This window comes from Acartia tonsa, chromosome 4 (assembly GCF_053477335.1).
Source record: "Acartia tonsa isolate MP-2025a chromosome 4, ASM5347733v1, whole genome shotgun sequence".
Classification (NCBI taxonomy): Eukaryota; Metazoa; Arthropoda; class Copepoda; order Calanoida; family Acartiidae; genus Acartia; species Acartia tonsa.
Genome location: NC_137263.1, coordinates 52,831,968 through 52,903,303, shown reverse-complemented (window position 1 = coordinate 52,903,303; position 71,336 = coordinate 52,831,968). Strand labels below are relative to the sequence as shown.

The window sequence follows — 71,336 nt, the reverse complement described above, 5'->3', positions numbered from 1 at the left end:
TCCCGCACAAAATCACTATCCCACTTGACTCCTCTTACAAGACAAAACTCCTTAAACTGCTCCTCTACAGTCTGTTGGCTTACACTACCGCCGGCCACCTTTTTATAGGCCTTAAGCACTTCAGCCCTTTCCTCAATTAAAGGAAATATATCCAACAATTGATTTTCATATTCGGTCAGACAACTCTCACGAACATTCATCCAATTTCCATTCCCAACAGGACCTAAAAACTCAATCTGCGAAAACTTCAAATGTCCAGGAGCACTTTTCCCTCTTTTAGCCTCAAAATTTGTAGAATCCAATTTAGCCTCCACACTCAAACGATTAATGAAAGATGTATTAAACGAATCATCCCCCGTCGCCTTGACTGCAGATACACTAGCCCCCATACTTGTTTCATACAAAAAACCGCTAATATCCCCATCCACTGGCAATTGCGCCACCTTTTTCTTAATAGTAGCCAAATCAACATCATAACCTAACTTCTTATGCTCATCAGAGTTCTTAAACTCTTTCACCTTATTCTCCAGCCGTTTATTCGCCGCCGTTAACTTATCCACCTGATCTTTGACAGTCGTATGCTCCTGCAACATTGCCCTAACATATTTTTTTATGCTTTCAGGCACAACGTCATTCTCCACCTCGCCCAACGCCAACTCCACATTCGCATTGGCACCTGCACCAGCATCCTCAGCCGCAGCATCCTCCTCCTCCCAATGTTCGGGAGTTCCATCATCATCCTGACTGTCATTCTCCCGAGGACGTTTAGGCGGCCGTCCACGCTTGCCTTCAGTTTTACCCCGCTCTCCTTTTTCTCCATCAGCCATATCCGAGCACTGGAACTAGATCCGCCGTGAAATTTAGATCAAAAGAGTTAAAGAATGAAATTCCACAGAAACCTGAAATATAAATCAAGTTAGAAATATAAAAATTAAAACAAAACTGTGAAAAATCCGAGATAAAAAAATATCTCAAAAAGTGAGTGACTTCAAATTAAACACCACTTCCCCCACCCTTAACTCAGCAGCAGGTCTAAATAACACGTAGCACAATAAGACTGCGCCAAATGTGATATAGACAGACTTACATAAGTTAATGATAGAGTAGACTTAATGTTCAATTCAAAATGCAAACAGATTTTTAAGTATTTATTATATTGGATTAAATGCAGTTTTTGATTAAATAAGATTATATGTTGATACTATATTTAGAAATGATTAAATATGTTAATAAGTCAAAACTACTGATTATTCAAAGCTGGATAGTTCTGAAGTAGCAGGATGTCTGTCTGTATATCAGGACACCAAACAACAGGATGACTGTCTGTTTAATTAATACAATGTATTAATTAACTATGCACTTTGAAGGGGTAGAATATCTGTCTGTGCAAACTATCTAAAGTAGTAGGATGTCTGTAAATAGCTGTATTGGTCTTAATAAAGACTCGAACCCGAACCAGATAATGTTCTGTGTTAGGACTCTCAATATCAACTGACTTAAATATATTTTCTCTTTATTCTTTCTGAGAGCAATTAAAGAGCAATTAAGAGTAACAATTAACATATGGTCTGCAAACTTAAATATATGACATCACAACATAAATATATGACATTATTATTATAATCCAGAAATGGTATTTATATAGTACCTTTATTACATATATTATTATATATGAAGGATATAATTATATATCTGTCATAAGTTGATATGTACGTACAGCTATGTGGAGCCCTGCTGCAATGGATATATTATAACTTGGATGTTACACCAGATTTTCAAGTACTTTGATAACGTGATGCTCGCAGCTATTTAAAATAACGTTACTTTCAATCATTCCCCTTTACCTAATCCCCTCCTACTGGATGAACAAACTGGCCAATAAATGAGGTGCTTATTAGTAAGCTAAATTGACGACAATTTTTCTCCTGTCATAACTTCCACATTCTACATCCATTGCAGCCGTACTGCATGGCTTCGGCGACTGATATTTCTTCCCAGAATTAATAACATTAAAATTTTAGGTGTGAAATATTTGGATACAGGATATACATGGATATATTGACAGGGAAAAAATATGTCGTGCTAATATTGACTTCACTTATTGGTCAGTTCGTTCATCCAGTAAGAGGGGATGGGATAAAGAGTTATTGTTATTTTAGCCAGCCTTATTATTAGTTTATTAGAGTACTTGAAAATATGGTGCAACATCCAAGTAATCATATATCGATAGTAACAATAAAATCAAAGTATGTTTTTAGATTGTGTGATTTTATAGAAGTTTAATTAGTCAAAAGGATTTATAAACGGTAACCTACACATGGTAAGGTTCTAGGTTTTTCATTGATTTATAGCCTTGAACCACCAGAAAGTGCAAAATTTCCTATTCGAAGCCGAAACGATGTAACCAATAAAAAATGGCGGCTCCATATTGCTGGAAATGTATGTATGTGTCTGTATGCAATATGTACTATAAGAACCCAGGTAGGGAGGGGACATTGGACTGTTTATTACACTAGTCCCCAAAGTTTTAGCTTTCTTATTCTTTGGCTTAACAACTTTGGGGACTTTTATAGAATTTTGATTGGTTGGTTCAATAAGTTCAGTTTCCGAACGTTTCAACCACGATTTGTATTCTACATAATTTTGTGTATCTTCATTGGGGTTTTACATCAATTTATCGGCCATTGTCTTATCCCTTTAGATCCCTGATACGAACCATATTTGCTTTCAGATATAAGTAAATACAACATTTTCCCCTTTATTTACAAATTACGTAATAAGTTGTCATAAATGGAAAATAATTTGATAATATTTTATTATCTATAATACAAAGTAGAATGATGTCTGTCCGTCCGTCCGTCTGTCCGTCTGTCCCTGAAGATCTCGGTAACCACTGAACCGATTGGATTGTTCTCTTTAGGGAATATACCTACTGGTACTGTGGTGGTTTTAGGCTATTTCCTTAGAGGGGGGGGGGGGGCGAAAATTTGCTATTCATTCACATTTTTTTCGGCTGGGTAGGTAATAGAAGATGTAATTATACCTCTTTGGGCAAAGCCTTTAGAGCACTCTAGGGGCACTTGAGGAGGGGGGAGTTGACTCCTACAAAACCTTTTTTTAAAATTTAGATTTAAAAAAATAAGCAATCTCTATGGAGGGTGGTGGTACCTTCCCCCAAAATAGTTATAAGCTTTCCCGGAACCTATGAGAAGCTACCCTGTTAAGGAGAACCCGATCGGTTCAGCGGTTAGCAAGATCTTTTGGTACAAATAGACAGACTGACATCGTTCTACTTTGTATCATAGATTAGCGTTTAAGCCCCTACCAATTATGTCTTCAAAGGGGTGAGAGGGGGCATTAATACCAGGGAGGGAGGATACATTGAACTGTAAATTGCATTAGTACCCAAAGTTTTATAATACCGTTATCTTATTGGGTACTTCTATTGAATTCTGTTTGGTTGGTTCCAAACTAGAATGTCAAACTTATTAAAGGTCTGTGGACAAGTGCGTAGCATGAGTTTGGTCCCTGCCTTGGACAAGATGGCGAAGTCGCCCAAGCTCCTGAGGCCTACCATATTCTGATATTCTATTAAAGGTAATTTTAATCTACAGAAGGTGTAATTTTGTTTATTATCATTGGGGATGTATATAAATGTATCGCCCTTTGGTTTATCCTTATCCACATACGACCACACACACACACACCATGCACATACTCCCTTAGGTTTGATTTCCCAAGTGGGATTCAATATGAGACACATCTCAACAAGGTTACTTAATACACACACTCACACACACACATACATACACACACACACACTACATACTTAAACACACTCTGTACGCCACTTTCTAGATAGCAACTTTTAGGGTGGCTGACTTACGTGTACATATTTTAAAAAGCGAAGCTTTTCTAGAATTAGAGTCGGTCCTAAAGGTTAGCTCTTTTCATTAATCTAAACATGTTAGAATTGTCCTATCGAGTTCAACCTTTGTGTGATGATTTCTATAACAGTTAGTACGACCTTGAAAGAGTAGTAACTCTTTAATTGTTACCTTAAAGTCCGTACGTATATTTGAAACTTTTTGTACCATGTAATCATCATGTTCATCTGATTTTTGGAATATGATTCCTAGGAAAACAAAGTACAATATTATATACAAGGCCTCTCCTCTAATATCAAATCCTAAACATGTAAGTATTTTCTTTTCTCGTATTCATTCGAATCCGGTGGATAGGAACCGGTTCTCATCCATACGAAAAAACTATGTCTAGCATCGTATTATATCCAGCTTTCTACGAATATAAAAATATACAATGATAAGATTAAAACCAGTTTTTTAGCCGGTGCCTTCGGCACCTCGGGGCTAAAAAAAACTAGTTCTAATCTCATAATTGTACATTCTATATCCACGGAAAGCCGTTTATAATACGATGCGAGAAATAACTATTACTTTATCCTGTATTTAAGCAATTACAAATTCATGTACTAATTATAAAGGCAGAATCTAATGAAAATTGAGGGGAAAAACATAATTAATCTTCTATTCCTGTATCCTTGTTTTTGGTGTAATATTGTGAATGATGAGAGGTATCATATTTCTCTAATAATATTATTAATCCATAATTTATACCAGAGACCAGTGGCGTGTATAGTGGCGTGTATAGTGGCGAGTATAGTGGCTAGTATAGTGGAGAGCATAGTGTAATATTGTGAATAATGAGAGGTATCATATTTCTCTAATAATATTATTAATCCATAATTTATACCAGAGACCAGTGGCGTGTATAGTGGCGTGTATAGTGGCTAGTATAGTGGAGAGTATAGTGGCGAGTATAGTTGCGAGTATAGTGGCTAGTATAGTGGCGAGTATAGTGTAATATTGTGAATGATGAGAGGTATCATATTTCTCTAATAATATTATTAATCCATAATTTACACCAGAGACCAGCTTGGCGTGTAGAATGGGAGTGGTGAGTGTTAAAAGCCCCTAATAAAATTAAAATTCAATGTTCCTGCCTTCCCCCTTTTTCATCCCCAAACAATTTCATCCCCCCCCCCCCTGTGGTAAATTTCTGTGCACGCCATTAAAAAGACCATAGGCGTGCATTGGGAGAGGAGAGGGAGGGGAGATGAATATATTTTCCTATCTATTTTTTTGATAATGTGGAACTCCCTCAGAAAATATTTTCTATTTGGGAGGGGTTGAACATTCCAGGAATGTTGTAGGGAGGGGGGGGGGGGATTTATTGGATTTTTCTACCCCTTGCATCAAAAGTCGTGTACACGCCCTTGCCAGAGACCAAATACTTGAAAGGTACACTTGGGGGATTTAATATACACATACTATCGGCTGCGCCCCTTGAATTAAGGTCTTATATATAAGATGGACGGGGTTAACCACAAACACATTAAATTCTAGTTGATCCATAAAACACCTTGGTTCAGTGTCTAGATTGACAGACAGAATAAAAAATACAACTTCTATAATATTAGGATACAATTATAAATCTATTTTTTTGGATTTTAGATTATTCATGTTATTGCGATCCGTACCTAGAAATTAGCACTATTTAGTTGGGCCATTTTCAATCCTTTTGTAATATTGTATTGAAAGGAATTTTTAACATAAAATTTTGTTTCATTATATTCTAACTCCTCTAAAATAGTCCAAATCTGATCTGGACCATTGCAAAGAAAAAAAAAATATTGTGGTTTCTCAGATCTTACTGGTCTCCTTATAGTTATTTTTGGGGGGTATCATCCCTCTTACTACCTTCAATTAACTTTTTGGACTTAATTCTTTTTATAGCCTTTCATACATTCACCTTCTTACACCAAAAACACAAAATAAAAACACTCACACACACACATACACACATGGACTAAGATATCTATAATTTAACATGAATGGTTTAATCAAGTTCTAACTCAATGTTTTCATTCTTATGGATATAGGAAGTATTAGAGCTTTCATACACATTAGAAGGGCAACAATGGGGTTAAAGATTTAAATATACAACTTACTATATAATATACTAGCGGCTACGCCCCTAAAAGTAAAAAAAATTGGGGGGGGGAGTGGTTTTCTAGGGGCGAATTCTCTTGGGAGGATGATGGTACCCTCCCCCAAAATAGTTATAAACCTTCCCTGTATCTAAGAAAAGCTTCATTGCTGGTACTGCACCCATTCTTTTAAAAAATTTGTTCTTGTTAAAACACAATTTCTTTTTCAAATGAAATAACATTATGGGTGAATTGAGGTAGTGTTGGAATTCAATAGGAAAAGAAAAACGTAATAGAAGCTAAAATGACTTCTGATAACAGCTAAAGCATTTGTTGAAAAAATAATTTGAAATGGAATTTAACCTTTTCTTTGTTTAATATTTCTAGATTTAATTCGCTACTGAAAAACGAAATTTTATTTTTTTAAAGTATAGTTTAAATGCAAATTTATATATGTAGTTACAAGAAATGTATATTATTTTAAGATTCAAAGATTTATTAATTTGATATATAACTTTTATATATTTTCTAGCGTTCTATAGTTTTATCAGGAATCTAAAGAGATTAGAAAATGGCCGATGAAATAATATACATCCCCAATTATGATACACAAAGTTACCACTTCTGCAGATTACAAAAAGTAGTTGAAACGCTTGGACACTTAACTTAATAAAACAACCAATCAATATTCAACACAAATCCTCAAAGTTGTTTAGACAACGAATAATAAAACGTTATTATAAACTTTGGGGACTAGTGTAATAAAAGCCCAATGTCCCAACTCCCCCCCCCCCTCTCTGAGTTTTAATAAGATATTCTTTTAAATATTTAAGTTTAAAGAATTTATCTCCCAAGTTTGTGTAATCCAGGAATGTTAAAACTTAAATTTGACTATTATTCAAAGCAAAGCTATAATTAGGTTAGGTCCGTCCGTACGTCCGTCACAGATAGCTCCTTTTCGTTAAAACAGGCATGTTATCTATTTAAAACTTTGCATAAGGATTCCTGTCATAATTAGGTACGATTAAGAAATCGTAGCAACTCTATAATCGTTACAAGATAGTCTGAGCGTCTATTTAATACATGCTAATTTTTAACTTTTTTCAAACTAATTTTTGTTTGATATTATTAACCTATTCATCTTAATTTTTAAAAGCGAAGCTTTTCTATAATTAGGGTCGGTCCGTCCGTCCGTCCCTACGTCCGTCCGTCCGTACGTCCGTCCGTCCGTCCGTCCGTCCGAGATAGATAGCTTTTATTCGTTAATTTAGGCATGTTAGAATTGTCCTATCGATTTCAAACTTTGCATGATGATTCCTGTAGTAGTTGGGTACGATTTAGAAAGCGTAGCAACTCTATAGTCATTACCAGAATGTCCGTACGTCCATTTTAAACATGTTGATTTTTCTACTTTTTTAACAACAAATTTTCAAGTGTTTTAATTATCCGTTTGATCTGATTTTTGGTATATTGATTCCTGGGACAACAAAGAACAATATTATAAGCGAAGCAACTCTATAATCAAGTCCAAAAATGTAAGTATGTCCATAAACATTATCCTGTTTTTAAGCAGTTTTTTAACAAATTTACCTACAATTTTGATTCGACATTTATACATTTATGTTCCGATTTTTCAGTTCAGATACTATACAAGTGTTAATGTCCGTTTGTCCTACCGTTTCAGTGCTTCGCTTTTATGGATGTTGTCATCCTTGTTTAATAATGATTTCTAGAACAACAAATTGATCTATTTTAAGCAAAGCTTCTCTATAATCAAGTCCTTAAAACGTAAGTGTGTCCTAAATGTATGCAAAATTTGAGTACAATTTTGTTTATGATTTTAAATTAATATACTGCTTATTAGGTTTGACACTCTAAAAGTATTAACGTTCGTTTATTTTACCATATGATTGTAGAGCTTCGCTTTAATGGATGTTGTCATCCTTGTTTTTAGCAGAAAATAATTCTAAATGAATTTCATTGAAATGAACAGAGCTAAAGTTTCTCTGAGAAAAAAGTAAGATTTTGGTTGAGGAGTAACAAACTTTAACCAAACTTTCAATGTTTCTCACCAAAATTTGATTTTCATTTTACAGAATTGAGCAAATTTGATTCATCTGTTGATGAAAGAGAATAATTATTACTCAAAAGGAATATATTTGAAGTAAGAATTTTAGGTCATCAATAAAGTCTTATTACAAGGAATTTTATTTAAATGGGACATATTTTTACAATTAACAAAGATAACTTATACGAAATTTTAATTAAAAATTTTATGATTATTGAAATTTTAATGAAATATTTCCCTTTTTGATAAAAAGAAGAATATTTTTTAAAGCGAAACATGTTGATTTTCCCCCCTTTTTTTTACAACAAATGTTTATATGATCTAATTATCCGATTGACCTGATTTTTGGTATACTGATTCCTGGGACAATAAAGTACAATATTATAAGCGAATCAATTCTATAATCAAGCTCTAAAAATGTAAGTATGTCCTTAAACATTATCCTGCATAAAGCAATTTTTCAACAAAGTTACTTACGATTTTGATTTGACTCTTATACATTTATATTGTGCTTATTCAGTTCCGACACTCTACAAGTGTTAATGCCCTTTTGGTCCTACCGTTTCAGAGCTTTGCTTTTATGGATGTTGTCATCCTTGTTTTTGGATAAACAACTAAATCTGTTTTGCCGGATCTTACCATTGCGCAGCAAGTTATCATGTTGATCACACGAACTTTGTCTGAAAGTCATATCATCGCATTGTAATGACTTGCACCTGTTTTTAGCTAATGCAATCCCCCAAGCTCTAATTTAACAATTAATGTCCCAAATCTTAGATAGCAGCTGTAGATTTAAAATACCTAAAATATCTATGTCATTAAAGTAAAAGAATAGAGGGGGCACGAGCTATATGTAACACTACACACAGTGTCTTTTAATTGGGCCTTTGAACATCAACAACTAGCGTCAGAAATATAAAAAAAAGAGCAGACAGCAGAAAGCTAGAAGACGAAAATAGTCCCCAACACTTCGACCAGTAAGTTGTCTGGGTTATACATCTAAACTTAAACTAAACTTGGTTTAAACAAATATTGCTATGTCTAGTTAACCCGCTATTTTACTTAAATGTTTATCTATAATACAAAGTAGCTTGATGTCTGTCCGTCTGTCTGTCCGTCTGTCTGTCTGTCCGTCCGTCCGTCCCTTAAGATCTCGGTAACCACTGAACCGATCGGATTCTACTCTTCAGGGAATATACCTACTGGTCCTGTGGTGGTTTTAGGCTATTCTCATGGGGGGTGGGACACCCACAACCCCCCCAAAAATAAAAAAAATTCCCATCAATTTAAAAATATTTTTTTTTGATGATGCAGATGATACCATCATTTTGGTGCTGCACCACATGTACTACATTTTTTAAAATTACCTGTTGGGGCAAAGCCCCTAGAGGCTAGGTGCGAAGCCGCTAGTTTAATATATAATATAAAGATAATTTGAGAGACTGCAGTATCTTTTTACACTCGGCTAAAGTTATTCCAGCAATTTGATGTTAATTGTTCAACAGTTGTTCAGATTTGAGATTAATTCTGTGCAAGATTACAACAAAAACAAAATCTTTTCTCTTAATCACTCTCCATCTGGAATCAGATGGATTGGGCATGTTAGATAATAGTTATTTATCGCATCGTAATATAGACAGCTTTCCGTGGATGGTAAAATAAAAAAAATGGTAATAATTTAATGATTTGATTTATTAATTGTTGAAAATTGTTTGTAATACGATGCAGTACATGTTTTTTCAGTATGTTTGAGAACCGGTTCTTTTCCAGCGGATATTAATCTGATGGAAGCAATACTGGAAAAATAATTCTATTTACTTTATAATATCTCTAGCTACTTTTCTAAAATGACAAATTTGAAGATTCTTTAAAATGTGAGATTAAATATGTATTTTCCTCATTCTATTATCCCTTTAATTTATGACACATTTGTATACAGTTTGTATGCTAAGAATAGCAAAAATGAATGTTTACTGGCATGCCATAACATCCCATTTAGATTCATACTTTGCTATTCGTTATATTTATATATTCTTATTACAGAAGATTTATGCTTTTGTGAATATCCACCTCCAAAACTCAAAAAAAAAATTTATTAGGCCTTGCTGTTTTGCTTTGAATTTTGAATCAATTTTTATATGAAAACATATAAATGAAACTGCAATATAACTATGACTTCAAATATAAAGAAAATCGTGGATTTATAGACGTCCAAGGGGTAAAGGGTTGTTTAGTTTTACCCTCCCCCCCTCAAACTTTTAAATTATCCACCTCAAAATTTTAAAAAATACATCAAATTATTCCCCTAAACCTATTGAAAACTCTCATTTTACCCCCCTCAATATAAAAAGCTTGGACGTTTTTGCTTGAATTTTTAGAAATCAAGCAATTAAATTTGGTCCGACTTCTTAATTTACCTTTGTCTGATTTGTTGATATCTGTTTTATTTTTGGAAGTAGCCATCCTTGTTACAATTTATACTTAGACATTATACCTAACCTAACCATGTAATATTTGTGTAAAACTAAAAAGTTTGTATGTTTGTTTGTATATGGAAATTTGTGAATACATACATATAACATATTTGTAAAAGAGAATCCTTTTTGTTTTACTTTTTAAAGAAGAGATCTAATGGGTATAATCCCTTCCGTGGCAACGCCCCCTAAGGGGCGATTCATCGTGTTTTGAAAATAGCTTTTTATAGGTTATTTTAGGTTAGGTTAGGTTATATTGGGTTAGGTGATTTCCCCGCAGGGACTAGAAATAGGAGAAAAGCTACTGTGAAAATACGAAAATGCCACGAAAGGGACTATAACCGATCTAATATATCAACCACCGTCTCATCTTAGCCCCTTGAGGCTAGAATCGAAGTAACTCGAATGGATAAATAATAGAATAAAATAGATTAAGACGGCCAATATACAGTATAACAAATTGCCACTCTAAGTAGTTTATGTTTGTGAAGTAGATTAAATATCACAAATTTTAAAAAGCATATAAGCGAGAGGAAATATTATTTTTTCTTGTATTGATCTATCCCTATATTATTCAATTCTGGCATTATTGAATATTTCATATTATTTTTTTGGATAAATATTGAAGTTTAAGAATTTCCTTTGAAATATATATTGAGAAGAGACTGTAAATTAGATTGAAAAGTCTCCTGAGACTAAAGAGAGAGAAATAGAGAGGGTGGGAGAGATAATGGGAGGGAGAGAGAGAAAGAGAGAGAGAGGGATAAAGAAAGAAAGAGAGGGGGACCAGAGGGCCAAGAGTTCATATTCTACAAAATATTTGAGTGATAAACCCTTCAACATATTGTATATTAAATTAACCCCCACCCTTTTAATAATTTTAGGATGGGGGTGAAAATAAAATTATTAAAGTAGGAATTTTATTATTTGTTCAAAGCAGCAAATAAGAATTAATAATGCTGCAAGTAGGGTGAATGCATTGACTTATAAACAGGTGCAATCCATTTTCATGTACATTAGGCATTCAGAAAGAATAAGAGCAAAAAACAATCTTTATAGTAACCTAAAACCTGAATAGGACCATTACACTAGTAGTGGTTTGTGGGAACTTACATGACAAACATACCTAAGGCAACCTATTTTTTTTGCTTGAAGCAATGTATTTATATTATTTTATTTGTGTTTGTTTGACCTAACCAGAGCATTTGATAATATTTACATGGTCTCTTAAAAAAATACTAATAACCTGGTAATTTAATTTACATTATGACTTCGAAACCGCTTAATATCCACTATATTAGAATTAGTTCTCAGCCTTACTGAAAAAAAACATGTATAGCATCGTAATACAGAAAATTTTTCACGAAAAGTGAATAAAAATCCGAAGGCTCGGGCTAAAAAAATGGTTTTAATCTAATAGTTTTTCATTTGAATAATCGCGGAAAGCTGTCTATAATACGATGCAATAAATAACTATTAAACCACTCAAGAAATAAGAAAATTTCACATTTAAAAGTCAAAAATGTACGTGTCTAAAAATATTCTGAAACTCAAAGAAATAAATCCAAACTTTTAATTGGAATCTAAGACGGCTGACAATTGTTGTGTGAAATTCTAGTAAACACAAACATTTACTTTTCCTTTGTTCTACACAAATTTAATTATAAATTTACAATTACAAGAACAATTAACATCAACAACACAACTTTATGTGTGTGTGTGTGTGTGTGTGTGTGTGTGTGTGCGTGCGTGCGTGCGTGTGTGTGTGTATGTGTGTGTATGTGTGTGTGTGTATGTGTGTGTGTGGATGTATATAATATGTATGTGTGTGTGTGTACTATGTATGTGTGTGTGAAATGGTAGGTGAGTGTGTGCGAGAAACAGGGCCAAATTAATTGGAACCAGGTTGACAATATTCATGCATGCGAAACTGAAAAATTAACAAATCTGTAGTTACAAGAAAGTGATAGATTTAAAAATGATTCTAATACTAATATATAAAGTATCAACACTACTTATGAACTAAAATGTATTCACCTACTCTACAAATTTAATATTGATGTAAAAATTAGTGACTAAAAGACTAAAATATCAATTTTATGGAAATACGTGATGACGCATTGACGTACATTTAAATTTTTGAATTACATGTTTTTATACGCCTTTTATGATTTAGCAGGGAAGCCCAAGCTTTTTATTTTGAGTGGGGTAAAATGAGGGAATTGAAATTTTTAGGGGGTTATCGAATGTAATTCTAAAGTTTTGAGGGGGATAAAATGACTGGCTTCAACGTCATATATTATTGTTCATTATTTTTCCATAGATACTAAAATTACTAAATATTACAAGGGCATAGTATGGATTTTTGTTTGTTAGAGGAAGGCACGAAAAGTATTGATTCAATTGTTCCACATTTTTAGGTTAGTTTAATATTGGATCAGAACAGGTTTAAGCTATTTACTGGGGTGTTTAGTCACTCCTCTTGGATGATTTTATTGTTATTTAACATTTGCTTGTAAAGATAATAAATGTACAAGTACAGATGTATAACTCAGATAACCACGCTGGCCCCAGTGTTAGGGACCTTTTTCGTCTGCTTGCACATTACTATTGACTTGGCTATGGTTATATATTCAACGCTATTGGCTGATATTGAAAGACCCAATTGAAAGTCGGCACAGAGTCCCCACATCGTGGGAAGAGTTAAAGATAGCTCGTGCCCTCTCTTTAATTTTACTTTAATTTAAATAATAAAGATAAAAAGATAATAAAGATTTATTGTACATCGTTTTTTCTGCTATAGCAAACTTTTAGAGATTCTTTATTTAAGAGGTGTGTGTGTGTGGGGGGGGGGGGGGTTACCACTTTTGTACACCCTACTTCTCCATCATTGTGAAGTGCCCTATTATAAATTGTTAGGGGAACTTGATCCTAAAGTGGGGAATCTTATTATCTAGTATTTATTAAAAGTATTCACATAAACCATAGAAAAAATAAACCTTTAATAGTCATACAGTAAGAGTATAACACTAGAGGGAGAATAAAACTGAATCTCCCCATCGCAACCGTCTTTTGCAACCTTTCTATTGGGTCATTGAAAATCAACCAATGTTATCGCTTATATTACACAGCCAAGTAGGAGAAAATAATTTAGAAGCAGACGAAAAAGGTTTTTGAAAAATGAAGGGAGGTAGTTGTCTGTATATACATCTATACTATATATCTGTTGTCATACACATGTTTTTTTTGTGTTAGTAGATATTTCCAAAATGATAGACAAATTAAAATAAGAAATAAAATTAGTTTTATTTTTGAATTTTAGTCTGTATATCATCAAAAATTTAAAGAAGTGATTTTTATGTAACTTAGGTTTCCAAGTTACATAGTTCCTTCAAGGGCCTATCGACCACTGGAAACAAGTCCCTCGTCAATTTTAAAATATTTTTTTCTCCTATGGCTAATCACTGCGGGGGGGAAGGGGGTTGCAAGCCCTATGTGGTCAATACCTGCGAGGCGTCTCAATACTCAATATATCCTAACCTGACCTAAAGTAAAAAAAACGATGACCACCTCCCCCTTATTTTCCATTTATTTCAAAATAAAATGATGTGCTTGACACGGCTCTTTAATGGAAACTGCCAAATTTTGTTGAGTCGAAATATTTTAAGTGACAAACTGACCTTTAATTATAGATGAATTATTATATAAAAGGTTTTGTAATCTAACACAAAATTTTAAGATGCTGAAAAGAGATGCTATTTGTAATCAATACATATAGCTGAACTGTAAGAATCCCAGAAGTTTTCCACGAAACCAAAAAAAAGGGGGAAAAATGGGAATTTGGCCACACAATATATAGCTCTTAAATTAGCCCAAACAAAAAAAATCGTAGTTAGGGAAGAATTTGTATTATTCGTTTTTTTTGTCGCGTATCTTCTCTACAAGTGTTTTTCTTAATGGGTAATTTATTACATAAATTTAAAAGTGCAATAATAAGAGAAAAGCAGTAGCTTCTATTCAAGATAGTCGGCTAAAAATTTCAAGGACTGAATAAATTTAATTCTTACATTTTTCCACAAAGTTTCATCAAGATTTACTTAATGGTTTGGGTGCTGGATCGATTCCTAGATTTTTACGTTATACATTTAAAAGGTTTCTTAATTTATTTTAGCTTAATATTTTTTTATGACACTGCTCTATAGTTAATTTTTTCCGGATATCCAACCGGGTACAAAAATTCTGAGATATTGGGAAAAAATTTGCTTCTATTCTGCCTTTAATAGCTGAAAAATATTTAGAATAGTTATTTCTTGCATCGTATTATAAACAGCTTTCCGTGGATATAGAATGTACAATTATAAGATTAAAACCAGTTTTTTAGCCCCGAGGTGCCGAAGGCACGGGCTAAAAAAACTGGTTTTAATCTTATGATTGTACATTTTTATATTCGTAGAAAGCTGGATATAATTCGATGCTAGACATAGTTTTTTCGTATGGATGAGAACCGGTTCTTATCCACCGGATTCGAATGAATACGAGAATAAATATTAAAACGTCTTGTTTTTTTTTTCATAGAAAATCTAATAGTTTTTTTTTATTTTTCTGTTTTTATTCATAAGTTTATAATACAGGAATTGGTATCCTTGTCATTGATAATACCAACTATATGACAGTGAATAATAGTTATTTATCTCATCGTATCATAGACAGATTTCACAGAAATTATAAATAAAACTAAAACCATTTTTGTTAGCCTCGATTTTTATTTTCGTATTTGTGGAAATTTATCTGTTAAACTTTGCTCTTCGCGATTTTATGGCTGAGAACCGGTTCTAATACTGCGGATATTATTAGATGTCATGCTGGAAAATTAATTATAGCTAAAACATTCTCAGGTATAAGGCATAACCAACAAGCAAAATAAAACTAAAATACTATTTTTTTTTTTGGGGGGGGGGGGCAGATTGAGAGGTCGTCAATTTTACTACGTGTTGCCCCCCAACGACAGCTGAAAAACACGTATAGGTTTCATGATTTTTTGAAAATTAATTTTGTTATTGGTATAGGCTGAAATATTCTATTCTTCTACATTCTTCATAATTTATCTTTCATTTACTCCTACCTATCTCCCTAGCTGTAAGTACTTTGTAAACAGAACAAAATCTTAAAATTGAATATGAACAGGAAGCCTGAAGAGGGAGGGATGGGAGTGGAGGGGGAAGGAATAAAGTTTTGATGAAGTAAAAGTTTTACATCAAGGAAGAATGTGAGAGATAGTTAGAAACCGAAATATAGGTCAGCTGAATTTGAGTTTCCGATTGTGTACATAGTTTCCGAAAACAGTAAAAGTGTCGAACTATGACGTCAGAAAAAATTAACAATTAACCAATAAGAAGCCAGTATTCACTGTAGTAAAATATATAGCGGCCTCTCATTGGTTAATTGTTAATTTATTCTGATGTCATAGTTCAACACTTTTACTGTTTTAATAGTTTCCTCATCCTATCTCAATATTTACTACTAGCTAAAAAAGCTTAAACTTCCAAAATAATCAAAATTTGAAAAATTAAAATTTGGAATGTATAATGTATAAATTGTTTATACATTATATCGTTTTTTCCTATCGGAGTAGCTGAAAATAGTTTTTGCAATATTTGGGTTATCTGCTGTACAACTTCGGAAATTAGGGAAGAGATAGGCAATCAATTTTCAGTTGACCGAAATATGGAATAGAAAAGTATAGATGGATATAGAATTTATGTGGATATTATTGTGGTAAGCCGAAGCGTTTCAGCTCACCGGTTGCGAGTTCGAATCCAACGAGCCCCTAGCCTTGAAGTATTCTACCAAAACAAACTAGCAGGATTTACTCATACAGAAATTATATTTAAACTGAATACATTTACAATGGGTGGTTACTATATATATACAAAATAGATTATAACAATGAGTTAGGTTTGAAGGGGGTGTGGGAGACAAGGGCGTAGCCCGCGGCGGTAGACATCTGTGGGGTAAGCTGCAGTAAAAGGGAAGGCACCATCTCCCGGTTGAATAGTTGCCTGAGGGGCGCGGGGTTGCTAAGGGTCCGTGCCCCTCCCCTATTTAGCCAGTCCAATCTGACCGCTGCCGACGGGGTCATCTGCGGTCATGAGGTGAATGGTGATATAATAGGATTAGTGCAGAAGGCTTGACTTGATAAGCCACTGCGTAGCAACTCTGTAAAATACCCGTCCGTCTGCTGCCGTATTACCACATTATGACAGGGGAAAAATGTCGTTAATTTAGGTTGCAAACATGGACATAATTTTATTAGTTAGTTCTTTCATCCAGTAGGAGGGCAGGTCATAGGGTTTAAGTGGTGGATGGGGGGATTGTTATTTTAGCCCGCTGCCTGTTTCACTTTATTAGAGAACATGAAAATCTGGTGTAAGATCCAAGTAATAATATATCCATTATGTGAGATATAGTTAGAAACCGAAATATGAAATAGAAATGGTATAAATGAATATAGAATATACGTGGATATTATGACAGGGGAAAAATTGTCGTCAATTTAGGATGCTAACATGGACATAATTTATTAGTTAGTTCGTTTGTTCAGTAGGAGGGGAGGGGAGGGGATAGATTGAAAGGGGTGGATGGGGGGATTGTTATTTAAGCCAGTTACAAGTTTCACTTAGAGTACATTATAATCTGATGTAAGATCCAAGTAATAATTTATCCATTAAAGAATATACATTAAATTTAACAGCACAGCTGCTCTATAAATGATTTAGCTCGTATCTAAAACGAAACGAAAAATTTATTGTACCATGTTACACTAACAATTATTTTAGTTTGTTAGTTTGTCATATTAGTTATGCAACTTAAGGAAATTTTGGCCTAAAAGATAGAAAGATAATTCAAGTTTAAGATATATAGATATTTAAGTGTTTGAAAAGTGTAATCAAATATAGACTCTATAGCATAGATTGATAGATGTAATATCCAATTTATAGATAGATAGATGGATAAATGAATATCCAAATGGATAGATAGATATTCAAATGTATAGATTATTAAATAACCACACGATAGTTAGATATCCAATGGATGGATAGATAGATAATGATATACAGATTGATATATAGATATCTATAAATCCAATATGGATAATATAGATATCTAATGGATAGATAGATAATGATATGCAACTGGATAGATGATTCAAGTTTAAAGAGTATTTACATTGCACCTTAGGACACTTAAGGCTTAATGCATTCTGCGATATAAACAGTTTTTAAAATAAATTCAATTTAATAAATAATTGTTTACTAATAGTATTGATGGCCTACGACTAGGAAACGTTTGTCTGTTCATCCGTCATAGATAAACTTGCTTGATCAAGTAGAAAGTAATAACCTATACTTTGATTGCTGTCCTTTGTCAGAGTGTCCTAACTGTGCATGAAAATTAGATGCTTTTGTTTATGGGCTAGGAATTCCCCCTATTCTTGCAATCAATGTCACGTGTCTGACATATCAGCTTTGGGTTGTTGCAAATAACGCCACATCCCTAAAATCCAGTGGGGCTAGGATACGCTCAGCTGTGTGCAATTTTTTGGCAAATGATAAGTGCAGTCTGTTAATTTACCTAAAATCTTGTACCTTTTTTTCGTGTGTATGTTAACTAAAGTCAAATCTATAATACAAAGTAGCTTGATGTCTGTCCGTCCGTCTGTCTGTCCGTCTGTCTATCCGTCCCTTAAGATCTTGGTAACCACTGAACCAATTGAATTCTACTCTTCAGGGAATATACCTACTGGTTTTAGTCTATTTTCTTGGGGGGTGGGACACCCACAAACCCCCAAATACAAAAAACCCCATTTTTTAGGCAGTTAATTTAAAATGTAGTGGTCGCAGCACCAGAAATACTTAATTTTTTTTTTAATTACCTCTTGGGGAAAAAAAGCCCATAGAGGCTAAGGGCGAAGCCGCAAGTGGAATAATAAAGTAATACTATTAAATTTGTGTTAGTTATAAGGTAATATTTCTAAAGTCTCTGGTGTGGCGCAGACTCGAACCCGGCACCTTTTTTGAGCATATTTCTCAAATACTAAATGCCACAAAATTTTAGGAGCCAATCATGAATATAAAATTGCAAAAAAAGTCTACTTAGACTTTCAAACGTGTTTTTTTTTTAAATCTTATTATTTTGGAGAAGAAAAATTTTTTATAAAAACTGATCAAGTTTAATGTTAGAATGTATCTATTGTTTGAAAGATTTGTCCTATGCATGTTGGAGAGTTGCACCAGGGAAACAGGGATAATATTATGTTGGAGAGTTGCACCAGGGAAACAGGGATAATATTATGTTGGAGAGTTGCACCAGGGAAACAGGGATAATATTATGTTGGAGAGTTGCACCAGGGAAACAGGGATAATATTATGTTGGAGAGTTGCACCAGGGAAACAGGGATAATATTATGTTGGAGAGTTGCACCAGGGAAACAGGGATAATATTATGTTGGAGAGTTGCACCAGGGAAACAGGGATAATATTATGTTGGAGAGTTGCACCAGGGAAACAGGGATAATATTATGGATCTATAATTCTATATATTTATATTTTATGTCTAGCAAGGAAGGGGGGGGGACAATGGGCTGTTTATTAAACTAGTCCCGAAGGTTTTATAGTAACATTTTCCTATTTGTTGGCCTTACAACTTTTGAGGCTTTTATTAAATTAAAGTTGAGTGTTCAAACGTTTCAACCACTAATTGTAATCTACAGAAGGGAAAACTTTGTGAATCATTATTGGGGACGTAGATCAATTTATTGGCAATTGTCTTATCCCTCGAAATCAATTACTGGCTAGGCTTCTATAATAGCTAAGGTTATTCCTTTTTTCAAAATGAACTTTTTGAGAAGGATTAATTTTCATTAACATTAAAATTCATCAACATTTGGGATGTATATCAATTTATCGCCAATTGTCTTATCACTTGTGATCCCTGAATTTTGGCCAGGGACAAGGGACCCTTTTCCCTAACCCACTTTCTTCTTTTCTCTCCGTCTTATCCACCTTCCTTTAGTTACAGCACAAAACAAGTTTTACGCCAACATTGACCTTCTAAAAATTCCAAATAATCGGCAATTTCAAATGGAATTAATTTGCTGACTCACAGCCCCTGAGTCTTGCAAATATAGATTTCAAATTTTCCATTGCACTGTCTCTTTACCCTTGAATGTATAGAGAGTTGAATATGTAGAATATTTACTTAATTCTAATTCTATTTATTCACATGCTTGAGATCATCATATTTATTCACATGCTTGAGATCATCATATTTATTCACATGCTTGAGATCATCATACCATTTTAGTAAGCTTCACAAATTTTGCACATTCATTTTCCTTTCAAATAGATCTTTAAAAATTAATCATCATTCTTTAAAAAAGTGTAAAAAAATTTTAATGGCAGATAACCGCTGACCAAGAATATAAGTTTAGAGAGTACTAAGGCAAAATGGATTTAAAATACAGGGTGCGGCACATAAATCCGGACGTTTTTTAAACGGCCATAGCGTCAAAACTACTTGACCAATCAGGACGTTTGACCCCACTATAAAAAGCTTAGGTAATGACCTTTTAGCACAAAAAAATCTTTGAACGAAGATGGACGTGTACAACGAGCTGGCCGCGCATATGTACAAAAAGGCAGATTCCAAATGCACCGGTGGTTATTTCTGGATTCTCGACTAGGGCCCACTAAATCTGACCTCAGCCCATCTGTAGGTGAGGTAGAATTATGCAACTTGCTGGGGATACTGTTAGATACATAAGTAAGACACTAGAAAAATCTAGAGCTCACTATCTGAAATGACTTGGCCGTAGTACTCCAGCAAAGTGAAACGGGGCAGATTTTGAGATGTAAAAAACGTCAAAAACCGTGAAAATTCGTGGGAATTTCTCGGTTCTTAACTTCAGGGACCCATATTGAACTTTAAAACTCATTTTAGACTATGGGTTGCGCTGACAACCCTAGCTGAAACTTCATGCCATTTCTAAAAAGGTAAAGAAAGTCGTTCTAGCTCAACTGTGGTCCAAGTAAGAGCCTCCGTGTCTAAGGGTAGCTTGAAAGTTGGGCGAATTTGAATCCTGCGGTTACTCACGTTCCTAAGGAAATGTGGCCTCCCAGCAGCCCGATCTTAATTCATTGGACTCTTGGGCCTGGGGCTACTTTGAAGCATGCACCAATAGACGTGCCCATACCACAAAGACCTTCCTCATTGCCACTATTAAGGAGAACTACGCCATCTTGGACAGGTACATTTTGACCTGGACCTGCCGGCGGTTGAGGAGGCGGGTTGAGGCGGTGATTGATGTTGGCCGCCATTTTTTTTGATAATCTAATAGTCATATACCTATTCTGCCTCTCAGTTTTTAAAATTCAATGAAATCTTTAAAATTGACGATTTTACGTTCATTTGTTTAAAAATTAGAATTTGTCCGGATTTATGTGCCGCACCCTGTATATGTACGTAGATATTATGAGAGGCAAAAATTGTTGTTAATTTAGGTTGCTAACATGGGCAACATTTATTGGTCAGTTCGTTCTTCCAGCAGGAGTGAAGGGGATAGGGTAAAGGGGTTTAAGGATAGGAATCGCTATTTAGCCAGCTACAAGTTTCACATTTTTAGAAGAAAAAAAACATAAAAATCTGGTGATAAGTAATAATATATCAATATAACTTCTAAAATAATGTTTTTACTTTTTTTATTGAATGAAAAATTTATTTAAAGCTTAATTCAATTTATTTTCAATATATGATGATAAAAAATTCTAAGATTCTAACACCCAACCCTTAGACACTGTTTTTTTTTCTGTGGTGAAACCTCAATCTAATGTGGCTCTTATAACTTAACCTAACCTAATTTAGTTTTCATTAAAATAGCACCAAGCCAAAAAAATTGACTTTAAAACCGAAAAATACATAATAATCATACAAAATATTTTAAAATAAATACAAATGTTAAAAAGAATAAAAACAGAATTTGTTTGAGAATTAGACAAAAAAGATTGTGCACTTATCCTTCTTTCTTCTTTTCTTTTCATATTTTTCTCTGTTACCCACCCTCTTTTTATTAGACAACCATATGATCAAAATACCCCCCCCCCCTTTACACACAATTCCCTGGGGGAAATAGTTTTTATTGCACATGATGAGGGCAGACACACACACACACTCACACACACAACCACAAACACAACCACACACACACTCAAACTTATTTACAACATTTTTAACATTCTAATGGTTTTCTGTGAAGCTTCAATTCCCTCACTCTGTCTGATCCTAAATGATCTATCTATGTATTTGTAACTCATCACTTGTTTTCCAGAGATCTAATGGGATAGGATAATTGCAGATAATTTGTTGTACATCCCCAATGATGATACACAAAATTACCCCTTCTGTAGATTACAATTAGTGGTTGAAACGAATAAACATCCAACCTAATGAACCCACCAATCAAAATTCACCAAAGTCCCCACAGTTGTTCAGCTAACGAATAAGACACGTTATCATAAAACTTTGGGGACTAGTGTAATAAACAGCCCATTGTCCTTTCTTTCTTTGGTTGTTTCCACTAGGAGTTAAGGTGAGTTTCTTAAAGTTCTAAAGTTAGTTGGTCCGGTAGTTTCCCTCATATTGCATAAGGACCACATACAAACTCTTTAAAACCCAAATCTTAATATTAGTTGCAAAAATCATAATCAACCGCTAAAAAATGCCCTTTTAGGAAATAGCCTAAAACTACCACAGAACCAATAGAAAAATTCCCTGAAAAGCAAAATCAAATTTGTTATGGGAAATGAGACATTAAGGTGCCGACGGACAGACAAACAAACATCGTTCTACTTTGTAGTATAGATTGATAGTTTTTTCCTATCGTTTCAAATAGTCTTCTTTTCCAATGTATAAAGAATATACGTCAGGTTGCTAGCATGGATATAATTTATTGGAAGATGATTAAAGTCCCTCCACAGATTATGACGTCAAACGATAGATAACAATGAGAGACCAGCCCAAATTTCCCATTGGTCAATTACAGTGTATACTGGCCTCTCATTGGCTAATCTATCGTATGACGTCATAATCTGTGGAGGGACTTTAATCATCTTCATTATTGGTCAGTTCGTTCATCCAGTAGGAAGGGAGGGGATGAGGTAAAGGTGGTGGATTTTTTTTTAGCCAGCTATATGCTCCACTTTATCAGAGTACATGATAATCTAGTGTAAGAATAATAAATCTATTTCTTTTTTTCCATATTTTCTTCTTATTTCAGCTTTGCATTATATGGACCCTAGCATCCCTGTTATGTTTCTCTTCCCCCCTTGAGATTTAGGAACGGATGAAGCAATTAACTTTTTTATATGAGCTTCAAGCTGCTCTTTTACCTATTTGATTTCTAAAATTTAAACTCTGAATTCAACCAACTTACTTATATTAAATAAAAACAGCCTAAAACCTGTCTAGAATCAAGAAAAGAATCCAAAAAAAGAAAATACTAAAGCCCCTTTTTCTCCAGAAAAAAATTAGCTATGACCAATACAGAAGACGAAGAAAGTCGCTCATTGTGACGTCATAAAATTGAGGGGTTATGCATCTCTTTTTTAGGGGTATTCTTTCCCACTCATCCTCTCCTCGTCCCTCATTTTTATGACGTCATAATTTTGTTGAGGGACTTTCTTTATCTTCCCAGTAAAAACCCTCGAGAAAGTTTACACCAGTTTGTACTGCATTTTCTTATGCAGATTTCCATGTTCAATAAAAAAAAGTGAAACAAGCGGACTAAAATAACGATTTCCCCCTTTTACCGCCTTTACCCCCTCCCCTCCAACTGGATGAAGGAACTGACCAACAAAAGAGTCCCATGTGAGGCAGCTAAATTGACGACATTTTTTCCCCTGTCAAAATATCCAGTTATATTAAATAACTCAATGTCACCAGACAGAAGTCAGACAAACAGACGTAAATATATTATGCATGTCTCAAGATAGAAAAAACCTTTTTATTATCTTTGAGCCAACAAAAATATGTTTTTCTCTCATTTCCCAAAAGATTTACCATAAAAAAGCAGGGAGGAAGGGGAAATTGGGATTTTTATTACACTAGTCCCCAAAGTTTTATAATAACGTTTTTCTATTTTTGGGGACTTAATGAATTTTGAATGAAGGATGTACATCAATTTATCGGCCATGGCTTATCCCATTAGTTAGATCCCTGACAGAGAAGTCAGAAATATCTTTAATATTGAGAACTTAATAACTGGAAAAGAAATCAAGGTGGCAGAGTGTCCATAGGTGCGTAGAAAGATTTATAAAAACTGAAAAATTAAGTTTTCTCGTATTCATTCGAATCCGGTGGATAGGAACCGGTTCTCATCCATATGAAAAAAAATATGTCTAGCATCGTATTATATCCAGCTTTCTACGAATATAAAAATATACAATCATAAGATTAAAACCAGTTTTTTTAGCCGGTGCCTTCGGCACCTCGGGGCTAAAAAAACTAGTTTTAATCTCATAATTGTACATTCTATATCCGCGGAAAGCCGTTTATAATACGATGCGAGAAATAACTATCATCTTATTTTTAACTTTAAACTGAAGTTGAAATAATTATTTAATTTAAAAATGAAAGGAAAATTTGAATTACATCAACGAATAACCTCTATAAAAGTAACAGGATGTTTGTTGGTCTATCTGTAGCCTTGTACCAAAAGATTTTGCTGTCTGTAGGACCAGTATGACTCTCCTTTACAGTTAAGTGTATTATATGTTCTGAGCTGAATCTTTAAATCAACTTATTGGTGAGCCGGATCAGGGTGCGCCATAGGTGGTCCTGAGTTGGGCCGAAGGTGAGCCACAGCCACTGCTAAAAAACATTGATCTTTAAAAGATTTTTGGCGCGGTGTTGCCAGATCGCTGGCGACACTCGATCCGCGCTGGTACAACTTTATAACTTAAGCTGGGTCAGTACAGTATTTTATATAAAACAATATATATTTTTTTCTAAAAATAATTATAAAAATGATTTCACGATAGTTTTGCAATAGAATATTAAAACTAAATGAAAAAAATATTAATTAATGAAATACGGCTCACCCCGATCTGGACCACCTTTGGCGCACCCCGATCTGGCCCACCACTAAATGATTTAAACATACAGCTCTGATAAATGTTTTTATCTAGTTTTAGGAAGAGTGCATTTACCCTCCTAAGATAATACACACAAAGAAAAGTGTCGTTATAGGCCTCTAGGGGCGTAATTGATTGTATACAGCATAAAAATAATATAGTTATTAATATACTCGTAAGGTAAACAAAAATAAAATAAATTAAGCAGTCACTGAGAATTGGATTCCAACAATTATAGAGATGCTACACATCTCAGAATCCCTTTCTTCCTCCTTCTCTCTCCTCATAAAAATAAACATAAAAGTATTATTACATAGATTTTGTGTGCAAGCCCTTGGGAATACCTTGGGCAACAGACATAGGTAAATTGGAGATAAATTCACCATTTACCCAATATCTTACTGATATATAGAAATATGACCCTAGAGGCCCCTAGGGGCATTTCAATTTTAGCCTTTAAATATTTAGGAGGAGATCATTTTTCTAGGGACGATTTATCTTGGAAGTGTGGATCTACCCTCCCCCAAAATAGTTAAAATTCTTCCCAGAACTCACGAGAAGTTCCATTGTAAAGGAGAACCATATCAAATCCTTTGGTACAGACAGACACACACCTAGACATCCTGTTACTTTAATATGATTTTTTATCTACCTATCCATAAAGCCCTGGGAATACCTTTCCTTCTATTTCTCCTTTTCTCTCATTTAATCATTTTTTTCATCTTGATTTTATGCTCTGTGTTTTATTGCTTTCATTTTACTTTTTTTATTCATAAGGATATAACAATTGAACCGATAGAGGAAAGCATTTTATAGGTATTTTAAAGATATTTTGTGTAATTCTGTGCTAGGGGCGCAGCCTTTAAATCACAACTGATAATTCTTTTATTTTGAAATCTATTCTATAATTAAATCTTGTCTGTATCTCCGTTCGACGTTCCATTACTTAACGATACTTAAAATACCAATCTAAGCCAATGTAATGGTTTTTTGTTACTTTTCATTAAACTTGTAGTTGGCTAAAATGATGACCCCCCCCCCTTACAGCTTCTTTACAACATACCCTCCCCTCCTACTGGATGAAGGATTTGACCAATAAATGATGTCCATCATAGCAACCTAAATTGTTGATAATTTTTCCCCTGTCATGATATCCACTGACACTGTTAGTTGTTGCTGTGCAACTTATGGACAAAAATGTCCTTTCTTTTCTTAAAAACAAAAAAAAACAGGAATTCGTGTTTAAATTAACAAGGATGACAACATCCATAAAAGCGAAGCACTGAAACGGTAGGACAAACCGACATTAACACTTGTAATGTGTTTGAACTAAATAATCAGAATATAAAAGTATAAGAGTCGAAGCAAAATTGTAAGTTAATTTGTTGAACAACTGCTTGATACAGGATAATGTTTATGGAAATACTTACATTTTTAGGACTTGATTATAGAGTTGCTTCGCTTATAATGTTGTTCTTTGTTGTCCCAGGAATCAACATACCAAAAATCAGATCAAACGGATAATTAGATCACTTAAAAATTTATTGTTAAAAAAGTAGAAAAATCAACATGTTTAAAATGGACGTACGGACATTCTGGTAATGATTATAGAGGTGCTACGCTTTCTAAATCGTACCCAACTACTACAGGAATCATCATGCAAAGTTTGAAATCGGTAGGACAATTCTAACATACCTTAATTAACGAATAAAAGCTATCTATCCTGGACGGACGGACCGAACCTAATTATAGAAAAGCTTCGCTTTTAAAAAGAAGAAGAAAAAATAATGTTTTGCATTTAGAAAAGTAAATTAACAAACAAGTTCTTACTCTAAGTTTGTTTTACTTTAAAAACTTTAGAAAAGAAAGTTTTCTTTCTTTAAGTAAAACTCTCATTAACGAAGAAAAGTAATTTTTTCGTCGCAAAGCTACTCTTTGTTTGTGTTTGTCTGTCTTTCTGTTTAACTATCATTTTGTAAAATTAGGGGGTTGATTTTTTCACATCAATAACTTCCCTTTTTCTCCCCTTTCCCCTTTAAAGTCCTTTGCTTCTTCCCTTTCCATAGACTTCCAAGGTGGAGGGTAAAGGTCTGTTTACCCTCCTAATACTTTGAAGCCCCCTCAAAATAAAAGGCTTAGATGTCCCCTTCTCCTCTCCCTTCAACTTTAAATTCTTTACTACAACATACATATGGGTCATGGAAAGAAAACGAAGTTGCGGGTTTCATCGTATGTTTACAGTAGCTTTTGAAAGGTTATTTTAGGTTAGGTTTAGTTAAGTAAAATAAACATTTATTAAAAGGAGAAACTTTTTAATATTTTTCCCTTTCATATTTTCTTCTTCTCTTTCTAACTTTCTCAATAATTGGCAATTTAAAACAACTTCGCTGCTATTGGACGTAAAAATCCTTGTTTAAAGTTATGTCTATATAGTTTTCACCATTTTTAGAGGCCAAATTGTTTCTTACGAAACAAGAATGATAACATCCGTAAAAGCGAAGCTCTGAAACGATATGACAGACGAACATTAACTTTTGTTGAGTGTCAGAACTGAATATACAAAATATGAAAATATAAGGTTTGACAAAATTATACGTAATTTTTTTGCAAAAATTCTTATAATATTGTACCTTATTGTAATAGGAATCAGTAATATAAAAAATCAGATCAATCGGATGATTTTACCATATAAAATTTTTTTATTAAAAAAGTAAAAAAATCAACATGTTTAAAATGGACGTGGGAACATTCTGGTAACGATTATAGAGTTGCTACGCTTTCTAAATCGTACTTAACTACTACAGGAATTACCATGCAAAGTTTGAAATCGATAGGACAATTCTAACATGCCTAAGTTAACGAATAAAAGCTAACTATCTCGGACGGACGGACGGACCGACCCTATTTATAGAAAAGCTTCGCTTTTAACAAGAATGATAACATCCGTCACATCTGAAGACATTTAGTCGACATTTGGAATTTTATGTCAACAAAATATATTCCAGACTAGACAGACGTCTCCAGAGAGGGAGGGGACATTGGGCTTTTTATTGCACTAGTCCCCAAAGCTTTATAATATCGTTTTATTGTTCGTTTGCTTAACAACTTTGGGGACTTTTATTGAAATTGGTTGTTTCATTAAGTTGAGTGTTCAAACGTTTCAACTACTAATTGTAATCTACAGAAGGGGTAAATTTGTGTATCATCATTGGGAATGTTTATTAAATTAATCGGACATTGTCTTATCCCTTTAGATCCCTACAGATATCTCTTACCCCCCGGCTCTGGAACAGAGATTCATTTGTGTGTGTGTGTGTGTGTGTGAGTATGTGTGTGTGTGTGTGTATGTGTGTGTGTGTGTGTGGGTGTGTGTGTACCCACTTTGTTATTTATTCTACAGGTTCATTCAGAATACATAATTACTCATACACATACTACAAGGGAATTCTCTAAAAAAAACCTACTCACAAACAGCCCAGGGAGGGAGGGGGCATTGGTCATGAATAATATTTGGCGGCTTCAAAACTTGTGGTACTATTAATAATTGTAATTGGTAGGTTCAAATTACCAGTGACCATACGTTGCAACCAATTATTTCAAATTATTTATTGCAAATTATTTATCTTCATTGGATTTATAGTCCATTTTCTTATCATTAGAGTAAAACACTATCTAAAACTGTATCTCCTCATCGCATCCTTGTGCAACCTTTCTATTGGGTCATTGAAAATCAACCAATAGTGTCGCTTATATTAACACAGCCAAGTAGCAGATAATAATTTAGAAGCAGACGAAAAAGATCATTGAAGAAAGAAGGGAGGTAGTTGTCTGTATATACATCTTTACTATAGATCTGTTGTCTTATCCCTTAATATCCCTAAATACAAATACATATACACACACACACACACACACACACACACACACACACACATAAACACAAACAAACAGACATTTACAAATAAAATAAATCTTGAGTAAATCCTTAATCCTAATTTGCATCCTCATAATGTCTTATTTAGTGTTTAGCATATATCTAGAATACAAAATAGAACAATGTCTGTCTGTCCGTCCGTCCGTCTGTCTGTCTCTTAAGATCTTGGTAACCACTGAACCGATCGGATTATACTGGTTATGTGGTGATTTTAGGCTATTTTCTTGGGGGATGAGTTACACAAACACCCCCAAAAAAGCAAAAAATCCTCCACCCCCCCCCCCTGAATTTTTTTGTTCTTTTTGTAAACTTAAACAATTAAGTGGGGTGGGGGATTCTATATAGGAATGGACTTCCCAATACCTCTTTGGAGTTCGCCCCTAGAGGCTATGGGTGAAGCAGCTAGTATTAACAAAAAGTATTGATATTTTTTTGTCTGAAGCTTTCATATAACGCCAACCGGCCTTATTTTAGGAAGCCACAGTCGCAACCTAATGTATTTCTAAACATTCAGAGCTGCAGCCTCAGTGACACCTAAAAAATCCAGAATATACATGGATAATATGACAGTGGAAAAATTGTCATCAATATATGTTGCTAACATGGACATCACTTAATGGTAAGGTCATTCATCAAGTAGGAGTTGAGGGGATGGGGTAAAGAGGGTTGATGAAATTATGTAGCATTTGTGTTACCTAGACCTTAGGAAAGTGTTTGACAAAATCATTAAAATTGGACAAAAGTAACTCAATAAACAATTATTTATTTTGTATAATGTTTTGAATATTTACATGTCACTTCATATAGAGAAATTGAAGAACTAAGTAATAATTACTAAAACATTGACATGAGCTTTTTTTGGTAAGCTTCCTTTTAAAAAACAACCAGATTATGATTTCTTCTAAAAGTTTCTTTTCATAATAGCTGCTTTAAAAATTATCAACCTAAAAACAATTTAAAATTGTATAAGGTCAGTGATCTATTTATTTATTCCATTCTATTTTGTGTCCACAAACAAGTGAATATTTTAACCCAAACTAGTTTTTCCAATATTATTCAATCTCTTTGATCTCAATTTCCCTTCTCTACTTTGTTATGGGGATTCCTGCAACCCCCCCCCCCCACCCCACCAACTAACCCTTTTTATTTAATTTAAAAATTCCTCCCTCTGTAAAAAGTTAAAATATAATGGATATAAAATATACGTGGATATTATGAAATGGGACAAATTATCGTTGAAGCTCTACAAAGTGTCCGAAAAAATGAGCCGAGTGACGTCAATAGATCCATCTCTTTTTAAGGGGTTTCCTTTCCCTCTTATCCTTTCATCCCTTATTTTTATGACGTCACACTGTCATTTTTTCGGACACTTAGTAGAGCTCCATTGTTGTTAATTTAGGTTGCTAACAAGGACATCACTTATTGATCAGTTCTTCATCAAGTAGGAGGGGAGAGGATGGGGTAAATGTGATTATTTTTATTTTAGCGAGCTACAAGTTTCCCTATTTTAGAGTATATGATAATCTGGTGTAAAATCCAAGTAATAATAAATCCATTTAAAAGATATAGTTTCAACGTTGTAGTAATTTCATTTAAACCTAGCATGAAATATTTTACTTTAGTTAAAAAAAAAGTTTTAACTTAATCATTGAGTTAAAAACAAGTGCGTGCACATAGATTTGCTCGAAGAGGGAGAGGGAAATTAACAAGGATGACAACATCCATAAGTAGCGAAGCATAAACAATTAAATAAGAATTTAGATATTAGTTGACAAAAGCATGTATATTAGGAAAAAATCACGAAACCTTTTCAACATTTGTTTTTAATTTCTTAATATTTATTTATATTTCAGCACTATGACTAACAGACTGACGGTCAAAGTAAATTACATACTGGATGCTCAGAACAACGGGAAATTTAATTTTGATATTTTTAACTACAAAAATTAAAAAAAAAACGGACTATAAACACCAAAGATATGAAAAAAATGTGAAAAATATAAACATAGCCAAAAACCTGCAAAAAGGCAGTCTGACCGCCATTGATGTGTTCTTGAAACGAAAGGAAATTTAATTTTTATATCTATAACTGAAAAACTTTGGAAATTGGGCCATAAACACCAAAGGTATGGAGAAAAATGTGAAAAAAACAAAAATAGCCTAAAACCTGCTTAAAGGCAGTCTGACCGTCATAGTTGTTTTCTTGAAACGACAGGAAATTTAATTTTGATTTTAAACCTGAAAAAAGTTTGGAAATCGGACCATAAACACCAAAGATATGGAGAAAAATGTGAAAAATACAAAAATAGCCTAAAACCTGCTAAAAAGCGGTCCTATCACCATTGATGTTTTATAGTTAATTGTGCTCCTTGATAATGGGAATGTTGTCAAAATTTCAGCCTTTTATCTTTTATAGGAGTTGAGAAAATCACGTTTCCCCCAAACTAAGACGGACAGACGGACAGACGGACATTCCAAATTATAGAGTAGCTTCGCTACTAAAAACCAACTGTTACTATAACAAATGACTAAGAAAGAAAAAAAAATTGTAGAGGGACATAGTGACTCAAAAATCAGCCATGTGACGTCGTAAAAATGAGGGACTATCCATGTCTTTTTAAGGGTTTTCTTTCCCACTTTTCCTCTCATCTCCCTCATTTTTATGACGTTACATGGCTGATTTTTGAATCACTTTGTTCCTGTTCAAAAATTTTCATTTTTATGAAACCTATTATTATTTATTATACACGTTTAACTTATAGTAGCGAAGCTACTCTACAACTCCTGTTTGTCCGTCTGTCAGTTCTTTGTCAGAGAAGGTTGACTTATATTTTCTGTCGAGGATTTTGCAGACTAAAGAGACTCTATAACTCACTTAGCCCGTAATTTTATCTGTAATATTTTGGATTATATGGCATTAAATTTCTACAAGAAAAATGTTTGGGATCTTATTCAGTTCACGCACGGTGATATGCTCCTGGCAACGATTATCTCCAAAAATCTATGAACATTAAAGGCTGCTAGCTGCCAAATTTTTGGAGATAATCGTTGCCAGGAATATTTCACCGTGAACTGCACGTGATCCATATTTTTATTCAGCTACTATTAAAGATACTATTTTGCTATAAAACTTATTTAGTTCGTTGAACATCTGATTTCATATTTTGGCTGTTTAGAAAGCTTTTATTTTTATGATTATGCCGAATAATATCTTTATAACTCACTTTGTCCATCTGTCTTTTAAGCTTTTGTATAAAAAAATATTCATCACATTAATGTGCTTCGCTACGACCAAATCTTCGCATTCTTGTAAAAGCGAAGCTTTTCTATAATTAGGGTCGGTCCGTTCGTCCGTCTGTAACGGTTAACGTTAATTTAAACAGGTTAGAATTGTCCTATCGATCAAAACTTTGTATGATGATTTCTATTAAAATGTAAGTATGCCCTTAAACAAAATCCTGTATTTAAGCAGTTTAGCAACAAATGTTATTACAATTTTGTTTATACTTATACATTTATATTCTGATAATTTAGTTTTGACACAATACAAGTGTTAATGTTCGTTTCTCCTACCGTATCAGATCTTCGCTTTTATGAATGTTGTCATTCTTGTTTAATTTTGAATTATTGGCCATCATTGCCTTGGGGAGCCAAATTTTGCAAAGTTTAAACTTGTTTCATTATTACAAGCCAATCTTTTTAATAACTTTTACCAACTTTCAATATAACGCATGTATATAATAGTTATTTATTTTATCGTATTATAGGCAGCTTTCCGCGGATATTAAAAACAAAAAATATAGTATTAAAACATGTTTTGTTAGTCCCAAGGGGTTGAAGGCAAGGTTTAAAAAAACTGGTATTGAATTTATTATTTTTATTTTAGTATTCGTGGAAAAGTGTCTGTAATATGATGCTATACATGATTTTTCAGTATGGCTGAGAACCGGTTCTAATCCAGCGGATATTAATCGGTTTTGAAGCCATGCTGAAATAAACGCTTTTAGCACGCAATCGTGTTTGATAAATTTTGTTTCCTTTATTCTGACAGTCGAAAAATAATGTATAGCATCGTGTTACAGACAATTTTCGCGAGTATTATAAAAAAAATCATAATATTAATACCAGCTTTGTTAGCCCCGGCCATCGTCCCCTCGAGCCTAAAACTGTTAATTTTAAAAAAAATTATATCCGCGAAATGCTGTCATTATTTAATACGATGCGATAAATAACTATTACCAAATCAGAATGATGACGTAATATACGAATTACCGTACAGACAGTGTCATGGACGGACGAATTACAACATTTAAAGAGAAATATCTCTGTTTAAAAGTAAACGGAATGTTTTTTACACCGCAGATTGCAATTACAGTTTTTGTATATACATTCTGTATATAAAAGTTTTGCTTACAAATTTGTGTTTTATCTTCATTTAATGCAAAGTAGACTGTACAAAAAAATATTTAAATAACTGTTAATTTTTCTTTTTATTATAACTACCGCTACGAAGGCGGGAAGGTAATTTTTTAGGGGCGAATTTTATTTTAAGGGTGGTTCCAGATATTCAAATTAGTTTAAAATCCTTCGCAGGACATTGAGTAGCGATATTGTAGAGGAGAACCATATCGGCTCAGCAGTTACCGAAATCCTTCGGTTAAGACAGACACAGATCCTGTTACTTTTATACAAGGGTTCGATAATGGACCAATCTATTATACACATTATATACATTATACACATATACAAAGTTTTGAATGTTTACTACTTTTGGTTTATATAATGACTTTTTTACAGTAAAACTTAGAAAACCCAGGAGAGAGGGGTCGTTGGGCTGTTTTTTTACAATAGTCCCCAAAGTTTTTAATATCGTTTTCTTATTAGTAGTTGAAACAACAACTTTGGGGACTTTTATTGAGTTTTGATCGGTTTGTTCATAAAGTTGAGTGTCCATACGTTTCAACCACTAATTGTTTACTATAGATAGAAGGGGTAATTTTGTGTATCATTATTGGGGATGTACATCAATTTATCATCCATTGTCTTGAGATCCCTGTAGGAAACCTCAATAAATCAGAGTTGATTTTTAGGTTTTTCTAAGATGCACTTTTCCAAATTTTACTACAAGATAATGTTTAGAAAAGTATAAGTTACTGTTAATAGATTTGCTACAGAATTCATATCCTTATAATAAAGTAACAGGATGTCTGTTTGTCGGTCTGTCGTGTGTCTGTACCGAAGGATCTCGCTAACCACTGAACCGATCGGGTTCTCCTTAACAGAGTAGCTTCTCATAGGTCAGGGTAAGGTTTTAAACTATATTGGAGTAGGAGACCACTGCCCTTACAGGAGAAAGCGCACCTATAAAAAGACATCCCCCACAAAATTTTTTACATTATACGTCCATTTAAAAAGATAAAATATGCTGATTTTTAACTTCTTTGCAACAGTCTTTTTTATAATATTATTATCCTATCCATCTGATTTTATGATCAATGATACCTAGGACAACTAGGTAAAATGATTTAAGCAAAGCACCTTAACAATCATGTATCAAAGTGTAAGTATGTCCTCAAGCAGCATAATGTATTTACTAAATTTTGCAAAAATTATTTACAATTTCGTTTAGACTTATATTGGGTTAATATTCTGTTGAATATGTTCTTAAAATCAACAAGTGTTAATGTTCGTTTGTTCTACCCTCTAATATTTGTTTTGTTTTTATGGATGTTTTCATTCTTATTTATAACCTCATAAAAAAGAGAAGTTTTTTCATAAAAAGATAAATGTTAATTTATAATAATTTATTTAAAATTTATAGGAAATTTATAGAGATTTACAAAAGCTAAACTTAATTTGGGTATAGTCCCTTTCGTGGCAACGCACCTTAATTTTCACATTAGCTTTTCTCATATTTCTAGCCTCTGCGGGGGGCTCTAACCCTGCGGGGCAATCACCTAACCTAACTTTACGTAACCTAACCTAAAATAACCTATGAAAAGCTACTGTGAAAATACGACAAATCGTCTGTTAAGGAACGTTGCCACAAAAGGGACTATACCCCTTAATTTTTATAGTCAAAAAAATATACTTTATAATAGGAAATCAATATACAAAAGTAAATATAAGTTGTTTAAATTTTTACAATAAATTACAATGTTTAAACACATTTTTCATGCCTTATCAAGTCTCCTCTTGATACAAGTTGGTCTGTGAAACTTCCAGTCCAGTTTCTGGCAAGCTTGAGTACAGTACACAACAGAGCTACACGCGCTACATTTCTTTACTGCAGATTTGTCACATAATGTACGTTCACAGTCATTATCTTCTTTTGGTATCATTTCTCTTGCCTTTGCAATAAGATTCTTGGCGCTGGAGAAAACAGTCTCCATAATTGTTCTTACATGAAGGCCGTCTCCATAACTGTCAGGCTTTGCCTTCGAGTCCAAGAGAAAATTCAAAACACTCCAATAATCTGGTTTATCCATCAATTCATTAACATACAGATGGAGGGTACTTTCTAATTCTCTACGATTTGGGTCAGCCCCATATTTAATCAATATTGGCACAACCTGGTCACAATCAGGATACATGGAGGCATAATCCAGTGCTGTGTTGCCTGTTATGTCATGGCCATTCACATCAGCACCAAGTTGCAGCAGTTTCTCAAGAATCTTGTAGTGGTCGTTTTCGTTTTTACCATTCCACACAGTCCTGATATCCTTGACATTTTGTTTGGTAAGCCATGGCAACTGTTCAATATAGATCATACGCCTGCCAATGACGGGGGCAAACACAGGGCTAAACTGGGAATATCCCTCTCTTCTATTTAATGTTCTCTTTAGCTCCTGTTCTGACAACTTCTCTATATGCTGTATAAAATCACTATAATTGCCAAGGAACATATTAATGAATAGATCACTGTAATACCCCTGCCCTATGGGGTTATACTTGCTACCTGGCAGGTCAATATTAGCAGAACATTTTGTTATTAAACGTTTGACAAATATATCTTTTTTTACACCCGTTAAATTTTCATAATATTTTACCAGAAATATATCTGGATCTTTAAAACACACTCTGGGTGGATGTTGTTTTAAATGTTTGTTAAGAATTTCAATTTTTGAGCAACACCAATATTCACCCAATTGCTGTATAATTGTGTCTTGTTGCAAACAATCCAAGCTATCAAAATGTTGAAGAAGTTCTGCAGACAATAAGAAATCATCTTGAAACGGCTTGTGTTTCTGGTGTATACTGTGTAGCACCTTCAGCAACTCTTGACATGATGCAACTCTAAATAATTTGAACCAAGAAGATATATAATATGTGATATCAGGTACTGTGTATAGCTCTTGAAACATGGACATTTTCGTAATCAACTCCACAGAAAGCACAAACTGAAATGGAAAAAGATTAAGTATAAAACATCCTTGTCAGTCGTACCCCTTTTTAGCAGGTTTTTGGCTATTTTTATATTTTCAGAGACGAAATGGTGGAAACGTGATTTTTCGGCTGTTATAAAAGATAAAAGGCTGAAATTTCTTGTCAACATTCCCATTAATATAAAGTATAATTAACTATAAAACATTCATGTCGGTCAGACTGCTTTTTGGCAGGTTTTCGGCTATTCTTATATTTTTCCCATTTTTCCTCATATCTTTGGTGATTTTGGACCGATTATAAATTTTTTTTTGTAGATGAGGATATTCAAATTAAATTTCCTTTAGTATATAAAGTTATAAACACCCATAAGGGTCACACTACTTTTTAGCAGGTTTTTGGCTATTTTTATATTTTTCACATTTTCCCTCATTTTTGGTGTTTTGAATTGAGGATGAAATAAAAATAACTAAGAATAAAACAAGGATGACAACATCCATAAGAAGCGAAGCTCAAAATTTATTGATAGACATCTAGAAAAAAATAATTTTTTGAGTATGTTAAAAAAACATAAATGGAATAAATCGCGAAACCTTTTAAAAATGTATAATATCTTTTGATGCATTAAGCTAAAAAGAAAAATGTAAAATCTAGGAATCGATCTAGCACCCCAACCAATAGCAAGTCTTTATTAAACTTTGTGAAAATATATATAATGTTGACTTAATTAATCCCTAAAAATTCCAGCTGTTTATCTTGAACACGAGTCAAAAAATCATGAAAACTTGAAAAACTAGGAAACGATCTAGCACCCCAACCAATTACCATATCTCAAAAAAACTTTATAGAAATGTGTAGAATGTTGACTTAATTAATCCCTAAAAATTCCAGCCATTTATGTTGAACAGGAGTTTAAATAATGATGAAAACTTGGAAAACAAGGAATCGATCTAACACCCCAATCAATATACAAATCTTAATGAAACTTAGTAAAAATATGTAGGATGCAAATTTATCAAATCCCTGAAAAGTTCAGCCGTCTGTCTTGAAAAATAGTCGAACAAATTACGAAAACAAAAAAAGCTAGGAATCGATCTAACACCCCAATTAACAAACAGATGGACAAAACAATGTATAGATTAGATGCACATATGTCATAGGAATCTTCACTAAAAATTTTAGCTGTCTATCTTTAATAGGAGCCGAGAAAATTAGGTTTCCCCCACTTTGTCTCTAACAGACGGACGGACAGGCGGACATTTCGAATTATAGAGTAGCTTCGCTACTAATAAATATATATACATATATATTGAATATTCCTTACTTACCATATTGTATATTAATCACTTTTATTCACTTTGTAACTCTCATTAACTCAATTTTTGGTAAAATTAACTTTAATTTCAATTAAATCACGAATGACTATTGGTACTATAGTATGATCACCAAATAAATCTATGATTATAACTAATTACGAAATTGTAAGCTTTGTGTTATTTATAGAAATAGTTATAGAAAGTTCTAGAAAGTTCATGATAAAAACGATTAAAATTTATAGGTTTTTGGGGTGAGGGGATGGGGGGATAATAGGGTTATTTTGATTGGTTGAATATTTTCTAGACGTTTTTATGAAAATCTTTGATGTTCTAGAAGTTTCTATGAAAATCTATGATGTTCTAGAAGTTTCAATAAAATTCCTTGATGTTCTTATAGCAGTTTCTAAGGAAATCTTTGATGTTCTTCTAGAAGTTTCTATAACAAGGATGATAACATCCATAAAAGCGAAGCACAGAAACGGTAGGACAAACGAACATTAACACTTCCATAGTGTCAGAACTGAATAATCAGAATATAAATGTATAAGAATCGAAGCAAAATTGTAAGTAAGTTTGTTGAAAAACTGCTTGATACAGGATAATGTTTATGGACATACTTACATTTTTAGGACTTGAAAAAAGAGTTGATTATCATATAACATTATAATTTGTTGTCCCAGGAATCAACATACCAAAAATCAGATCAATCGGATGATTAGATCACATAAAAATTTGTTGTTAAAAAAGTAAAAAATCAACATGTTTAAAATAGACGTACGGACATTCTTGTTATGATTATAGAGTTGCTACCTAACTCCTAAAGGAATCACCATGCAAAGTTTGAAATCGATAGGACAATTCTAACATGCCTAAATGAACGAAAAAAGCTGTTTGTGACAGACGGACGTACGGACGGAAGGACCGATTCTAATTATAGAAAAGCTTCGCTTTTAAAAAGTCTTTAATGTTCTATTAAATTCTTTGATGAATAAATTTGATTTGTTGAATACTTTCTAGGAGTTTTAATAAAAATCTTTGCTGTTCAAGGTTTCTATAAAAATGTTAATTGTTCTAGAAGGTTCTATATCTTCATAAAATCAAAACAGATATATTCAATGTTTTCTTAACATTTTTCTTCTAGAATTTTCTATTGTAAGTTAATAAATACACCAATTTTCTACAATATTCTATATTTAAAAAAAATCAAAGTCTTTTGATCATTTTATCGAATTTTCTGTGAATTCTGCTCGTATTATTCCAAAAGTTTTTTAGTAGCGAAGCTACTCTATAATTCACTTTGTCCGTCCGTCCGTCAGTCAGTCCGTCAGACAGTCCGTCAGTCCGTAACGCTATGGGGGAAATGGGATTTACTCAGCTCCTATAAAAGATAGAATGCTGAATTTTTTTTTACAACATTCCCACCATTAAGGAGCACAATTAACTATAAAACATCATTGGCGGTCGGACCGATTTTTAGCAGGTTTTAGGCTATTTTTATATTTTTCACATTTTTCTCCATATCTCCAGTGTTTATGGTCCGATTTTAAAAATTTTTTCAGTTACAGATATCAAAATTTAATTTCCCGTCGTTTAAAGAAACAACCATGAAGGCCAGACTGCCTTTTTAGCAGGTTTTAGGCTATTTTTATATTTTTCACATTTTTCTCCATATCTTCAGTGTTTATGGTCCAATTTTCAAAATTTTTTCAGTTATAGATATCAAAATTAAATTTCCCGTCTTTTAAAGAAAACAACCATGATGGCAGGACTGCCTTTTTAGCAGGTTTTAGGCTGTGTTTTTTTTAATATTTTAACATTTTTCTCCATATCTTCAGTGTTTGTATTCCGATTTTCAAAAATTTTTCAGTTATAGATATCAAAATTAAATTTCCTGTCTTTTAAAGAAAATAACCTTGACGGCCAGACTGCCTTTTTGGCAGGTTTTAGGCTATTTTTATATATTTAACACTTTTTCCATATCTTCAGTATATATGGTCCGATTTTCCCAATTTTTTAAGTTAAGGATTTAAAAATTAATTTTTTTGTCGTTTTAAGTAAACAACCATGGCGGCCAGACTGCCTTTTATCAGGTTTTTGGCTATTTTTATATGTTTTATATATTTCCCCATATCTTTGTCTATTTTGATCCAATTTTCAAACTTTTATGGGATATCAGTATCAAAATAGTTTTTCCCATTGTTATGAGCATCTTTAATATAATTTACTTTGACCATCGTCATCATACAAAATAAAACAAGGTTTCATGTTTATTTTGTTCCAATAAATCTATTCTTGATTTTAGTAAAAACCTTTTAAATCTACCTATACGTATTCCCATTTACGATTTTTTGTGCTTCGCTACTTATGGATGTTGTCATCCTTGTTATTTATGTCATTGCAAGGTTTGTAAATATTGTAAAAGATAAATTAATACTTAATGTTTTATTCATACATAATTAAATAAAAAGCACTTTGTTTCAATATATTATTTAATATAGGGAAAACTGTCATATGTTTACATGGTATTACTGGTGGATGACTTAGTGTTATGAGCAAAGTCTGTCTAGGCAAAGCCCCTAGAGGTTAGGGGCCAAACCCATAGCACTCAATAATGTATAATTTTTAATTTTTTTGTCTCTTAAATAAAATCTATAACATTTCCTTTTTATCAAAACATCCATCCATCGGGGATTTGAGGATTTTGAGGGTATGTCCGTTAGTTCGTATGACTGTCTTCCACTAATGAGTTTTTAGACCCTGTAGGAAGCTTTATCTTGAGAAACACTTTAATTGCAGGCCATTTTTACCCTTTCCTATCCAAACCTAAAATAAGCATAAAAATTTAGGTTGTTTTGGTGTGCTTCTGCAGTAGTGAAAAAATACCTGTAGGATCTAAAGGGATAAGACATTGGCAATTCATGTACATCTCTAATGGTGATACACAAAATTACCCCTTCTATATATTATAATTGTGTATTGAAACGTTTGGACACTCAACTTAATGAACAAACCAATCAAAATTCAATAAAAATCCACAAAGTTATTAGGCCAACGAATAAGAAAACATTATTATATAAAATTTGGGGACTAGTGTAATAAACAGCATAAAGTGTCCCCTCCCTCCCTTAATAAAATGCTGATTTTACTGTATAAGAGTTATATATTCTTTTTAAATCTAAAATATTATTATATTGGTTGTTGCTGCGCTTCATATAAACTAAATGATTCTTGTTCTTGACTTGTCTGAAAATATTTTTAATGGGATATATGTGTGCTTTTATATATAACATTTTGATCAACTGAAAATTGATTGCCCATTACTTCCCTAATTTCCGAAGTTGTACAGCAGATAAACCATATATTGCAAATCCTATTTTCAGCTACTCCGGTCAAAGGGAAACGCGATGTAATGTATAAATGATTTGTGGTAGTGGCCTCGGTTTATCAGCCGCTTCCCAAGTTCAGGATTACGGCAGTGCGAACAGACGTGGACACGTATATTTATAGAGAAGCTGGGCTTCTCTAGATATCACCAAATAACAAACATAATTTACTGAGGTGTTACTTTATTCAGAGTCTAAAGGTTACTGATTTATAATACAACAAATAATCAATACACAGATTGGAATAATTAATACTAAATCAAAAGTTAAATATAGATATACATGCAATAAACAAAATGGACAACATTTATCCCCCATCCCTGGAAAGGGGTGGGGAACCAAACAATTCAGATTAACCATAATGCGGCTGTCAAAACTATAATCAATTTTAACGCATGGGGGAGGGGTCAGGTGTACCCATCCCCCCGTTACTCGGGGGAGGTTTCTCAGCCCTCCTACGAGTCAGGGTCAGGGTTGCCATGCAGCATGGCCCAGGGTTGCCGAATACCACAGATTTACACATAATACATTCAAAATTTTAATTTTTCAAATTTAGATTTTTTGAAAGTTTTAAGCTTTTTTAGCTAGTAGTAAATATTGAGATATAACGAGGAGAGAATGTAAACAATCGGAAACTCAAATTCAGCTGATTAACATTTTCTATCTTTCCTACATAAACAATTTTGTTTTTCTTCAAAACATCATAAATGGTAATACAGCATACTTAAGTCTGTAGGATATTTTATGGAGCGAAGCTTCTCTATACGACAGTCGTGTTTGGCTGTAAGGAATTTTTTTATGTACATTTTTCATTTCAACTCTCTATTCTATATTTCTTTCCTTTTCATTTTGTCAGGCGTTTACTTATTCGAATCGATATATTATGTCATGGATGTTACACCAGATTTTCATGTACTTTGATAAAGTGAAACTCGCAGCCGGCTAAAGAAACTCTGCCATCCATGAATACCCTTTAGCCCATCCCTTTTCTTTCAACAGGATGAACGAACTGACCGATAATCAGGTTCATGTTAGCAACCTAAATTAACCACAATTTTATCCATGTCAATATATATCCACATATATTCTACATCCATTCATTAGTGTGTAGATATTTTATAGTGCAAAGCTTCTCTATAAGTCATTCATTTTTGTCTGTCTGGCGGTCAAATTGTTTTATTTATATTTCTAGTATGGCTTCGAAACCAATTTTCAGCTACGCTGAAAATTATGTATAGCATCGTATTACAGACAATTATCCACGAATATAAAAATAACCTGATTAATACCTGTTTTGATAGCCCAAACCTTCGGCCTTTCGGCGGTAATCAAACTGGTTGTAATATTATAATTGTTCATTTTAATATCCGCGAAGAGCTGTCTATAAAACTTTAATAACTGTTTTGTTACCCCAGACCTTCGGGCTTTCAGGGTTAAATAAACTGGAATTGTAATCTTATATTTTTTTCATTTTAATATCCGCGAAAAGCTGTCTATAAAATAATATCGAAATAATTACATCTTCTATTACCTACCCAGCCAAAAAAATTGCGAATGGGTCGCAAATTTTCGCTAACAAATGGCGAAATCGCAAAATTTACAAAAATTCTTTTTAAAAATTGAAGGATGGGGTTTGTTTTTTGGGAGGGTTGGGGGTGTCCCATCCCCCAAGAAAGTAGCCTAGAACCATCACAGGACCAGTAGGTATATTCCCTGAAGAGAAGAATCCAATCGGTTCAGTGGTTACTGAGATCTTAAGGGACGGACGGACAGACACCATTCTACTTTGTATTAAAGATTATCTCTATTTTAGGGGTTATGCAATGGCCGCTCTACGGGGAAATTTCAAAAGGGGGATAAAAAGATTTAAGGGAGGAAAACCCCGCTTTGCTTAATTCACGGGCACGCCCCTACAAGTCCTGAAAGACAAGAGCTCAAATGAAAGGTGAAGAGTTTTACATTTATGAAATTCAGTTCAGTGGGTGTATAAGGATTTCATTTCAAATTTGAATAACATTTCCATATCTTATTGTACTAGCTTTTTCGCCCTGAGAGGTTTGATGAATGAAATGTTTCTTATTTTTTTGGTGGGGGGAAGTTAGTCGACCTTTTTTTTAATTTTAGTTTTAAAAAGAATTTTTTTTAAGGGGGGAATTGTTCCTTTCTTTTTTGGGTAGTGGGGATTTGGGATTGTGCCACCCCCCAACCCCTGAAGAGTAGAGCCCAATCGGTTCAGTGGTTACTGAGATCTTAAGCTCCAGACAGACAGAAAGACATCTCGTTAAACTTTGTATATTAGATAACTTTGTATTATTGATATAGTATGTTTTTTTTTATGTCCAAAGCTCTAAATCTCAATAACTACTGAACTGATAGAGTTCCTTTTTTAAAAATAGATTCACATAGACCATATGATGGTTTTAGGCCGTTTCATTTAAAGATGTTTTAACCATCCGGATGGGTTTGAACTATTTTTCTAGGCTCTCTCTGCCTCTTTGATTACAGAGTCAATAAAGTTGCTAGTGTATAAAAAATAGATTATATTAACCCTTTACAGTCGGGCCCCTTGCCGCACCTTAATCAGTCGGGGGGGGGGGGGCGTTCAACGCCCCCCCCCTATTATCTCAGTTCCTATTAGAGCTAGAGGGCTAAAAATTTTTGTGCAAGTCCCCTGTGTTATGATGAATTTTCGACCTTAAGTAAGTCAAGGTCAATTTTCGCTTCCTTCACCCTTTTATTTAACAACCTTTGTTTTTAGGTCCTTTTTTACTTAAAAATTTCAAACGGCTGTAATTTTTTTATTTTTGAAGCTAGAAGAAAATTTTTTTTGCAGAAAATGTTTATTTTTATGTAAATTTTATGTTTGAAATATCAAAACATAAATTTCAGCGGCCGCAGCTGTACTTGGCAGCTGCCAGCCGCCGCAGTCGGCGGTCGGCGGGAAAACGGCGGCGGATCTTTATGAAATTTTAATACATTATTTAGACATGTAAGAAAAGCTTAAGTTTAAAATTAGAAGTCTCTAAGTCAAAAATTGCGGCCACAGGAGCCTTTTAAAGATTTCTGGAGACCTGGAGGATCAGGACCTGCAGGATCATACCTGGAACCTAAAATTGACTTGAACACCTGTATTTAATATGAGGATGTACTAATAGAGGATATTTTAGTATTTTGGTAAGATAAAATGCTTTGTTTAAGTCAAAAAAATATTTTTGATCTTTACCTGGATGACCCTGCCAGGTTTGCTGGCATCCTGTGCCCGCCAGGATGGAGATATTCAAAAAATTTCAACTCTCAGTTATGTGTCATACCCAAACTTAAAAAGTCAAGCAGTTTGGGCTCTTTATCTTTCACACACAGAAAATGAGATAGAAAAAACCGGAGGGGGGGGCGTTCAACGCCCCCCCCCCCCCCCCCCCCCCGACCGTTAAGGGTTAATATATTCATTGTGTTTGTCCATCCATCCTTCTTTATGGATAGCAATGATCATCAAAATAGAATTTCTTTCTTAATTTCAAATCTTGTGTCAAATATTAAGATTCTTGTAATGATTTGGCACTAATTTTAGTATTATTCTTAGCTTTTTGATGTCAGTATGTAAAATTTTTTCGTTGATTTTGAGCTAGTTTTACAAATAATCTTTATTTTATCTCATTAAATCAATTTTAAAACTGTGATTCACAGAACTATTCGACACTTTTTAAGCATTTTACTGATTATTGTAGCTAAATTTAGATTTTGATTGATTATAATGTCCACAAATATTTGGTAAAATTTAAAATATTTTTCAATATCCTAACTGTATTTTAGAATATTTTAGAAGGGTAAGTACAAGGTTATGAAATATTCTTTTAAATCCTATCAAAATTAGATTAATGAGTTTTTAGGTTCATTTGTTCCTTCAAATCTTTAAAATGTTTCCTATAAAAGATTTCTATTTACTTAAAACGATTGAAGTTACTTTTTTTCTAAATCAATAAATGTATGTACAAGTACAGATGCATATGTGGTATCCGCCTAGGATAAATGGCAGACACCAGAGTTCAAATGACTACGGCAGTGTGAACAGACGTGGACACCTATACTATAGAGAAGCTACGCTTCTCTAGCAATCACTAAATAATAAACAGAGTCTATTCAGTTGTTCCTTTATTCAGGGTCTAAGGTTTACTAAAGTTATATACAACAAACAATAAATACACAGATAGGAATAAGTAATCATAAACAGAATCAATATAATACATATACAATAGTCAGTTTGGGCAATAATGATCCCCCATCCCTGGAACGGGTGGGGGGAATTAACAATACAGCTTAACCATAATAAGGCTGTCAGAATCTATCATTAATTTTAGGCATAGGGAGGGGGTCGGCAGACCCCTTCCCCAGGACTCGGGGGAGGGCCCTCGGCCCTTCCCCAAACCCAGGTCAGGGTTGCCATAGGCATGGCTCACGGTTGCCGAATACCACAACTCTCCCCTCGGAAGGCTGGGAGGGGGTTTCCCTGCCAGACTTCCGACAGTGGTTGAGGCCTTCGGCCCGCTCCTTAGGGCTAATTTATATACAAGCGATAATGATTCAATGGAATCCTAGTGGTGATTTTCAGGGCTGATGGGCTCCCAACGTGGGATAGAAGGTAGAGGCTGGCTTTTGTTGGACACGTAGCTCGGCGCCAGCAGGTGTCAGGTTGGCATGGGGCACAGCCGCTGCGGGGCCGATCAGTAGCGGGGCATTCTGGTTGTTGTTGGCAGCGGCTAGGGCACTGGCTACCAGGTTGACCATCTGAGCAACAGCCTGGCCTCCCGAGGGGCCGCGGGGCTTTCCAGAGTGTGGCCCAGGCCTGCCTGGGCGGTCATTCCCACTATCAGCTGATTGCATGGATACCATTTCCTCGGCTGCTTCCTGGCCGATAGGAATGGCATCCCAGTCTACTGAAAAGTCCCGGGACTTGGCATGGGTGAGCCTGGCTCTGGCCAAGGCCTTCCGATACAAGGTTGGGTGGTACAGGAACACTTGTGACATCGCGTTCATGGCGGCCCGTACACCTCCTTGTGCGGCTGCCAGGGAAATGATGGTTAAGTCTCCCAGCAGCTTGAGGATCAACAACAGCAAACACAGTATGGCTGCGCCATCTCCCCACTCGTGAATAGCCTGTCTGAACCCAGCCCAGACATCCAGGGTTGCTTCTCCTTCCTCCGCCAGTCGGTCAATATCGTAGGACACGATCCCATGGTCTCCGGTGGCTGAACAGCTACCTTGCTGAACGCATGAGCCATACGACAGGCCGGTCAGCTTGGCGGCCTTATACGCTGGGAACGCTAGCAGCTGCTGCCAGTCGTTCAGCTCAGCCTGCGAATACAAGCCTCCCGAACTAAAGTCATCCAAGGGCTCTGTCAGCAGCTGCTTGGGTGTATCCAGCAGGGGTGGCCTCTTCTTAGGTGCGGGGGTTAGCTCTATCCAGCCTTCCTCAGCGTGTACAGTTAGGGGGTAGGTGGAGGAGCAGGGAATTTTGGTGGCGTGGCCGCTATACACCTTTGTCACGGCATCTACAAATCCTGTGGGCTCCACCGGCACCTTGTCCCAACATTCATTGCTCTCCCTGACAACATATTTATTGCGTTGGCAGGTAAGCTGGAGCAATACATCTCCCCTCAGCACAGAGAACGTGCTCCCCTGGACACGCACCGGATGGGCCGGGTCTAGTTGCTGGAGCTTCCAGCAATTGGCCGCTACTTCTTCTGCTGCGGTGCTTCTCATTCGAGTTTCCAGGGTAAATCCGATGTAACCTGCATGTATCTGGGCCTGCAGGGGGACATCCACGTCCCTGGCCGATACTCTGGGCAGCGCTGCCGCAGCCGGGTCGGCTGCCACGAACAATGCTGGGTGGTTGGTGGCATGGGCCTCAAAGTCGCAGTTCACTATTGAGGTGGGGGTAGTCATGTTGATGAAGAATTGGGCTTGATGGTCAACCAGAAACGCATCCATCACCAGGCTAGGCTGGAGGCTGCGGATCAGCCTCAAGGGGCAATCTCTCCCCAGGTGGTCCCACACGTAGGTGGCCTCCCCAGTGATACAGGACAGCTCAGAATGGGGACACTCTAGGGTCAGGTGGTCAGACTGGGACTCCACCCGTCCATTCTCGACTACATAGGTCTCTTCCTTGACCAGCAGCCGTCGCTCCTGGAGCACTAATTCATTGCGGTACAGCTGGCCCTCAAAATGGACGTCCTCCCCTTCACAACCCACCCCCTCGGGGCTGTTGACCAAGGCGGCCACCATATCGAGGGTGAAGAACAGGGGATGGTTCAGCTGAAACGTCAGTGGCTGGGTCTTGCCTGGCAGAGTGTAGACTCGGTTCCTGGCCAGGTCTCGGCACGTTTCTGGATCAATCTTGGTTGGCCGCATGAGGGTGGGGACCGAGGTCACCTTGAGGTGGCCCCATACTCCACACCTAAATGTCCACTGGGACACGGTGAGTTGACAGCTATATCCTGTTGTTTCCCTAATCTTGACTTGCTGCAGGACATGTACCTCATGGCCCAAGGGCACCTCCTGGTGTAGCGGCTCCGTGCTACACATCTTCTCCTTGTTGTAGGCTGTGACATGGGTGGGGTTGGCACAGTCCCACCCTACCAGGACGTAGCTAGTTGTAGGCCACACGGCTGCGAACAGTAGCCCCCACAGAACCATCCACCAGTGTGAGAATCTACCAGACAGCCATCGACCTCGCGCACGCATCCAGGGATCCTCGGCTCGGGCCACGGCTGCTTCTTGGGGCTGGACACTGCTAGGCTGCTCCTGGCTAGATATAAATTTCCATTGAGCGTTATCTTTGGGTGCCCGGGGCATCCCGATACCCTCCCCAATGACAGACTGACAGGCGACTGGCGCCTGCCTGGGTGTCGGCTCCCCTAGCCCCAAGGGGTCCCTTCCCTTGTCCATGGCATGCCCAGTGGCATGGGGCTGGAGTGCGTGTGGCACAGGCTCGCCCTGTATTACATCCCTCCCCTGCCCTAGGAACTCAGGTGCATGTGGCACAGGCAAGTCCTTATAATCCCAAATTTCAATCTCCCCAGCCTCTGGTGCGGGAGGCACAGGCAAGGCTGGAGGGTTACAATACTTTGGATACAATACATTTGTCAAATTTAACTTATCCTGGCTCAGTTGGGAATGGTGGGCAGCTGGGTTCCCTCGGCTGGCAGGGGGCGCTGGATGGTGTATGGTTGGGCTCTCCCTGCGGGCTGGTGGCGCTGGCTGCTGGACCCTCCCTGCTGGCTGGTGGCCTGGCTGACTGGGGGTGACGGATGTCACCCCTTCCTCTGGGGCTGCTGGCTCGTTCCAGGATCCAGGTATCTCGGTGGCAGCGACGGTTGTCGCCCCAGGCACCAGGGTGGGGGCGCTGGATAGCACCCCCCAGTCATCGCAGGTGGCGGCGGCGGTTGCCGCCCCAAACATCAGCTTGGGGGTGCGGGGGCGCACCTCTCGTCCTTCCCAGGTGGCGGCGCCGGATGGCGCCCCATACATCGACCGTACACCGTCTCAGTGGCGCTGGGTAGCGCCCCTCCACTCTTGCTGGGTAGGCTCGGTCTGGCAGGCCCCATCATGTTGAGGCTGAAGGGTTGAGGCCTCAGGACTTCTGGCTCTGCAATGTTGGTGGGCTGCACGAACTCCGGTCCCAAGTGGTTGAAGCTGAAGCCCAGGCCAACCCGGTTGGGTTCAGCCGCTCCTCCCAGCACGTTGATCCTAGCTGGGATGGTTCCAAACTGTGGCATTCCTTCGGCTCGGCCCGCTGCGTTGGGGGCGCGCTCCCTTCCATGTTGGCTACTCTGCTGGGCTTTCCTGAGGGGGCGCCCTTGTCAGCGACGCGTCTCCGGCCGGCTACCTGGTCCCAGTCAGCCTTGCACTCGGCCGCCGTATGGCCTGCATAGTGGCAACGGTCACATTTGGCAGGACGGTCACGGCGTGGCTGGGTGCGTCTCTCTTCTAGGCTGACCTCCATAGGCGTAGGACAATCTCGGACTCGGTGGCCTTTCCCATGGCAGCAATAGCAGCGGCCTGGAATCTTGTCATCTGGGGCGACCTTCCCCATCTGGTGGAGACCCGGAGCCAAGGCGCCAATCTCCATTGGCTCCGACTCATCATATTGGGGCAACTGGACGCTGGCTGATCCCGTGAGCCCGTCGGTGGCGTCCACTAGGCACACACCCTCCTTCAGCTGCTTGGTGATCATGGTGACGGTAAACATGGCTCGCCTCGTGTACTCAGGTACCGAGGCGATCTCATGACCCATCATTTCACGTTTCACATTAGCGTTACGAATGCCATGATTTAATTCGTCTATCAATAATTCAAGGTCCTCGTGGCTATAGGCCTCCCTATACAATGCACACTTTGTGGATATGTATGCTTGTATAGGTTCTGTCGAGTGTTGCCTATAATCTCTGAAGGCTTGCTTCAGGGTCTGAGATTCATAGGATGGATGAAATAACATTTCACACTCGGCCTTGACTTGTTCGTAAGTCAAGGCTTGGCCTGCCTCGCCAAACAGATGAGAGGCCATCTCCGCCGCTTGCCCCGCCAGGGATAGTAAAAGGGCGTTGCGGCGATTTAGTGTGTCATGGGGGGGCACACGGTAAGCCGCCCATGACATTTCGAGTTTCCGGATGTGGGAATTCCAGGATTTCTTGGGCGGTCCTCGATACTCCGGCAGGTTACTCAGCATCAGCTTGCGGTACTCGGCTGGAGCCGGCTGGGGATCATCCTGGAGCCATCCTTGGAGCTGGTTGCCTCCTTGCGCTTGTGGCTGCTCCATCGGGTCAGAGGGACACGAAGTTTTAAGTCAATACTATAAGTGGTTTACACTTGAGGCTTTCTAGCCTAGCAGCCAACACTGTTTATCACTAGGTTGGTAGTTTAACTACAAAGATTTAAATTAGGTGTACCTAGAGTACTTGTCACTAGTTTCTGAGTTGTAGAGTAGGCTGGTAGGTGTAGATAGTTGTTGAGGGTCTGAACTGCTGTCAGGAACTGATTTGGTTTTCCTTATCACACTATAGATAGGAGGGAGGAGCTTGCAAGTCTTTTTTTCTAAAAATATCTCTGTTGGATGCTATGGAGTAGCTCCGCTCCTGTGTGTGTGTGTGTGCGTGAAATATCCTTTCCTTGTAACGCGCCTACGCGCCGTCACATTTGCGCACACAGGTAAAACGCGCACCTATCCCTCAATCCGCTATCTCATTGGTCCGCTTTGTCTTATTCGTCCGTTGAATTTTTTACGCGTCCCGAGCTCTGCTGCGCGACCCGTAAATGGCGCTCTGTTCTCCCGGTCGCTATCTCCACACCGTGGGCGGACTTATTCAAGTGTGGTTAGGAGGGGGAGCGAGTGAGGGGACGGGGTAAAACCGTCCGTTCCCCCCTATGGGGAGGGGGGTGCTGTAGGTTTGAAGTAACTGGGTGGTGAGGTGATGGTGCCTTTTCCTTAATCCTGAGCTTATTGTTATGTCACCTCAATTGTATTTGTTTCAATTGATGGTGGGCCCCTCCCCTTCTGTTGGGATAAGGGGTGTATCTGTTGTGCTGAAGGCTTGGGGGTTAGATTGTTTATCAATGCATTGTTATATTACATCTAGGTTCTATTCTTTGGCTTTATCACAATACACAACAAATTTGCTTACCAAGCCTGTTCTATTTTTAGCTTTATCACAATACACAACAAATTTGTTTACCAAGCCTTGCTCATAAATCTATTGTTCAGCTTTCACACTAGGGTGGTAATCCCTAAACTGTGATATAATATCTGTTTTCTAGATGGGTGGCTGCGCTGTAGCCTCTCAGGATACTTGGAGTTAACGTAGTTTTTCTTCTGCTTGGTACACTACACTCGTATTTTCGCTCGCAGCTCGCAGCTATTTGGCTTGTTTCAGCCTGTCGGCGGCAGGGAATGTCCCGTCCTGCAGCGCCGTGTATCCGAATCCGGCTGGTGGCGGCAGGGAATGTCCCTTCCTGCAGCGCCGCTGGTTCGGATCCTGCTATCTCTTGCAGTAAATGTTGGCCTATTTTCAGCCGTTTGCACTTATTTGGCCTGTTTCAGCCCGTCCGCAGGCCTGTTTCAGCCCTTGAGCGCTCAATTCTCCGTTAGATGTCGGCGCTTCTTGCGGTTCTCCGTCAAGTTTCGCTGCTCTCCGCAGCCTCTCGTCCAATTTCGCTACTCTCCGCAGCTCGGGTTCCGCCACACTTAGTGGTCTTTCGCTAGGTTTCGCTTCCACGACTGCCGGATACAGAGTTAGACCTTGCTATCCAGGGTGGGTAATTCAGGTTGCTTGTGTCAGTTTTGCCAGTTTCACTGCTGGGAGTACCTTAGCCTCAGCTCACGTCTGCTCTACACTTGTGGTTTGCCGTAATCTCACACAGCTGTCACCAAAAGTTGTGGTATCCGCCTAGGATAAATGGCAGACACCAGAGTTCAAATGACTACGGCAGTGTGAACAGACGTGGACACCTATACTATAGAGAAGCTACGCTTCTCTAGCAATCACTAAATAATAAACAGAGTCTATTCAGTTGTTCCTTTATTCAGGGTCTAAGGTTTACTAAAGTTATATACAACAAACAATAAATACACAGATAGGAATAAGTAATCATAAACAGAATCAATATAATACATATACAATAGTCAGTTTGGGCAATAATGAATTAACAATACAGCTTAACCATAATAAGGCTGTCAGAATCTATCATTAATTTTAGGCATAGGGAGGGGGTCGGCAGACCCCTTCCCCAGGACTCGGGGGAGGGCCCTCGGCCCTTCCCCAAACCCAGGTCAGGGTTGCCATAGGCATGGCTCATGGTTGCCGAATACCACACATAATCCAGACAACTAACCTGGCCCAAGTGTTGAAGACTCTTTTTGCCTGCTAGCAGTTTGCTTTCTGTTATTTTGTAGGACAAATAACCTTCATAAATATTCTTGATTAAAAATGAAAGTAAAGAGAGAAACAGTTTTACTGGGTTTTTGATTACAAGATATCATTTTGAAATTAAGAGGGTCATTTTTTTCGAGTATTTTCCGTAAAGTTGTTTGAAGCCGTTTAGTCAAATGCACTTATTAGGTCAATCTGTTCTTAATTATGACCATATGCATTTATATATGAAAGGTTTTAAAATAGACTTAATAACTGCTGAGTTTATATGAAAGAGGGGTCAATATATTAGTTGTTGCAGTAAGGGTTAACCAAATTTTGGCGGTGTCCCTTAAAGTGACTTGCGACTATAGATCTAACCTCCTCATTTTGAAATAAGTGGGAGTTAGCTTTTTATGTGTTAATGTTTTACTTTAGGTTAGGTTCTACTGGGTATAGGGTAACGCATACGGGCTAGCTCACTCATTAGAGGAAACCACTAAAGGGAGAAAGGGTTAAATAACTGCATCTATCTGCATATCCTCGTCGCAACCACCTTGTGCAACCTTTCTATTAGGGCATTGAAAATCAACCAATGGTGTCGCTTATATTAACACAGCCAAGTAGCAGAAAATAATTTAGAAGCGGACGAAGAAGGTATTTAAAAAAGGAAGGGGAGTAGTTGTCTGTATATACATCTATACTATAGATCTGTTGTTTTAACCCATTATAAAAAAACTAGCGGCTACGCCCCTAGAAGCCTCTAGGGACACTTAAGGTAGGAGGTATAGGCCTTCCCGTAGAAGGTGGGTATAAATGAATTATTCAATATATTTTAAAAAGAGGGAGGGGGGGGGGTAACTTGTGTGATCGCTATACACTTTGAGGTAAAGCCCCAAATTTTGAGTTGATTACAAAGATGAAAGGTTTCAGAGTTGCTGGGGACAAATTTAATAAATACAATATACTCTCTCTCTCTTACTCTCTTTCTCTCTCTCTCTCTCTCTCTCTCTCTCTCTCTCTCTCTCTCTCTCTCTCTCTCTCTCTCTCTCTCTCTCTCTTTCTCTTTCTCTCTCTCTCTCTCTCTCTCTCTCTCTCTCTCTCTCTCTCTCTCTCTCTCTCTCACTCTCTCACCGAAAACAAAATTTACGCAAAATATATTGAACATTCATTTTCATTCAACCTAAGACTGTAAAAAAAATTATTTTAACCGATAATTGTCATTTACAGAAGGGGTAATTTAATGTATCATCATTGGGGATGTTCATCAATTTATCGGCCATTGTCTTATCCCTTTAGATCCCTGGACTCTTCCTCATATTTCTGTCTCCAAATAATCCTAAATTCCCCCCCCCCTCCAGGAAAATTTAACTTTGGAGGACAAGACAAATTTGAGAAATCATTTGAAAGGATAAAATATTTGAATATGGAATAGAGAGAATTCTTTATGAGATTTGATTTGATTGGGTAAAGATTTCATCTCTGATTTTTAAGATATCAAAATTACCATAAGAAATTAGTTGTTAAAAGCGAAGCTTTTCTATAATTAGGGTCCGTCCGTCCGTACGTACGTCACGAACGGATAGCTTTTTTCATTAATTTAGGCATGTTAGAATTATCAATCGATTTGCATGGTATTGGTGATTCCTGTAGTAGTTAATTACGATTAAGAAAGCGTAGCAACTCTATAATCGTTACCAGAATTCCGTACGTTCATTTTAAACATGTTGATTTTTAACTTTTTAACAACAAATTTTTATGTGATAAAAATATCCGATTGATTTGATTTTTGGAATACTGATTCCTAGGTCATTAAAATACAATGTCATAAGAGAAGCATCTCTATAATGAAGTCCTAAAAACGTAAATATTTCGCAGTTTTTCAACAAATTTACTTACAATTTTGATTCGATATTTATACATTTATGTTCTGATTTTTCAGTTCTGACATTCTACAAATGTTAATGTTCGTTTGTCCTAAAGTTTCAGAGCTTAGCTTTTATGGATGTTGTCATCCTTGTTAGTGATGAAGACAAAACCGCTTCACTTCACTACCCTTTAGAATAAAACAAGGATGACAACATCCATAAGTAGCGAAGCAAATCATGAAAATTTAATAATCTAGAAATCGATCTAGCACCACAGTTTATAGACAAATCTTAATGAAACTTGATAAAAATATGTAAAAAAATTCAGCTGTCTATCTTTTATAGTACCGACACGTTTCCCCCACTTTGTCTCAGACAGACGGACGGACATTTCGAATTATAGAGTAGCTAGTAGTAGTAAGAAGTGTTACACAATATACATAAAGCAATATATCTCATAAAAAAAAACTTACAGATTGGGGTTTGCTTTTAATAGAAGATTCGTATAGGTCCCTAATAATTCTTTTTAAGTATCCTTCTCAACAAAAATTTTTTTTGGCGAACAGTTGATACAACCACACATTTCAACCCCACTCCTACTTATATTTGGAAATTATAAAGGAAATTAAACTTGGTTTAGGGGAGGGAAGGGGAGGGGGGATGAGGGGATGGGAGTTCTAATAATAATCGGGACAGAGAAATCATTTTTACAATAAAACCCGGTATACTCATGGAGGTAGGGACATGTAACTTGTAAATTACACAGGTACCCAATCTTTTTATTACAACGTTTTCTTATTTGTTGGTTCAAAAACTTTGAGTACTTTTATGTTATTTTACAATGTTATTCTCAATGTTTAGAAAAGGGGTAACACCGCCTCAATTTGTCGTGGGTGCCAAAATTTAATCTTTGTATAAAAGTAACAGGTTGTAGGTCTGCATGTCTGTCTCTCTTTCTGTCTGTAACGAAGGACCTTGCTAACCGATATGGTTTTCCTCACCAATGTAGCTTCTCATAGGTCCTGGGAAGGTTTGTAACTATTTAGTAACTAAAATTGAAAATGGTCTTCTTCCCCGCCCCTCAAATTGCCCCTAAAGGCCTCCAGGGGTCGTAGCCGCATATAAAGAATTAGAATATTTACCGATCATTTTTTTTATAAAACTCTGAATACCATTTATTCCTATACAACAAGTCCCACAACTTTGCTCTGAGATATTTTAACAGAGGGTTATTAGAGGGGCTTTAACACACAAACATACTCACACACACACACAAACATACACACACACACACACACAACACAAACACACACACAGAGTAAATAAGAGAGGGGGTAAACGGAAAGATTATCAATGTGTGTGTTTGTGTGTGTGTTTGTGTGTGTGTATGTGTGTGCGGTTGAGTGTATGTGTGTGTTAAAAGATGTTTATATAAAAAGAATTAATTTAAATTTTTAAAAACAAATATCGCGTAGTTGAAAATGAAATTACGATACAATGATACAGAATTGAGAATAATTATTTCTTGCATCGTATTATAAACAGCTTTCCGCGGATGTAGAATGTACAATTATAAGATTTTAAAAAGTTTTTTTAGCCCAGAGGTGCCGAAGGCACGGGCTAAAAAACTGGTTTTAATCTTATGATTGTACATTTTTATATTCGTAGAAAGCTGGTTATAATACGATGCTATACATAGTTTTTACGTATGGTTGAGAATCCTATCCACCGGATTCCTATGAATACGAGAAAATAAATTCTATTAGTCAAACATGTTGTTAAAGTCGTACTGTTGTCCAAAAAAATTCTAGATAAATCAATATATTATTACTTGGATGTTGCACCAGATTTTAAAGTACTCTAATAAAGTAATACCCCCAATCCACCTCATTTACCCCATCCTCTTCCCTCCTACTGGATGAACGAACTGACCAATAAACGAGTTCCATGTTAGCAAATTAAGTTGACGACAATTTTCCCCTGTCATAATATCCAAGAATATTCTGTATCCTTTGCTATATTTATGATTATATTGTTATCATCATCGTAGGCACCCCACCCCCCCAGATATTCAGCTAATAACAGGTTTCCAATATATTCAGATCAAACTTTACTCCTCTACCAATAAACAAATAAACAATAATCATAATTTATATTTATAACAGTCTTCTTTAACCTATTTTTAGTAATTTTCAAAATGAATCAATATATATCAGATTTGATGTCTTCCTAGTCTCGATTAGGGAGGGGGGAGTGAGTAAAAGTGAGTAAAATTGTGAGTAAATCTTTTGAAAAACTGCTTGATACAGGATAATGTTTATTCTTAGGACTTGATTGTAGAGTTGCTTCGCTTATAACATTATACTTTGTTGTCACAAGAATCAACATATCAAAAATCAGATCAATCGGATGATTAGATCACATAAACATTTGTTGTTAAAAAAGTGAAAAAATCAACATGTTTAAAATGGACGTACGGACATTCTTGTAATGATTATAGAGTTGCTACGTTTTCTAAATCGTACCTAGCTACTAAATGAATCACCATGCAAAGTTTGAAATCGATAGGACAATTCTAACATGCCTAAATTAACGAAAAAAGCTATCCGTGTGTAACGGACGGACCGACCCTAATTATAGAAAAGCTTCGCTTTTAAAAATTAGTGCCACTACTAGTTTATTGCAAAGAGGCTACATTGCAATACTAACTTAATATGTTACATATATTTATATTCGCCATAATTATATCATTTATTTCAGAAGATACCAGGTTTATCGCAAATTATGATATATTATCTTTTATTGTAAGTAAATACAATTTTATTTTGACGAGGAATACAAAATCATAAAGTAGCTATAAGCACAAATTTTATTATTTTCTTTTATAAAACTTCCATTCAGTTGCATCCCAAAATTCCGTTAGTGCCTGCTTTCCATTGAGGAAATATGAAAATTATAATCAGCAATGAAATATTTATTATATTATGTGATACCTTTCCAGCTTTGCTTTAATGGATGCTGTCATCCTGGTTGAATATGCTTTTAAACATTGTTTAATCTGACATAAAGCATTAACTAACATGGAGATTCATACATGTCAAGAAGTTTAACATAAGTTTGAAAAACATAGGTCTTAAATATTATTTCAAATATTAAAAGAGAAAACTATGACAATTAACTATATCCATTAATAAACTAGGATGACCACATCCATTTGTATAGTTACAAAAAGAAATATGAAAATAACAAAAAAAATCCGTCAAACATTAAAAAGACAACTTCAATCATTAATATGCGTCATTAGCTCTAAATAATGACCGTCAGACAGACATCTTGTAATTGTAGAGTATCTGCAGAAAAAAATGATTAAAATACCCCATTAAAAGAGGTTAAGGTCATTAAAATTACATCTAAACAACCGGCATCTTTAAAAATTAATTTTTCTTTTTTTTATAACAATTACAACATATATACTATTATTCACAGTGCTGTGCTGGCTGGAGGAAATGTTGGAGGTAAATTAATATGCATCCAATTAATTTTACAGATTTGAGTACGGGAAATATGAAATTGTGTTTGGGATTTAATAAGAGAGAGAGAGAGAGATGGCGAGAGAGAGAAAGAGAGAGAGAAAGAGAGAGAGAAAGAGAGAGAGAAAGAGAGAGAGAGCGAGAGAGAGAGCGAGAGAGAGAGATAGCAAAATAGAAAAAGAGAGAGAAAAAAATAAGACAGCTCGTAGAGAGCCTTTAATCGGCGGAGAGAATTGGTTGTGTTGTATGGTTATAATATCATACATACACACTCTCTCCATCTGTATATGTAGTACAATATATTTTTACTCTTTAGAAGATAGGAGAGAGAGAGAGAGAGTGAGACAGGAATAGAAAAATAGAGATTGCAAGAGAATAAGCTCGGGACATCCTCTGAATGGTCGTACACAACTTCAAGAGAATAAGAATATATAAGAGAGAGAGAGAGAGAGAGAGAGAGAGGGAGAGAGAGAGAGAGAGAGAGAGAGAGAGAGTTTGTAAAGAGTGTATGTACATATCAGTATTGTACGGGACCTCCAGGAACAACTTCAAAAGAAAGTGATCCATTTTTAGTGTTTTTTTTTAAACTTGTACTTTTAAATAGTTTTTACATATATATAATGCTTGTTAATAGTGAAATATTAATTTGTTTACATATTTAAATGACTTTTAATTGATGTAATCAAAACTGTATTTTATTTTGATTTTTTATTAATATTAGTCAAATCATTCTCTTTCATACTGCTTCTATTTCTCTCTCATATAAAATCTGTGTTTATTAATCCAAAATATTATCATATTTTACATGTAAATAATTGTCTTTCCAGTATGGCTTCGAAACCGGTTAATATCCGCTGGATTAGAACCGGTTATCAGACTAAAAAATCATGTATAGCATCGTATAACATACAATTTTCAATGAATATTAAAATCAAAATCATAAAATTAATACCAGTTTTGTTAGTCATGGACTTCAGTCCTTGGGTCTAACAAACCTGGTTTAAATCTTATAATTTTTCATTTCAATATCCGCGGGAAGCTGTCTATAATACGATGCGATAAATAACTATATTCCTCCCCAGCTTGATATGCATAATAGTCAGATTATACTAATGGTCATATTTTGTTTATGCTATGTAATTGTAAATGTACAGGGCCATTCAACAGAAATGATTTTAAAAAACAATTGTATGAAATAAAATGCTTCATATATTTGGAAAACCAATAAAGGTACTAAGAAAGAGAGGTAATGTCTGATTGAGCCAATAAATGAATCGCATCGGAGCATACATGAAATCTCATTGGTTGAATTAAACTGAAGTTTTCTAGTTTTTTCATTAGAGTTAACTAGAGCTGTTCTTTCAACTTTTACTCGAATCAAGTCCATCACATGAAGTACTGCCTTCATATTGTTGTTTCACATCTATGTTTTATCTGTGCATTAATAATAAATATGTTTCATCTATTGCAATCGTTGTAAAATAATAAAAATCCCTTTATGAATTTAAGTTAATAAAATTTCTTGAGTTTCAATTAAAACAAAAAAATAATATCTCGGACTTCAAATGTACATGATTTATAATCTTTAATTCGTAATTCGTATCTATTATAAACATTTAAAATACATAAATTCATAATTTGGTTGATGTTTACCTCGAAATAAATTATATAAAAATAAAATAACAACAAATAGCAATACAACAGTACGTTCGTTACGTTTTCAACAGGACCTAGCGTTGTACTGTGTATATGCTGTACACACATGTGTAAGAAGAAAGGGCATATTTTTTTCATTTTGTTCATATAAAGAGTCAGCTGTAAATAGTCGCATTTCTTAAGATAAAGCTTTTCTCTCGTAAATTATATCGTGTTAAAATTTATTTTCTAGTATAGTGTAAAGCATATTACAAATCCTTTAATAAGTTAGCTATGAATTGTTGAATTCCTTAATATAAAGTTAGCCTTCTAGAAATTATATATTTTAAAGTTTTTTGTCAGCTGGAGGAGTTCCTTTGTCATATTTACGAAAAAGGGGTTCACACTATAGTTCTTCTCTCCTATTTCTATTGGAAAACCAATTTTTCCAAAGACCTTATTTTTGAAGATTTATGGATTGAAGGTTGTGCAAAAAAAAGCGCATATTTTCAAAATTCAAATTTCATTGCTTGTGATAGTAGAAAAATGTTATGCATACTGTTGGAATCGTCATAACCTCTAGTTTTTGGATATGTAAAACCATTCCAGTGCTACTTATAGTATAGGAGATACGTGGTGGTAAAATGTTCCAACTTTCAAAAACATAAATCTTCAAAAAGTCCTTTGGAAAAAACGGTTTTTAGGCATAGTTTGTTGAAAAAATCATTTTTAGATATTTAAAACATAAATGTCCCGTAACAGGTTTTTCAAATAAATAAAGCATTTGGATCTACTGCAGTTCATGGTAAAATATTGCTGGTAACGAATGCTTTCTGGTTCCTGGCAATATTACAAGATTCCTGGATCCAGCAGCACGCAAATTCCACTAAATCCTAGGATCCTGTTAGCTGGCAATCTGCAAATTTTCCAAGTTACCAGCAATGACAGAAGATTACTGGCTTACAGGAGTTTTTACCCCATACCCTTTTTCACAATTTACTAGGGGGTAAACAGCAACAATTAAAAAGGGACAGTAATTTCAATTATTTTATGTGCATTCCTAATAGAGGTGGGGGAAGGATTTAAGAGAGTGGGGTCTTTACCTTTAAATTTAACTGTTTTTATCTGAATATCCACTTTCGCGCCAAAATTTGGGCAGTCCTATATATTTTTATAATAAAATAAAAAAGGGAGATACATTCGTAATTTTAAACATATTAATTAATAAATTAATTTTTTCTAAGTGAGACTCTGAAATCAAACAGTAAAACCAACGATTTTGAGCGCCTATGGAATGCAAAACTTAATACTAGCCCCTGTAACCTAAACTAACCTAATTATAAAAAAGTGCTGCGGCCAGGTTTGATGGTTTAGTTGGGGGGGGGGGGGGAGGTGGGGGGAGGAGAAGAGAAGTTTTAACACTTGCGCGCCAAAATTTGAATGGCATCCCAACGACCTCACAACCAATCCCGTATCTTTATTTTTATAATAATACTCGTTATTGTTACGAATTAGTAAATTGAATCTTAATTTCGTCTTATAAAATATGGTGGGTAATTGAGTTAAGATAAAGTTACCTCTTGACAGTAAAGCTAATTGGTTACCCATTTTTAAATTTAAAACGCACATTTATGTCCTGAATCTCTGATACTTTTAGCGGGTTTTTTAAATTCAAATTCTCTTCCCTCCTTTTTGTGCTTGTAAACTCAAGTAGGCAAGGTTGACAATATAGCAATATTTGTTTGTTTCTCAATAAGGATCTCTCTAACCACTGATTCGATTGAGTTCTTCATTTTAGAGAAGCTTCACAAGGTCCCATGATGATTTTAGGCTATTGTTTACGCTATTTTCTGCCCAATTTCTTCCAATTTAAAAACGGAGCTTCATGATGCTAGGGGCGCAACTGCTATAATCTACAATATAAAGTAGCGAAGGATTTTAATTTAAAGCAAAATATTTAGGAAAAGTAAGTTACAATTTCATAATGAGTTTCATACTTATTTATAAGTAACAAAGTGTCCGTTTGTATGTGTGTTTGACTGTCTGTGTGCACAGAGGGATCTTGTTAAACGATAAACCGAAAAAGTATAATATTTTTTTCTTGTGGCGGTTTATCTTAGAAGGATTGTGGATGATACCCTCAAATCAACTAAAATAGTTAAAAACCTTCCCAGGACCTATTACCCTTAAAGTTTTTCCTGACTACTTTTATATTGTTACTTTTTACGCCTACGTAAACGTTGTATTATTAACTGTTGATAAAAATCAGAAATACGGAATATTTAACATATTTGTCTTGTCTCACCCCCCACCCCCTCTCTCTCTAATTCATTATTTACATTTGATCAGTTTAAGGTTTTTAATTTACTATTAATTATTGTTGAACAGAGCAAAATTTATACCTTATCCTAACTCCCCCAATTAGTACAGAGAAACAACACTACCCTCCCAACCCCTACCACATCAGACAACCATGCCAAAAAAGCCACTTCGAGTAGAGTGAATCTTATCAACCTCTAATTGTGGGGTAAGTGTAATAAAAGGGAAATGGGAATTAAAAAGGGAAATATTGCTTTTTAACAGGAATATTTCAAACATGCCAGTGGCCAGGAATATGCATAAATTGCCAGCAACCAGGAAAGTTAAACATTGGTAGCTCCAGAAATATTTCTTGTTATGCTAGATCCAGGAATCTTCTAATATTGCCAGGAAACAGGAAGCAATCGTTACCAGCAATATTTTACCATGAACTGCAGTAGATCCAAGCATTTTGTATAATTGTATTTTTTCTATGTATAATTTCGTTTTTTTTTTAGATTCCTTTCTCTTGAATGACCCTGTAGTATGGGTATATTACATTAGTTTTGTCATTAATTTGCTATAGAGAGTCTGAATCAAACTGTTGCTGCGTTGTTATTAAACAAAAGCATTGTTTGCGTCTAAACCGGTATTTCTTAGGCCAAAAACCGGTTTTTAATAGCAATGATAAATAAGAATCTTAATCTTAATAAGAATCTTAATTTACCAGTAAAGTCAGGCTTTAAAGTCCTTTCAGTGACATATACATATAGTTTTTACATGCGGTACAGTGAGAGGGGGGGGGACAATGGGCTGTTTATTATACTAGTCCCCAAAGTTTTATAATAACGTTTTCTTAACAACTTTGGGAACTTTTATTGAATTTTGCTTGGTTTGTTCATTAATTTGAGTGTCTAAACGTTTCAATCTATAATAGTAATCAACAAAAGGGAATGTACATCAATTTATCGGTCATTGTCTTTTCCTTTTAGAGCCCCGCATCCCGTATAGTATATTTTAAACTGCGTGTAAAGTATAAGACAAAATTTTCTGAAAAGAAAATTTCGATGAAAAATATTTATTTGATCTTTTAAAATAAAATAAAGAGAACAAGGATGACACCATCCATTAAAGCGAAGCTCTGAAACTGTATGACAGACAAACATTAACACTTGTAGAGTGTCAGAACTGAATATACAAAATATATATATATATATTAGACCTTTTCATGAAAATACACTTTTTCGAATTTTAGTCTTCTGCTAACCTAAAAAGTTACTTTAGGAGCCTAGAAATACATGTACAAAATTTCAGCTCTCTATCTCTACTGGCGACCTAGCGCCAGGCATGTAAAATATCAACAGATAACGGTAGCACGGCGGTTTTAACAATATCTCAGCAATGTGCAGGTTTTAGGCTCTTCTGCATATTTCAATTTAAACACATAAGGACAAAGGTATATTATCCCAAAAATCTTTTGTCAAAGTCTACTCTACACCTAGCGCCAGTCAGTTTTCTAAAATCATGCATTTTATACCTGTGAAAATAAAAATCGCCAGCGCTAGGTGTAGAGTAGACTTTGACAAAAGATTTTTGGGATATTATATCTTTGGCCTTATGTGTTTAAATTGAAATATGCAGAACACCTAAATTCATCTTCCAAGCCATTCTCTAAGCATTTTAATTTTTTTATGAAATAACGGGATATCAAAACTGCCCTTTGAAAAGGCCTAAAAAATATCTTTTTTTTGTCACTTTTTTCACTGCTTATAGTTACAACTTATTAAGATATTATGCTCAGTTAAAAATAAATCGGCGCCTCCAGCACCAAAACCGGCAAAAACTGGCAGTTAAACTTCTGTGCCCCTACTTGCCCCTCTCTTCTGCCAACAGTAGTTATCTAAAGAAGTAAAAGAGATATCACACAGAAAGAAAACTTTTTAAATAAAACTGAACTAAGTAACCATTACAGATTTCATTTTGGGACTTTCCTTCTAGGGGCTTGTGGAGCAAAAGACCCCCCAAAACACTAAAAATATGAGTTCTGAGCTTATTTTTAAAGATATCAACCTGATTTTTTTTGAAAACTTTGTTAACATAAAGGAACTCAGTAAAATTTACAGATTTTATTTTGGGACTTTCCTTCTAGAGGCTTGTTTGGCAAAAGACCCCCAAAAACTAAAAATATGAGTTCTGGACTTATTTTTAAAGATATCAACCTAATTTTTTTTGCAAAAACTTTTTTCACATAAGCAAACTCAGCAACCTATACATATTTCATTTTGGGACTTAAAATATGAGTTCTGAGCTTATTTTTAAAGATATCAACCTGATTTTTTTAAAGAAAAAACTGAACTCAGTAATGTTTACACATTTCATTTTGGGACTTTCCTTTGAGGGGCTTGTGGAGCAAAAGACCCCCAAAAACACAATAAATAAAGAAAACTTCAGTAATGTTTACAGATTTCATCTTAGGACTTTCCTTCTAGGGGCTAGTTGGGCAAAAGACCCCCAAAAACTAAAAATATGAGTTCTGAACTTATCTATAAAAATACCAACCTAATTTTTTTGAGAAAACTTTTTCACATAACCTAACTCAGTAACCTTTACAGATTTCATTTTTGGACTTTGCTCCTAGGGGCTAGTGGAGCAAAAGACCCCCCAAAACACAAAAATATGAGTTCTGAAGTTATTTTTAAAGATATCAACCTGATTTTTTTGAAAACTTTGTTAACATAATGGAACGTAGTAACATTTACAGATTTCATTTTTGAACTTTCCTTCCAGGGGCTTGTTTGGCAAAAGACCCCCAAAAACTAAAAATATGAGTTCTGGACTTATTTTTAAAGATATCAACCTAATTTTTTTGTTGAAAACTTTGTTAACATAACCAACATCAGTAACATTTACAGATTTCATTTTGGGACTTTCCTTCTAGGGGCTAGTGGAACAAAAGTCCCCCAAAACAATAAAAATATGAGTTCTGAGCTTATTTTTAGAGATATTGAGCTGATTTTTTAATGAAAACTTTTTGAACATAACTGAACTCAGTAACCATTACAGATTTAATTTTGGGACTTTCCTTTTAGGGGCTTGTTGAGCAAAATATCCCCCAATACTTTTATTCCTTCTAGGGGCAGGTGGGACAAAAGACCCCCAAAGCAATAAAAATATGAGTTCTGAGCTTATTTTTAGAGATATTGAGCTGATTTTTTTATGAAAACTTTTTGAACATAACTCTACTAAGTACCCCCATTACATATTTGATTTTGATACTTTCCTTCTAGGGGCTTGTGGAGCAAAAGACCCTCCAAAACACTAAAATATGGGGGGGGGGTCTTTTGCTCCAAAACAATCTTTAAACATTACTTAGTTCAGTTTTATTTAAAAAGTTTTCTTTAGAAAAATCAGGTTGATATCTTTTTAAAAAAGCTCAGAACTCATATTTTTTGTGTTTTGGGGGGTCTTTAGCTCCACTAGCCCCTAGAAGGAAAGTCCCAAAATGAAATCTGTAAAGGTTACTGAGTTCGGTTATGTGAAAAAGTTTTCTCAAAAAAATTAGGATGGTAATTTTAAAGATAAGTCCAGAACTCATATTTTTAGTTTTTGGGGGTCTTTTGCCCAACTAGCCCCTAGAAGGAAAGTCCTAAGATGAAATCTGTAAACATTACTGAGTTTGGTTATGTTAGAAAAGTTTTCTTTAAAAAAATCAGGTTGATATCTTTATATATCAGCTCAGAACTCATATTTTTTGTGTTTTTTTTTTTTTTCTCCACAAGCCCCTTAAAGGAAAGTCCCAAAATGAAATGTGTAAACATTACTGAGTTCAGTTTTTCCTTTAAAAAAATCAGGTTGATATCTTTAAAATAAGCTCAGAACCATATTTTTTGTGTTTAGGGGGGTCTTTTGCTCCACTAGCACCTGAAAGGAAAGTCCCAAAATGAAATTTGTATAGGTTGCTGAGTTTGGTTTTGTGAAAAAAGTTTTCGCAAAAAAAATTAGGTTGAAATCTTTAAAAATAAGTCCAGAACTCATATTTTTAGTTTTTGGGGTCTTTTGCCAAACAAGCCCCTAGAAGGAAAGTCCCAAAATGAAATCTGTAAATTTTACTGAGTTCCAGTATGTTAACAAAGTTTTCAAAAAAAATCAGGTTGATATCTTTAAAAACAAGCTCAGAACTCATATTTTTAGTGTTTTGGGGAGTCTTTTGCTCCACAAGCCCCTAGAAGGAAAGTCCCAAAATGAAATCTGTAATGGTTACTTAGTTCAGTTTTATTTAAAATGTTTTCTTTCTGTGTGATATCTCTTTTACTTCTTTAGATAACTACTGTTGGCAGAAGAGGGGGGCAAGTAGGGGCACAGAAGTTTAACTGCCAGTTTTTGCCGGTTTTGGTGCTGGAAGCGCCGATTTTTTTTAACTGGGCATAATATCTTAATAAGTTGTAACTATAAGCAGTGAAAAAAGTGACAAAAAAAGATATTTTTTAGGCCTTTTCAAAGGGCAGTTTTGATATCCCGTTATTTCATAAAAAAATTAAAATGCTTAGAGAATGGCTTGGAAGATAAATTTAGGTGTTCTGCATATTTCAATTTAAACACATAAGGCCAAAGATATAATATCCCAAAAATCTTTTGTCAAAGTCTACTCTACACCTAGCGCTGGCGATTTTTATTTTCACAGGTATAAAATGCATGATTTTAGAAAACTAACTGGCGCTAGGTGTAGAGTAGACTTTGACAAAATATTTTTGGGATAATATACCTTAGCCCTTATGTGTTTAAATTGAAATATGCAGAAGAGCTTAAAACCTGCACATTGCTGAGATATTGTTAAAACCGCCGTGCTACCGTTATCTGTTGATATTTTACATGCCTGGCACTAGGTCGCCAGTAGAGATAGAGAGCTGAAATTTTGTACAACTATTTCTAGGCTCCTAAAGTAACTTTTTAGGTTAGCAGAAGACTAAAATTCGAAAAAGTTTATTTTCATTAAAAGATCTAATATATATGTTTTAACAAAATTATACTTAAATTTGTTGCAAAATTTCTTAAATACAGAATTAAGTTTAAGGACATATTAACATTTTTAAAACTTGATTATAAATATAGAGATACTTCACTTAAAATATTGTACCTTATTGTAATAAGAATCAGTATTCCAAAAATTGGACCAATCGGATGATTATATCCGATAAAAAATCGACATGTTTAAAATGGACGTACGAACATGCTGGTAACAATTATAGAGTTGCTACGCTTTCTAAATCGTACCTAAGTACTACAGGGATCATCATGCAAAGTTTAAAATCGACAGGGCAATTCTAACATGCCTAAATTAACGAACAAAGCTATCCGTTATGGACGTACGGACGGACTGACCCTAATTATAGAAAAGCTTCGCTTTAAAAAATGACAATAATGGTTATATATATCTTTTTTTGTGTGGAAGAATAATTATCCAACTGTCCCAAATAGATAAAAAAGGATCAAGTCGAGAATACAAAGGACGACTTTTATTCAGTTTCTGTTCTCTACATCGGAGGATGATTAAAGTTTCTCCACAGATTATGACGTCATACGATAAAATAGCCAATGAGAGGCCAGCATAAATTTTACCATTGGTCAGTTACAGTGTATACTGGCCTCTCATTGGCTATTCTGTCGTATAATGTCATAATCTGTGGAGGGACTTAATCATTTTCCTTCATCGGCCTGTTTGTTACACTATTCCCTAAACTTTATCAATAACATATTCTTATTCGTTGGCTTAATAGCTTTGGGGACTTTTCTTGAATTTTGATTGGTTGGTTCATTAATTTTAGTGCCCAAACCTTTCAACAACTGATTGTAATCTACAGAAGGAGTGATTATGTGCATCATCATTGGGATTGTACATCAATTATTGGGCATTGTCTTATCCCTATAGATTCCTTCTGGGCCAAACAGCTGGTTATTACAGCTTACGTAGACATAAAAATTAAAATCATCAAACTCAAAAGTAATTAAGCCCCAACTATTAACATGTATCAGGCAGCCAAAGAAAAGTCGCTTTAAAAACTTTTTTTCGCGTTAACGTTACCTGAACTTCTAATTATTGGATCTTGACTGTTTTGTTGACTGTGCAGCTAGCCGTTTGGCCGTTATTAAAAAAAGACCCCCCTTCACATTTCCGACCTGATCTGATACATGTGTATGTGGGTAAACAAATGTAGGACAATTATGGCCATATCCTAATGAAAAATGGTCAACCACAAAAAAATGCCAAATCATTCTCTATAATCTCCAGAGTTTTATCTTTAGTTTGTTTCTAATATGTTAAATAGAAAATTAATTTTTTTTTTATAATTTAATAATAGAAATCATTTTTTATATAAACACAACTTATTCTTTTTAAAATTCTATCAATGGAATACAATTGTTTCAGTACTAAATAGAGCATCAGTTCCAATTATGATGTATAAAATAAGAGTTAATAAATATATGTCTTTGCATTTTGAAACCTTTAAAGTATTTAAAGTAATAAAGTTTTTATCTGAAGCTTTAGCTTTCAATGATTACTAAACCGATTGAGTTCTCCATTTTATGCAAGTTCCACAAAGGTCACGTGATGGTTTTGGGCTTTTTTATTGTTAGATTTTAGTCTTGGAATAGTTTCAGGCTATTATCTCATCAGTATAGGCGAAGAAGGCCAGTAGCGTATATACTAATTTGACAGATATTTGTCTGTATGATTGTCCTGTAAAGCTTTCTAAAAGGCTGGATAGATAGTGCCACAATACACAAGGAAGCTTATTATTGGTCCTGGGTAGGTTTTGGGCTCTTTTTGGGGGATGGAGAGGAATATTTTGTTTGTAATAATATAGAATTTATATTTCACCATGGAAATAATTTAGAATCTGAAGTATTTTATATAAGGTGTACTATCATATATTATTTTGTGTATATATATATATATATATTACAGGGTGTGTAATTATTTCAAACTTGCATTGAAAATTTCTGAAGCAGTTATGTAGACTTTAGGAAGCGTAGCAACTTTATTTCATGTTTAACAATAATTTTTTACACCATTTTCATCTGAATTTGTACTTATTTTTTCCTGGACGGTTTGTAACTATGTTATTAGCGACCCGGACTAGGTAGGGAGGGGACATTGGGCTGTTTATTACACTAGTACCCAAAAGTCTTTTAATAACGTATTCTTAATAATATTTTAACAACCTTGGGTTATTAAGTTTAGTACCCAGACGTTTCAACCACTAATTGCAAACAACAAAAGTGGTAACTTTGTGCATCACCATTTGGAATATATATATATTTATTGGCCATTGTCTTATCCCTTTAGAACCCTTGGAATCGGACCCTGTATATATATATTTATGTATATCTATACTGTAAAGTTTACATGAGTGCTCACATTCATCTGTCTTTCAAATTCTGACACAGATAGATAGATGGTTAAGACAGATAGACAAAGATAAATAGATAGATGGACACTTAGGATAACAGATAAAGAATTAATAGATGGATAGACAAATGAATAGATAGATTATTAGATAAACAGAAAAATAGATGGGTGGCCAAATCTAAAGATAGATTATCTCGGATTTCCTCGTACGGGCGGAATTCCAGTCCAGGATTTATCGACTTGATGCCCTGTCCAGATCCTGGTCCAGCAATCCAGGAAGACTAAGGGTGACTGATACGCACCCTTCCATGTCCAAACACCCAAGGATATTAGGTGAAGTAACATCCATCAGACAACCAACTCTCTGTGATGCACGACCTTTGTCTGAGAAGTATTAACTGTGCATGGTAACGAGTTGCGCCTGTTTTGGGCCAAGGCATTCCCTCCCTTCTAACTATTTACGTCGCGCATCTGACATAGTAGCAGTGGGAACCATTTTTAACGTCTTTAGTTATGACGCGATGTCGGACCGAGATTCGAACCTATCACCTTCCCGACGACTAGCGGATGCGCTACGTGTTAAGCCACGGTCGCGGGTATCTAAAGATAGATAGATAGATAGATCAGTAGACAGATCAGTGCAAGGTAGCCTCCTCCTTTTAATCCTATTTTTTATTAAAAGAAGGTTTCTATGATAAATTATGATATGTTAGATGATTATTACATGTATGTATGTGTAGATATAAGGGAAGCCATATGTTTGTTATTTGTTATATTAGTAGTTCATTTTATTTAATACATTATTTTCATATTTAACTTAAACTGCTCTGTTAAAATTGCGGAATTTATTTTTAATAATTTATAGTATATGGATTACTAGCGGCTACGCCCTTAGAGGCCTTTAATGGCACTTGAGGGAGGGGGGGGGGGGGGTTACACTCTACTTTCAATTTTAGTTATGAAAAGAAAAAATATACAAACTATTTTTGTTGAAGGTATTTTTTGAGGGTTAACATACTTTGAATCAAAATAGATATAAACTTTCCTTGTACTTATGAGAAGCGTAAAGGAGAACCATATCGGTTTAGTGGTTCGCTACACACACAGACATCCTGTTACTTTTATATAAAGATAGTCTTAATAAAAATAATTTTATTCTTTCATTTTAGATTCTGTTATTGTAAGTGTCCTGTATTTATAGATTAAGACCAAATTGTGTTAAAATTGTGTCAAAAATTATCCATGTGACGCAATAAAAATGAGGGATTATCCATCTCTTTTTTAGGGTTTTTCTTTCCCACTTCTCTCCTTTAATCTCCCTCATTTTATTACGTCACATTTATTATTTCGACACAATTTTAACACAATTTGGGCTTTGTCTAATTATAGCCAAACTTTGACTAAATAATATGAATTATATCTGTTATAATATTATTCAAATCTACATAATATATGATAGAATATGTAAATATAAGCTAAGTAATGCAGCTAAGCCTTCACAGAGGTCATACTCAGATTATCTCTAAGCAAAGCATATTATTATTCAGTAAAATTTTAAATAAGATTAGGATCTTAACCTACATATATTATGTTACGTATCGATCCTAAATTTGAATGGATTTAGTTTCTTAATATTAACAATAGAGGCCTCCAGGGGCACTTGAGGTGGGGGAGGGAGGGGGTAATTTATTTCCAGGGGCGATTGTTCTTTAGAGAGTAATGGTACCCTCCCCCAAAATAGTCAAAAACCTTCCCAGGACCGATAAGAAGCTACATTTTGTAAAGGAAAACCATATCGGTTTAGCGGTAGCAATATCCTTCAGTACAGACAGACAGACAGAAAGACATCCAGTATCTTTTATTCACGGTTTATTGTCTCAATTTAATTATACGTTTCTGTCACAATTAAGTCTTAAGAAGAAAGTCAAATTACAAAAATAAATATTTTCCTAATAAAGTTTTAGGGTAGACAGTTGCTATTTTTGAAAATTAAAAAAACTTGTTTGTGTACTTAAATTAATAAATTACAGATAATTGCTATATTATGAGTATGATTATACATTCTAGACAATGACTAATTCATTACTATGTAGCCTACATTTTACTTATGCTCGGATGCCGCGCCCTTGTAACAGCTATAAAAAACTAACTGCAAATATGAACGGCTAACATGTCCTTTCTTATCATAATGGATTTATTATTACTTGGATATTACACCAGATCATAATGTACTCTAATAAAGTGAAACTTGTAGCTGGCCTAGATAACGTTCCCCCATCTCCTACTGGTTGAAGAACCGACTGATGTTTATAATATCGACCTTGATTGACGACAATTTTCCACCTGTCATATTATCCACGTATATTCTATATCCATTCTTATCATATCAACTACAAGAATATGATGCAAGATTTAATGACTGTCTTTATGGTTTATGGGACAAATATATCAAGGCTTTCTATTTGGACTTTTGTAGGAGAGAAGCTACAATATAACTTATCTCTTACATGATAAGAATAGTTGTTTATCGCATCGTATTAGGATCTTAAGATAAAAAAATCCAAGATTAAAACCAGTATTGTTATTCTCGTGGGGCAGAAGGCCCGGGCTTACAAAAATTATTTTATTTCGTAGAAAATTAGCTATAGTACGGTACGATACATGATTTTTCAGTATGGCGTAGAATCGGTTCTAATCCAGCGGATATTAATCGGTTTGGAAGGGATTTTAGGGGTTAAGACAATCGACGAACATTGTAGATCCTCAATTACCACTCAATTTCAAAATTTTCTTCTGATTAGGACAATTGCATTTATTGGGTGAAAAGTAGTATTCAAAGTTTTAGGACCAACGAATAAAAGAACGAGTTTATAAATTTATGGTTGCAAATATCATTTACAGCCGAATGTACACTTAGCCCCCCTGGGTTTTCTATTACACCAAAA

General features: G+C 35.3%; 2 protein-coding genes across 2 annotated transcripts in view; one reads left to right on the top strand and one right to left on the bottom strand.

The window, feature by feature from the left end:
- Positions 1–118, top strand: part of LOC145317749 (uncharacterized) — a 5,865-nt gene extending 5,747 nt beyond the window's left edge. The window contains exon 9 of the mRNA XM_080158981.1: positions 1–118. This exon is cut by the window's left edge and continues 265 nt beyond it. The gene's annotated coding sequence lies outside the window, so the exon portion shown is untranslated.
- A 34,727-nt stretch (positions 119–34,845) lies between these two features.
- On the bottom strand, positions 34,846–35,577 carry LOC145315535 (uncharacterized). Its single transcript, XM_080155516.1, has one exon. It carries the CDS (start codon positions 35,575–35,577, stop codon positions 34,846–34,848), a length of 732 nt encoding a protein of 243 aa, XP_080011642.1.
- Positions 35,578–71,336: the final 35,759 nt, after the last annotated feature.

Excerpts from the sequence above, each read along its gene's own strand:
- LOC145315535 (XM_080155516.1), bottom strand. The coding sequence starts at position 35,577 with ATGTTCCTTGGCAATTATAGTGATTTTATACAGCATATAGAGAAGTTG.